Source organism: Heteronotia binoei, chromosome 17 (assembly GCF_032191835.1).
Source record: "Heteronotia binoei isolate CCM8104 ecotype False Entrance Well chromosome 17, APGP_CSIRO_Hbin_v1, whole genome shotgun sequence".
Taxonomy (NCBI): Eukaryota; Metazoa; Chordata; class Lepidosauria; order Squamata; family Gekkonidae; genus Heteronotia; species Heteronotia binoei.
Window position 1 is genome coordinate 43,533,642 of NC_083239.1, and position 61,486 is coordinate 43,595,127.

At 49.6% G+C, this 61,486-nt stretch overlaps 2 protein-coding genes across 2 annotated transcripts; one reads left to right on the forward strand and one right to left on the reverse strand.

Moving 5' to 3' along the window:
- Positions 1 to 24,223: 24,223 nt before the first annotated feature.
- RPS19 (ribosomal protein S19) lies at positions 24,224 to 41,360 on the reverse strand. The gene is made up of 6 exons (XM_060257605.1): positions 41,158 to 41,360; positions 39,119 to 39,189; positions 37,533 to 37,633; positions 32,847 to 33,030; positions 31,428 to 31,482; positions 24,224 to 24,290 (listed from the first exon to the last, which is right to left on the reverse strand). Exons 2-6 carry the CDS (start codon positions 39,187 to 39,189, stop codon positions 24,264 to 24,266), a joined length of 438 nt encoding a protein of 145 aa, XP_060113588.1. The 5' UTR covers positions 41,158 to 41,360; the 3' UTR covers positions 24,224 to 24,263.
- A 6,268-nt stretch (positions 41,361 to 47,628) lies between these two features.
- On the forward strand, positions 47,629 to 51,800 carry LOC132585858 (adenosine receptor A1-like). The gene is made up of 2 exons (XM_060257734.1): positions 47,629 to 47,954; positions 51,065 to 51,800. The coding sequence occupies exons 1-2, from the start codon at positions 47,629 to 47,631 to the stop codon at positions 51,798 to 51,800; spliced, it is 1,062 nt and encodes a 353-aa protein (XP_060113717.1).
- Positions 51,801 to 61,486: the final 9,686 nt, after the last annotated feature.

Consider the following 61,486-nt stretch of genomic DNA (forward strand, 5'->3'; position numbering starts at 1 on the left):
AAGATATGGTGATCACGTAGCCTAGGAAGAAACAAAAGAGTAAAAAAACGAGCCACAAGTTTGTAGGAAGCACCCTACATTGGGAGGGCCGACATGTGGTATACACATTTCCCTAACCTTAAGCTTCCTTCCACCAATCAACGCTCAGCGGGAGCCATAGAAGCCAATCAGATCCCCCAGCAGGGGGTGAATTTAAAACAGCCAATCAGCCAGCCACAACAGGAGATGCATAACAGCCAATCAACCCTAACAGAAGGGAGAATTCAAGCACCCAATCAGCAAGCCCACCCAGCTGCCTGCCAATGGGTATGGTCAGCTCACAGGCCAACATAAGCGGGCTTTGGCGGGCAGCGGGGGAGAATTCTTCCTGAACAGCACACGCTGGTCTCTCTTCAGTGCACCAGTGAGGAATTCTCCACCCCCAAAGTTCAGAAACTCAAGGGCCCCCAAAAAACCCTGGCTATCTCTGTGTTGTAAGAGGAAGCTGAGACACCATCTACAAATTGTTGTTGTTGTTCAGTTGCACAGTCGAGTCCGACTCTTTGCGACCCCATGGACAAAGTCACGCCAGGCCCTCCTGTCTTCCACCATCCTCCAAAGTCTGTTCAAACTCATGTTTATTACATCAGTAACCCTGTCCAGCCCTCTCGTCTTTTGCCGTCCCCTTCTTCTTTTGCCCTCTGTCTTTCCCAGCATCATGGATTTCTCCAGGGAGTGCTCCCTTCTCATTGGGTGGCCAAAGGATTTGAGCTTCAGCTTCAGCATCTGACCTTCCAGGGAACAGTCTGGGTTGATTTCCCTTAGGACTGACTGATTTGATCTTCTTGCAGTCCAAGGGACTCTCAAGAGTCTTCTCCAGCACCACATCTCAAAAGCATCTATGCTTCTGTTCTCGGCCTTCCTTATGGTCCAGCTCTCACAGCCATACATTACTACTGGGAATACCATCGCTCTGACTGTTGGCAGGGTGATGTCTCGACACATTTCCAAATGCTTATATGTGTCGGTGAACAACATGGGGCCATTTTATCGTACATGCAAGGTAGGGTTGCCAGGTCTCTGTCGGAAAACAGTTGGAGACTTTGGGGGTGAATCCAGGAGAGGGAGCTTGGGCTCTTGAAAACTCACACCCTGAAATGCTTGTTGGTCTCTAAGTAGCTACTGGACTCAGGTCTAGCTGTCGTATTGCAGACCATCCTGTCTGCCCTCTGAAACTCTGCCAAGGATGCTTGCTGAGTGACCTTGGGCATGTCATATGCTCTCAGCCTTAACCCCTCTCACCGGGTTGCTGGGAGTGTAAAAACAGAGGAGTGGAAAACAATATAAACCACTCTAGGTCCCCATGGGAAGAATGAAGAATGTTGCAAGCAAAAAAAAAAAAAGATCCTGTGTATGTCAGGGAGGCCCAAATCTTCCCTATGTTAGGGTTGCCAGCCTCCAGGTGGGGCCTGGAGATCTCCTGATTTTACAACTGATCTCCAGCTGGCAGAGATCAGCTCCCCTGGAGAAAAGAGCTGCTTGGAAAACGGCTGCTTGTGATTCTTTTGATCTGCTAAAAACATTTCCACGATTTTGCATACTAATTCACTGCCCACTTTCTCTATATTTAGGACCACTTGCCATTCCATCCTGTTGTCTGATGAAGTGTGCTTCTAGCACACGAAAGCTTACGTTCTGAATAAAACTGTGTTGGTCTTAAAGGTGAAACTTGACTTCTGCTTTGTTCTACTGCTTCAGACCAACACGGCTGCCCACCTGGATCGAAAAGCTGGGAATAACAGTCCCCATAAGACCAGCATAGGGAAAGATTAGGGTATTATTTTTTGGCACCATTGGGAGAAGGAAACATACATGTACCATATAAATCACTGACCACCATTGACATCATTATGCATCTCTCTCTGCCTTGACTCCAAGGTTAGTAAATACAGCTTCTACAAGAGCTATGAAACTAAGGGGGAGGCCTCTTTAATTCCATCCCTCCTTCTGGTGGCTCTTGTACACTCCTTCCCTGCTCTAGGGCTCTGGGTGATCTCTGTGGTGGAGGAGAAGGGCTGCAAGCCTGCCTATTTCCCCTCCTTCCCCACTTCACACATGGCGGAAATAGTCGCCTACTTATGGTGAGCACTCAGAGGCTGACTGAGGTCCTGATGCTGAGCAGACTTACTTGAGAATAAGCCTGCATTAAGTTCCTCCTTAAGAACATAAGAGAAGCCATGTTGGATCAGGCCAATGGCCCATCCAGTCCAACACTCTGTATCACACAGTGGCCAAAAATTTATATATATACACACACTGCGGCTAATAGCCACTTATGGACCTCTGCTCCATATTTTTATCTAACCCCCTCTTGAAGCTGGCTATGCTTGTAGCCGCCACCACCTCCTGTGGCAGTGAATTCCACATGTTAATCACCCTTTGGGTGAAGAAGTACCTCCTTTTATCCGTTCTAACCCGACTGCTCAGCAATTTCATTGAATGCCCACAAGTTCTTGTATTGTGAGAAAGGGAGAAAAGGACTTCTTTCTCTACTTTCTCCATCCCATGCATAATCTTGTAAACCTCTATCATGTCATCTCGCAGTCGACGTTTCTCCAAGCTAAAGAGCCCCAAGCTTTTTAACCTTTCTTCATAAGGAAGGTGTTCTAAACCTGTAATCATTCTAGTTGCCCTTTTCTGCACTTTTTCCAATGCTATAATATCCTTTTTGAGGTGCGGTGACCAGAATTGCACACAGTACTCCAAATGAGACCGCACCATCGACTTATACAGGGGCATTATGATATTGTATAAATCGATGGTGCAATCTCATTTGGAATACTGTGTGCAATTCTGGTCACCGCACCTCAAAAAGGATATTATAGCATTGGAAAAAGTGCAGAAAAGGGCAACTAGAATGACTACAGGTTTGGAACACTTTCCCTATGAAGAAAGGTTAAAACACTTGGGGCTCTTTAGCTTGGAGAAACGTCGACTGCAGGGTGACTCCTTGACCTCTGGGAGCCACACAATAGGTCTGAAAGAGCTGCATGTGGCTCCCGAGCCACAGTTTGGCCACCCTGCTCTAGAAGAACATGCAGCATTGTGCCCATCTTACCTAAGGGACAGGGGGCAGATTCCTTCTGAATAAGGTAGAAGAAGAAGAATATGATGATGATGATGATGATGATGATGATCCTGGATTTATACCCCCACACTTCATTCTGAATCTCAGAGGCTGTGATCACACACACTATATAATGCACTTTCAATTCGCTTCCAATGCACTTTTCACCTGGATTTCGTCAGTTCACAAAGTAAAATCCAGTTGGGAAGTTGCATTGAAAGCGCATTGAAGTGCATTATTTAGTGTGTGTGATTGCAGCCAGTCTCAGAGCGGCCTACAAAGTCCTTTACCTTCCTCCCCCACAACAGACACCCTGTGAGGTGGGTGAGGCTGAGAGAGCTCTGACAGAAGCTGCCCTTTCAAGGACAACTCTGCGAGAGCTATGGTTGACCCAAGGCCATTCCAGCAGCTGCAGGTGGAGGAGCAGGGAATCAAACCCGGTTCTTCCAGGTAAGAGTCCACACACTTAATCACTTCACCAAACTGGCTGTCTGCATGAATGCATGTACTATTCCTCGTAACTGCCAAGGAGCGAGCATCGTAAACCTACACTAATCTTATTGCCTGTACTCACCTGTTCGCTAGGCAACTGAAGCCACCTAATAATTCACTTATAAAAAGAGGCTAGGAAGAACAATAGCATGTCTGAAGCACAACAGGCAAACAAAGGGTATACAAAAGAGATCCTAAAGGCACGGTATGATTTAAGGAAGAAATTTAGCAGCCACAGTCACAGCCTAGGAAGAAACAAAAGAGTAAAAAACAAGCCACAAGTTTGAAGAGAGTAGGAAGCACCCTACATTGGGAGGGCCAACATGTGGCATACACATTTCCCTAACCTTAGGCTTCCCTCCACCAATCAACGCTCAGCGGGGGCTATAGCAGCCAATCTAGGCAACTGAAGCTACCTAATAATTCACTCATAAAAAGAGGCCAGGAAAAACAATAGCATGTCTGAAGCACGACAGACAGACAAAGGGTATAAAAAAATGATCCCAAAGGCACGCTATGGTTTTTTTCCAAAAGTTAAAAAAGATATATGCAAGTGAAATAGTAGAATTTACAAGATGTTGAAAAGTTACAAGCAAGAAACTCCTAAAAGAGACAGGAGGTAATAGAACAACAGAAAGAATACAAACCTCCCAACACTGAGCAATGCCAGGTATAAAATCTGACTGTGCTCAGAAGTTTACAATGCACTGCAGGCTTTTTGTCCGAGGCATGGTTTAAACTGGAGTCAGGTCATATTTCTGTCTCACGCATCTTTCCTTCCTTCGGGGAACTCAAGGAAGTATAAACAGCTTCCCAAAGAGGGCCTGGGGTTGCCAGCCTCCAGGTGGGGCCTGGAGATCTCCCACTTTGACAACTGATCTCCAGCTGGCCGAGATCAGCTCTTGGAGAAAATGGCTGCTTTGCAGGGTGGACTCTATGGCATTGCACCATGCTGAGGCCCCTCCCCCAAACCCCTCCCTCTCCTGGATCCACCCCCAAAGTCTCCAGGTATTTTCCAACAAAATACGTTTGTTGATATGTTACCAACCTTGAAATGGTAGCTGAAGACTTTGGGGGTGGAACCAGGAGCAAGGTTGTGACAAGCATGACTGAACTGAAGTTCTGCCATCACATTTAAAGGGACCACATGCCTTTTAAATGCCTTTCCTTCATTGGAAATAATGGAGGATGGGGGCACCTTCTTTGGGGACTCATAGAATTAGATCCCCAGGTCCAATCTTTTTGAAACTTGGAAGGTTTTTTTGAGGAGAGGCACCAGATGCTATGATGAAAATTTGGTGCCTCTACCTCAAAAAACATTCCCTACCAGAGCTCCAGATACCCACCGATTCTCTATTATACCCTATGGGGACTGATTTCCATAGGGTATAATGGAGTGCCCAGGAGACATCCAAATCCCTTCCCAGTTCTGATAACCATGAACTGGGGGGAGGGCTTCCAAACCAGGGGATCTCCCATCCCCAGCTGAGGATTGGCAACCCTAAATCTGAACACCTCTCCTGAAGAAGATGGCCACTTTGGAAGGTAGATAGGCTCTATGGCAGGGGTGGCCAAACTTGCTTAATATAAGAGCCACATAGAATAAATGTCAGATGTCTGAAAGCAGGAAGGGAGGGAGGAAGGGAGGGAGGGAGGGAGGGAGGGAGGGAGGGAAGGAGGAAGGAAGGAAGGCAAATAGATGAGGGGAGGTGGAGGTGGAAAGAAGACAACTTTTAATGCATTCTCCAAGCTGCTGGCAGGCTTGGCAAAGTGATAGAGAAATGCCTTCTTCAATCCGGCCAATGGGGCGGTGGGGGCTTTGAGAGTCACACAATAAGTGTGAAAAAGCCACATGAGGCTCCTGAGCCACAGTCTGGCCATCTCTGCTCTATGGCATTATAACCCACTGAAGTTCTCCCCCCAAACCCTGTGCTCCCTAGGCTCCTCCCCCAAAATCTCCAAGCATTTTGCAAACCAGAACGGGCAGTCCTTGTTCCCTGAAGAGACATGTTTTGCTGGCTAGCAAATGGAACCTCCATGCACAGTTACAGAAGGTCTCCGTGCTTATCTGACTGCCTTAAGCGGAACCCCTGGCCTTTAGCCCCATCACTAAATAGAACCGGTCTAAACTGTTTCCGGCTGCAGAGTAACGTAATTATACATTTTTTAAAAACCCTTGGAATAAAATAAATCATGTTTTAAATCATGTGCAGCTGCTCAAAAAAGAAATCCCTTATGGACTTCTTATCGAAAATGATGAGAAATGGTTTGTGCATTCTTCCAAAAATTCTATGCACCAAATGTCTAGATTTTATTTTGGAGATCATATTTTGGTATTACAGCTCAGTAATTTCCACCCCTCCCCCCCACAGGCTTCTTAAACTTCACAAAGGACCAGATGGATCGTCCTTATATTTTCTGGGGCACGTCTAGAGACCTTGCTACAGTTGCCAACCTCCAGGTGGGACTGGAGGTCTCTTGGAATTCCAGTGGCTCTCCAGACCACAGAGATCAGTTCCCTTGGAGAAAATGGCTGCTTTGGAGGGTGGACTCTATGGCATTCTACTAGGGTTGCCACCCTTCAGGTAGCTCCTGGAGATCCTGGAGATCTCCAGATTAAGTGCATGGATTTTTATTTGGGAGAGCCAGGTTTGAGTCCCCACCACTCCATATGCACCTGCTGGGTGACTTTGAGTCCATCACAAGTTCTCAGGAGTGGTTCCTCTCAAGAGCAGCTTCTGTCAGAGCTCTCTCAGCCCCACCTACTGCACAGGCAATGTTCCCTCTAAGCTGCAGAGTCTTGTGAGCAAAAATTCTACTTTGTGAGCTACTGGCATTAAAGTTGTGGCCTGCTGCATCAATTAGTGTGCTCTCGGGCCATCCTTCCTGAGCTAAGACAAAAATGTGCGAGCTGGAGGCTAAAGATCTGTGAGCTAGCTCACGCTAACTCAGCTTAGAAGGAACATTGCTCACAGAGGGTGTCTGTTGTGGGGAGATGGAGGGAAAGGAGATTGTGACCGCTCTGAAACTCTTTCAGGTAATGAAGGGCAGGGTCAGGGGTGGAATTCTAGTAGGAGCTCCTTTGCATATTAGGCCACACACCCCTGCTGTAGCCAATCCTCCAAGAGCTTACAAAAAAGAGCCTTGTAAGTTCTTGGAGGATTGGCTACATCAGAGGTGTGTGGCCTAATATGTAAATGAGCTCCTTCTGGAATTCCACCCCTGGGCGGGGTATATATCCAATCTCCTCGTCTCCTTCTCTCACTATTACAGTTGATCTCCAGACAACCAAAATCCATTCCCTTGGAGAAAATGGCTGCTTTGGAGGATGGACTCTCTGGCATTGTACCCTGCTGAGGTCCCTCCTCTCCTCAAACCATGCCCTCCTCTGGCCTCGCCCCTCAATCTCCAGGTATTTCCCAACCTAGAGCTGGCAACTCTACATTATACCCTGGCTGAAGTCCCCCCCTTCCCAGTCTCCACCCCCAGATCCACAGGAATTTCCCAACTCAGCAGTGGCGACCCGAAGTCCTTCCCTGGCACTTATTTAACTTTAGATATTAAACATGTACAACATACTGAGGGGAGGAGCATCAAATGCTGGAAAATCATTAGTGACATTCCTCAGAATACAAGGAAGAGATTTGTTTGTAAAAATTTGCTTCAGGAGAAGGTCTGGAGCAGGCCTGCGACGTCCGATTCAAGAAATATCTGGGGACTTGGGGGTGGAGTCAAGAGATTTTGGGGGTGGAGCCAGGAGCAAGGCTGCGACAAGCATCATTGAACTCCAAAGGGAGTTCTGGCCATCACATTTAAAGGGACTGCACACCTTTTAAATCCCTTCCCTCCACTGGAAATAATGAAGGATAGGGACACCTTATCTGGGGGCTCATAGAATTGGACCCCTCAGTCTAATCTTTTTGAAACTTGGAGGGTCTTTTGACGAGAAGTGTTGGATGCTATACTGCAAATGTGGTGCCTCTACCTCAAGAAATAGCCCCCCCCCAAGACCCCAAGATACCCGCAGATCAATTCTCCATTATTCGCTATGGGAACTGGTCTCCATAGGGAATAATGGAGTGCCCAGCAGACATTTCCCTCCCCCCACTCTGCTTTCTGATGATCCTGAAGTGGGGGGAGGGCCTCCAAACGAGGGGATTGGCAACCCTCTCCTGGTTTCAGATTTTTAAGACTGACAATTCGCTTTCAGGGTTTCAAGCTTTTCTCTACAGTCAGCCAGACTAGAAAAACACTTTTAAAACTCACTTGACGTTTTCCTGAATCCTTAGGGAAGGTTTAAGAAGAGGGGGGAAATCATGAGTATTGACAAATCTTGGTATTTTTCAATGGGGGTCATTAAACAAAGCAGCAAGGAAAAGGCCATACATGCCTGGCAATCTAAAAGCCAATCCCGTCCATCTCTTGGTTGCGGGGGGGAGGCCCTGCAGGTTCTTTTCCCTCGGCGGCAGCACCAAACTCAGAGATCTCTAAAAATTAAAATAAAAACTTCATTGTAAAAAAACATACAGTATGTGGCTCAGGAATGAGGAAGACCAGGCCTTTTTTTATAGCAAGAACTCCTTTGCATTTTAGGCCACACACACCTCCAAGAGCTTATAGGGCTCTTCTTACAGGGCCTACTGTACGCTCTTGGAGGACTGGCTACATCAGGGTGTGTGTGGCTTAATATGCAAAGGAGTTCCTGCTACAGAAAAAGCCCTGAGGAAGATGCAGAGCAGTGCTGGCCCCTATAGGGTTGCCAATCTCCAGGTGGGGGCAGGGGATCCCCCGGTTTGGAGGCCCTCCCCCTGCTTCATGGTCATCAGATACAGGGGAGGGGGAGGGAAATGTCTGCTGGGCACTCTACTATTCCCTATGGAGGCCGATTCCCATAGGGTATAATGGAGAATTGATCCATGGGTATCTGGGGCTCTTGGAGGGGGGTTGCTTTTGAGGTAGAGGTGCAAAATCTGCAGCATGGCATTCAGTGCCTCTCCCTAAAATATCCTCAAAGTTTCAAAAGGATTGGACTAGGAGGTCCAATTCTATGAGCCCCAAAAGAAGGAGCCCCTATCCATTATTTCCAGTGGAGGGAAGGCATTTAAAAGATGTGTGGTCCCTTTAAATGTGATGGCCAGAACTCCCTTCAGAATTCAATTATGCTTGCCACAACCTTGCTCCTGGCTCCACCCCCAATGTCTCCTGGCTCCACCCCCAAAGTCCCCAGATATTTCTTGAATTGAACTTGGCAACCCTAAGCCCCTAGCAGGGTCACAGATGAAAGCAAGTTAAGTAAATGCAACTCTTGTACAGTCATATCCCCTCCAGTGTTAACCAAGGCTTTTTTTTTGTAGAAAAAGCCTAGCAGGAACTTATTTGAATATTAGGCCACACCCCCTGACACCTAGCCAGCCAGAACTGCATTCCTGTGTGTTCCTGCTAAAAAAAAAAGCCCTGGTGTTAACAAAGATAACTGACGTACCAGTGGGCAAAAGGAGAACAGGAGGTGGTGGTGGGTACAAGCATAGCCAGCTTCAAGAGGGGGACTGGATAAACTCATGGAGCAGAGGTCCATCAGTGGCTATTAGCCACAGCTTATCATTGGAACTCTCTGTCTGGGTCAGTGATGCTCTGTATTCTTGGTTCTTGGGGGGGGGGGCAACAGAGGGAGGGCTTCTAGTGTCCTAGCCTCACTGATGGACCTTCTGATGTCACTTGTTAACACATGGAATTCACTGCCACAGGAGATGGTGGCGGCTACAAGCATAGACAGCTTCAAGAGGGAATTGGATAAGCATATGGAGCAGAGGTCCATCAGTGGCTGTTAGCCACAGCATATTGTTGGAATTCTCTGTTTGGGGCAGTGGGAGGGCTTCTAGTGTCTTGGCCCCATTGGTGGAGCTCCTGATGGCACTTGGGTTGTTTTGGCCGCTGTGTGACACAGAGTGTTGGACTGGATGGGCCATCGGCCTGATCCAACATGGCTTCTCTTATGTTCTTATGTGATACAGAGTGTCGAACTGGATGGGCCATTGGCCTGATCCAAGATGGCTTCTCTTATGTTCTTATGTGACACAGAGTGTTGGACTGGATGGCCATGGGCTGATCCAACATGGTGTCATGGGTGCTGGGGACCCTGCAGAGGAAGTTGAGTCTGACGAGGAAACTGTGCCCCTGCCACCTGCACCAGTGCCCCTGTCTCCTGCTGGAGAAGATCCCAGCCCCCCTGCCTCGCCCTCTCGGGTGGCTCGTGTGCGTGACCGCCTCCGGCAGGACCTCAGGGATCGGAGGAGGGCGGCACGCTCACAAGCAAGACGCTCCCTGAGCCCTGAGTTCTGAGAGGATTCTGGCCCTCCTAAGAGCAAGGATGCTTGAGTCATGACAGGATCCTGGCTGCCTCCCTGAGCCAGCAATTAGCCCAAACGGGCAACAGCCAGCAGAGGGCTATATAGCTGTGGGCTTTGGGAGGAGGCTTTGTGGAAGCAACTAGTCATCTCCCTGACATCCTAGCATCCACTCCGGCTTGACTTTGGTTCCTGACTCCCTGACTTTGGCTTTTGACTTCTGGACTCCCTGACCTCGGCTTCTGGACCTCGGACCTGCGATACTTGTACACTGATTTGGATTTGGCGCCTCAGACCCTCCTGCTTACTGGCTACAGACCTCGGACTGCCTCTGGACTTTGCCTGACCCGGCCCCAGCCGTGACAGATTGCTTCCACCAGACAAACACCCACTCCACAGGATGGATGCTGAAGCAAGTGAAACCACAGAACTACTGGCTGCGCTCCAAGCCCAGGTACAGCAGCTAACACAGGCAGTAGTGCACTTGCAGCAACAACCTGCGGCCAGTGCTGCAGCCAAGTGCCCAGTTTCCCCACCTGACAGATTTGGGGGTGCCGTGGAAGAATTTCCTGCCTTCCTAGCACAGTGTCGGCTGTACTTTGAACTGAGAGCACGGGACTTCCTCAATGACAAGACAAAGGTGTGTTTCATCATCAGTCTGTTAAAGGGGCAGGCGGCCAAATGGGCCACACCCTTGCTGGTCGCATCCTCTCCCCTACTAACTAATTACCAAGGGTTTGAGGCCCACCTGTCTGCTGCTTTCTCTAGCCCAGTCCAAGCAGCCACAGCCAACCGGAAGATCAGGGCACTGAAACAAGGCAAATCCTCGGTGGCTCAGTATGCCACCGAATTCAAGCTCCTGGCCCAAGACTTGGCGTGGAATGAGGCTGCCCAGATGGACCAGTTTACCGAGGGGTTGGCAGAGGAGGTCCTGGATGAACTGGCCAGGGTGGAGCCACCACCCACGCTTCAACAACTTATCACCCTCTGCCTCCGCATCGATGGCCGCCTGGAAAGTCGCCGCCAAGCCAAGACCAGAGGGCGCCAGCTCCCTGCGCCGTGCCACTTGGCTCCTCGCCCATCCTCAGCTCGTACCAGCACCGAGGACGAGCCTATGCGGCTTGGAGCTGCTCGACCCTGCCTGACCCCAGAGGAAAAGGCCAGACGCCGCACACAGAATCTGTGCCTCTACTGCGGCACGGCAGGCCACTATGCCTCTGGCTGCCCTGCTAAGCATCAGATACCCGGGCCTTCACCGCCACCGCCGCCAAAAGGGCAGCCCCAGGCGTAAGTGGACCCCCCAGCCTGGGGCGACTAGCTGGGTCCTCCGAACAGCGGGCTGATACCCCGGGCCCGTTCCTGCTACCAGTCAAACTCTGTCTGCCTGACGAACGCTGGCTGTTCGTGTATGCCATGCTGGACTCGGGAGCAGCCCACTGTTTTATAGATGCCGCCTTTGTAAAACAGCACCAGATCCCGGTGCAGACAAAAGAGGCTCCGTCGCTGGTGGAGGCTATTGACGGGCGCCTCCTCCGTTCTGGGCCTGTCACCCAGGAGACCTGTCCCATCACCTTCCACGTCCAGCAGCACCAAGAACAGCTGCAGTTTAATGTCGCCCGCATGCCTCGCTTCCCACTGATTCTGGGCCTTTCCTGGCTGAAGCTGCACAACCCCATCGTGGACTGGGCCCAGCAGGAACTACGTTTCCAAGACCCATGCCCCCATCTGACTCCTCCCACCACTCTGGCAGCTGGCATCCCGAGTGGTGGTCCTCAGCTCCCTCAGAAGTATGCGGATTTCGCCGATGTCTTCGAAGAGACGGGAGCGGATCAGCTTCCCCCTCACCGGCCCTATGACTGTGCCATTGACTTGGTACCTGGGGCACCACTCCCGGTGGGGCGTCTGTACCCAATGTCGGAGCCTGAGTTGGCCGCTCTGCGAGACTTCCTAGATAAGAACCTGAAACGCGGCTTCATCCGACCCTCAACCTCTCCCCTGTCTGCTCCAGTCCTCTTCGTGAAGAAGAAAAGTGGGGAGCTCCGGCTGTGCAATGATTACCGGGCCCTGAACAAGATCACCATCCGCGACCGGTACCCTCTACCACTGATCCCTGAACTCTTGGATCGCTTAAAGGGGGCCCAAATCTATACCAAGCTGGACCTCCGTGGAGCGTACAATTTGGTGCGCATACGACCTGGAGACGAATGGAAGACCGCATTTGGGACCCGGTACGGGCAGTACGAGCACCTGGTGATGCCCTTCGGATTGACCAACGCCCCCGCTGTCTTCCAGAGGTTCATGAACGACATATTCCGGGACCTGCTCGACCGCTTCGCAATCATATATCTAGATGACATCCTAATTTACTCCCGCAATCCTGCCCAGCACGCCGAGCACGTCCGCCAGGTCCTGCAGCGCCTACGAACCCATGGCCTCTACGCCAAGCTGGAGAAGTGTGACTTCGACCTGCGCTCTGTCGAGTTCCTCGATCACATTGTGTCCCCGCAAGGGATCCTCATGGACCCGAAAAAAGTAGAAGCGGTCCTGACCTGGCAGGCTCCTCAGAATCGCAAAGACCTGCAGCGATTCCTTGGTTTTGCCAACTACTATCGGCAATTCATCCCGGCCTATGCCTCCCTGACAACACCCCTGACTCAACTACTCCGCCCCAAAGAACCCTTCTACTGGTCCCCAGAGGCCGATAACGCCTTCTCCACCCTGAAGACCCGTTTTGCCACCGGGCCACTCCTGAGATACCCTGACCCCCAGCTTCCCTTTACGGTGGAAGCTGATGCCTCCAACGTGGCCCTGGGAGCAGTGCTGTCCCAGCGCGAGGAGCCGTCTCAGCCACTCCAGCCCTGCGCCTATTACTCGCGCCAGCTCACGGCTGCGGAAAGGAACTATACCATCTGGGAGAGGGAGTTGCTCGCTATCAAGGCGGCTTTTGAGGTTTGGAGGCACTACCTCGAAGGGGCTCGCCACCCTGTTCAAGTGCTCACTGACCACCGGAACCTAGAGCACCTCCAGACCACCCGCCGTCTCAACCAGCGCCAGATCCGGTGGTCCCTATTCTTCTCTCGCTTTGACTTCCGGATCTCCTACATCCCCCATACCCAGAACCGGAAAGCAGACGCGCTGTCCCGGAAACCGGAATACGCCCCTGCTTCAACTGAGGCCGCGCCCGCTGCTCCCATCCTGCCGCCCTCAGTATTTGCAGCCACCTCCACTTCACCCACACTCGTGGAGGACATTCGTGCTAGCCAGGCCAACGATCCCTGGGTCCAGCAACACCTCCAGGCACTCCAAGACGACTCAGCAGGCGAGTTCACGACTCGAGGCGGTCTCTTGCTACACTGCGAACGCCTCTATGTGCCGCCCGGGCCCTTGCGGGCAGAAGTGCTACGCCTGACTCATGACTCGTTACCCGCCGGGCACTTTGGACAGCATAAGACCACCCACTTGCTGACGCGAGAATTCTGGTGGCCACGAGTGCGCTCCGATGTTGCCCGCTATGTCAGCTCCTGTGATGTCTGTCGGCGGGCCAAAGACGTCCCAGCCAAACCCTCGGGGTTGTTACAGCCCTTGCCCGCACCCTCAGGACCCTGGGACACCGTCTCGATGGACTTCATTACAGAACTCCCACGATCCAAAGGTCAGACTTGCATCTTGGTGGTCGTCGACCTATTTACCAAGATGGCCCACTTCATTCCGTGTCCGAAACTTCCCACAGCTCAGGAGACAGCCCAGCTCTACCTGCAACACATCTTTCGTCTGCACGGACTCCCAGCCCACCTGATCTCAGACCGGGGCCCCCAGTTCTCCTCTCGGTTCTGGCAAGCCCTCCATTCCAGCCTGGGTACTCGAGTGCACCTGTCCTCAGCCTACCACCCACAGACTGATGGTCAGACAGAGCGCACCAATGCCACGCTAGAGCAATATCTCCGCTGTTACACCTGCTACCAGCAGGACGACTGGACCAGTCTGTTGCCTCTAGCGGAGTTTGCATACAACAACGCGGTCCACTCATCCACCCAAATGACCCCGTTTGCTGCAACCTACGGGTACCACCCTCGGTTCTTCCCGGCGATCCTGCCACCCACGAATGTCCCCGCCGTCGAGGCCTACCTGCAAGAACTCCGCGCCAGCCAAGACTTGCTCCGGGAGCAGCTACAGCGGGCCAAGGAAGCCTATAAACTGGCTGCGGACCGGAAGAGGCAAGAAGGCCCCCCAATCCAGCCAGGGGATCAGGTGTGGCTCTCAACTCGCTACCTGCGCCGGCCTGGTCGGTCTCACAAGCTGGATGCACGGTTCATTGGACCCTACCCCGTCACGGACCAAATAAACCCCGTCGCCTTCAGGCTCCAGTTGCCACCCCACCTCCGCATTCACCCTGTGTTCCATCGCTCCCTCCTTGTTCCAGCTGCACCCCCTGACCCAGCTCGGCCTCCTTGCCCACCGCCGCCACCACCGGTGTTGGTGGATGACGAGGAAGAATATGAGGTGCGCCAGATCCTGGACTCCCGGTACCATCGTGGAGGCCTCCAATACCTGGTGGACTGGGAGGGATATGGCCCAGAAGACCGGTCTTGGGAGCCCGAGGACAATCTTCATGCCCCGGACTTGGTGCACCGGTTCCACAACGACCACCCCGACCTTCCAGGTCCCTCGACAGAGGGGGGCCCTGGGGGGGGGATAGTGTCATGGGTGCTGGGGACCCTGCAGAGGAAGTTGAGTCTGACGAGGAAACTGTGCCCCTGCCACCTGCACCAGTGCCCCTGTCTCCTGCTGGAGAAGATCCCAGCCCCCCTGCCTCGCCCTCTCGGGTGGCTCGTGTGCGTGACCGCCTCCGGCAGGACCTCAGGGATCGGAGGAGGGCGGCACGCTCACAAGCAAGACGCTCCCTGAGCCCTGAGTTCTGAGAGGATTCTGGCCCTCCTAAGAGCAAGGATGCTTGAGTCATGACAGGATCCTGGCTGCCTCCCTGAGCCAGCAATTAGCCCAAACGGGCAACAGCCAGCAGAGGGCTATATAGCTGTGGGCTTTGGGAGGAGGCTTTGTGGAAGCAACTAGTCATCTCCCTGACATCCTAGCATCCACTCCGGCTTGACTTTGGTTCCTGACTCCCTGACTTTGGCTTTTGACTTCTGGACTCCCTGACCTCGGCTTCTGGACCTCGGACCTGCGATACTTGTACACTGATTTGGATTTGGCGCCTCAGACCCTCCTGCTTACTGGCTACAGACCTCGGACTGCCTCTGGACTTTGCCTGACCCGGCCCCAGCCGTGACACATGGCTTCTCTTATGTCCTTATGTGACACAGAGTGTTGGACTGGATGGGCCATTGGCCTGATCCAACATGGCTTCTCTTATGTTCTTATGTGACACAGAGTGTTGGACTGGATGGGCCATTGGCCTGACCCAACATGGCTTCTCTTATGTCCTTATGTGACACAGAGTGTTGGACTGGATGGGCCATTGGCCTGATCCAACATGGCTTCTCTTATGTTCTTATGTGTGACACAGAGTGTTGGACTGGATGGGCCATTGGTCTGATCCAACATGGCTTCTCTTATGTTCTTCACTGCATTTGCCCTACTGACTTTAGCAGCCCTAACCTGAATAGCTCAGGCTAGCCCGGTCTCGTTAGATCTCAGAAGCTAAGCAGGGTCAGCTTTGGCTAGTATTTGGAAGGGCAACCTCCAAGGGATACCAGGGTTGTAATGCAGTGGCAGGCAATGGAAACCTTCTCTGAAACATCTCTTGCCTTTAAAAAAAAGTCTAGTTCACCACCTAGAGGTTCATAACACTGAAAAAGCTAGAACTTCTGACTGCCAGACAATCCCTGGATCTCCTGACCATACTACACACAAAGTCATACGATGATTATGAAGAATTATTATTCAAGGGGAGTGTTGAGGAAATGTAATTTCGTGGCAATAAAAGCTGTATTGCGGGCGTAAAAGCTGATGGCATAACATTCAATGGCAACGACAGTTTCACAACAACGGTACACAAAAAAGAGGAAGAGAGGGAGGGAGAGATGCTAGGGTTGCTGGCCTCCAGGTGGGGCCTGGAGATCTCCCGCTTTTACAACTGATTTCCAGCTGGCCATCACATTTAAAGGGACCGCACACCTTTTAAATGCCTTCCCTCTATTGGAAATAATGAGGGATAGGGGCACCTACTTTCGGGACTCATAACATTGGACCCCTCCCGTCCAATCTTTTTGAAACCTGGAGGGTGTTTTGAGGAGACGCACCTGATGCTATGCTGCAAATTTGGTGCCTCTACCTCAAGAAATAGCGCCCCCCCCCAAGACCCCCAGATACCCGCAGATCAATTCTCCGTTATACCCTATGGGAACTGGTCTCCATAGGGAATACTGGAATGCCCAGCAGACATTTCTCTCCACCACCACCACCACCACCTCGCTTTCTGATGACCCTGAAGCAGGGGAAGGGCCTCCAAATCAGGGAATCCCCTGCCCCCACCTGGGGATTGGCAACCCTAGTCCTTTTATTGGCAGAAATCAAGCCAACGAGAAGCTTTTAAGAGACTGTGGGCAAACATCATAATCAATCCGCTCCCTTCTGCAAGATCAACCTCTTGTTGGAGGTGTAGACTCAGGGCCTGATCCAGAAAGGTGATAGCCCCACCAAGGCAGACCTCGGAAGAACGATGCACCGTCAGCATCTGGCCTTCTCATGGCAACCATGACAGTCCTTGCTATATACCAGTCCTATATCTGTATGAATGCATGTGGTCCACCCGGGTTTATAACTATCAACTAGGGTTGGGTTGCCAAGTCCCCTGATCATGGGGAGACAGGGTTGCCAGATCCGGGATGGGAAACTCCTGGAGATTTGGGGATGGAGCCTGGGGGAGTCCAGTGGAGTATGGTGCCATAGAGTCCACCCTCCAGACTATCCCTTTTCCCTGGGGAAATTGATCCCTGGTAGACTGGGAATGAGCTGTAATTGCAGGGGATCCCCAAGTCCCACCTGGAGGCTGCCATCCCTACAATCAGCCCCACAATGGCATGTAAAAGTTTGGCTGTTGATTTAGGGAGGGCAAAGAGTTTGCACAAATGGCACCAGAACAATCGACAAGGAAGCACCACTAAGCATGGACTGATGCATGCCCCATAAAGATTTATTTTGTGACTACTTCAAGTAGGTACTTGAAGGGCCGTCGTATAGGGGATGGTGTGGAATTGTTTTCTGTGGCCCCGAAGGTAGGACCAGAACCAATGGGTTGACATTAAATCAAAAGAGTTTCCGGCTCAACATGAGGAAGAACTTCCTGACCGTTAGAGCGGTTCCTCAGTGGAACAGGAGGAGATCTTCCTCAGGAGATGGTGGGCTCTCTTTCCTTGGAGGTTTTTAAACAGAGGCTAGATGGCCATCTGACAGCAATGAAGATCCTGTGAATTTAGGGGGAGGCATTTGTGAGTTTCCTGCATTGTGCAGGGGGTTGGACTAGATGACCCTGGAGGTCCCTTCCAACTCTATGAGTCTATGATACTTCAATGCAGAGCTTTGGCTCATGTTCAGGATTGTACCAGCCAGCAAATCTGACATAGTGAATTTCCCTCACACTTCAATTCTAGCTAGATCCTAAGCCCCACTTGAGGGGTTTTTCCTTTCCTTTGTCGTCCTTTGCCAGGACCTCCAGCAGGGGACGGGGGAGTGGGGTGACTAGGGACACTCCTGGAGATTTGGGGATGGAGCCTGGGGAGGACTGAGGCCTCAGAGGGGTACAATGCCATGAAGTCCACCCTCAAAAGCATCCAATGGGGGAACTGGTGTCTCTAGTCTGGATATGAGCTGTAATTCTGTGAAATCCTCCAGTCCCACCTGGAGCTTGGCATCCTTATTCTACATGCAGACACTTGGGCCCTGACAGCTTTCCTGCTGACTTTTTCCTGCCAAATTTTCACCCCTCAAGCCTTCCCTGGTTTGGAACATCCTTCAGGGCTTTCCCTCTCAGCCACTGTGGGCCGTTTGCTGTCCCTCAGGCCTTTCCCCTCAGCTAGGCCGGAGGGCATTCCGTCTCCGCATTTCTCACGCCTCCTGCTGCAGGTGTCAGGGCCTCCAGTTAGGATATCCCTCAGGTCTGGCCTCTCAGCAAGACATGTTTAATTGCTTTCTTTTTACCTCAACAAGTCCTCATGTTTCCAAATAGCCCCTTAACCCCCTCCCTTTGTGCTTGAGCAGAAGCTTCAGCTACGTCTCCTTTTGGGATCAAGTGCTCTGGACCTTCACACATGATCTCCTTTCGTTGGCAAAGCCGGGGCCTTCAAAACGATTCACTTGAGTGCCATCTGGTGGCTCCTGGGAAACTGTGAGCGCCACACACAAAGCGATTCTCCTTCAGGATCGACTGCCACCTTCAGCATTCCAGCGTGTGCCAAGTCCCCATATGCCACATTAAATGTCAGTCGCATTGGAAGTGTGGAACATTTGTGTCTGCGATGGCAACTTTTGGCTGGGAAGAGGAAAATGCAAGAGTCGTGTTCAAACTCCGAGCGTTCGAGAGGAAGGGTTTTCCATTCCCAGTGTTTCAGCAGAATGACGTGTGTGTGTGTACTGTTTGCCAATGTAGGTAAACAGATTTTTTTTCCCCCTTTTTCCCTCAAAATTCAGGTTCTCAGTGGAGGAAAACATCCTGAATTCGAAATGGGTGCCGTCGCTGCTTAAGGCCTACAGCCTTTGAGCACACCTGCATCCTTCATCACATTGATATTTAAACTAGACTAACACCAATGAACTTGTAACGATGCTGGAAACATCATCAGAATTGTATATTCAATCACGCCGTGTGCTGATGCTGGCTGCCGCTTCAGAATGAATCATAATGCTGCCTTGTTGATGAAGATATATCCCCCCCTCTCCCTTTCCCCTCCAGCTTTTAATAATGATTTAAATTATGAAAAAACAAAAAAAGCGAAAGCTCGCTTGCCCTGGCAAAGTAGGCCTCGTCCCAGAGCTTCTTCCTACAGGGTCCCATTAAAAAGAAAGCATTTCACACACGCGCATCAAAAAAAATGACTCACGAAAGCCATCAGCCCCTCCAAAACTACTTTGCGCCCCCAAGTGATAAATCTCTAGCCCCCTCCAAGGCGAGCCGAGCAGCTGTAAACACCAGCTGCCGCGTCCCTTTCAAATCCCGTTTCCAGATCAGCGCCACTATCAGAAATGCATTACTTTGCTGCCGCCGCTTGTCGAAGGCGCCATTTAAAAATTTGCAACGCTCCTCTCTGCTGAAAGCTGTAAATCTCCCCCATTTTAATGCCTCTTTATGGGTGGCGAAGGAGCGACAGGTGGGGAAAAGAGGCCCATCAGGCCCCCGCTGTTACGTATATTGAATTAACAATTCTTAGCAGCTCTAATTATTTCCAGAAGGGGCTCTCAGAAGGCGGCTTGGAGAGACTGCGGCATATTAAAAACCCGTTCCACACGATTTCGCTCGGCCCCCTTTGCACAAACACCCCGGCGTGTGTTATGAGAGCCCAGGCTCAGGACTTAACAAGCAAGTCTTGTCCAAGACTGAGAGACGATTTTTCACAGAGACCAACCCGCCTGGAGAAGGAAGTCTTTTAGATCAGGGGGTCCCTCAACTCTGCCCCCCTAAAGGCCCGACTCATTAGCTTATGTCAAGAACTGACGGCTACCTTTGGCACTCCTTGACAGAAACAAATGACAAAAACTTCGGCTAACAACCCTAGCTGGGCTCTTTCCTCTTCCTCTGACAGGATTTGCAAACCTCTTTTTCCCCCCCTTCCTGCAAAGCTACATGTTTGCCATGGGAACTGCAGGTGGCCAGTTGAGCCCTTGAGTAGCCTGCCTTGAAGAATTTCACTTCCAGAGGTGGAAAAGCAACCATTTCCCTCGCACGTACCTAAAGCAGTGATAGCCTCACAAGCTCCAATCTGGCCTGGCTCACAGAAACAGAAAAGTAGCTCTGGGCAGAACCATGTCAGGAAAGAACAGCAAAAAAATAGCCCAACGAGGGACAAACCCGCTGCCGGTCTAATGGCAGCCCCACAGCCTACAGATCCTGCGCTCCAGGCTAACAAGCCAGCCTAGAGCCACATTATTTAATTTAGATTTATGTAGAATTAGAGCTTATTCCAGCTGCTTCCATATTCCATTAATGCTACCCCTAGACACGCATTCATCAACAACCATCCCAGGGGCCGTATCCCATTTGCTTAAAGAGTCGGCTTTTCTTCAGTTGCGACATCGAACTATGGCTCGGGGTGGCTGCCATGCTACCGATATGTTTCGGCTTCAGATTCATGAATGCCAGCGGCCTCTGGCAAAGATCCCCAGGTGAAGCTTTTCCCAGAAAGGACAGGGAGTTTTCTCCAGATTAATTTCTCCATGTCAGGCTATAGCTGAAGACCCAGAAAGATGGGGCAGTAAAGGAGGTGGGGAAAATAACCAAAAGACGCAATTGGATTTTAATTTAAAAGGGGGGGGGGAGAATTCCCAATGCATTTCATTGCTCCCCTGATGGGAATTTGAGCAAGCCAGACACACATTGGATATTCTGGTAAGGCACTGGGATGGAAGCAAGCTGAATGTTCCGTCAGAGAACATGGATTCCCAATCTGTTGCTGAGTGTAATTCCAGGTGGTGTTGTCCTTAAAGCTTGGGACCAGAATACCTGAAGGACCGCCTCTTCCCTTCAGAACCCACCTGAGCACCACGTTCATCTTCCAAGAAATTAGGTGAGCAGCAAATCAGAAGACCTGAGTTCTCAGTTGTGGCTTCAGAACTCTGGAATTTTCCCCAGGGAGATTTCTGTTTGCACAGGTGAAGACTTTTTTTTGTTTCATCTGGTCTTCCCTCAGTGATGCTGTCTTCCTTTCCTGGTTTTGTTCTCATATGTGTTTTAGATTTAATTTTTTTTATGTGTTTACTAGGTTTTAAAGACATTCTCAATCTGTTTTTAACCTGCTACCATCTTGGCAACTTTGATAAGGGCAGAAAAGGGGATATAAACTTTGTAAATACATTTCTTGTCTCCCGCATCTCACTCATCTCCATAACGTATTGTTAAAAACACAAGAGCCTTTCTGGATCACAGTGGTCCATCTAGTCCAGCGTCCTGTCCCAAAGAGTGGTCAACCAGTTCCTCCACAGACCCAGCAACAGGGCTTAGAGGTTGAGGCCTTCCCCTTATGTTGCCTCCTCACACTAGGATTTAGAGGTTGAACTTACTCTGAATGCGGAGGTTCCCTTTACTCACCATGGCTACTAGCCACTGAGAGACCTGTCTGTCATGAATCTGTCTAATCCCCTTTTAAATCTATGGCTGTGGCCAATTGCTCCATCCTCTGACAGCAACGTCCACATTTAAATCACTCACTGTGTAAAGAAGTTATTTCCTTTTGTCCATCCTGAATCTACTGTTCAGCTTCATTGGAGGCGCTTGTGTTCCCGTATTTTTGGCAGAGGGAGAAAAAAGTCCTGAGGGAAAAGATACCCCGAGGAACCACATGGCAGGCGGGGGGGGGGGGGGAGTTAACAGTGGAGAAAGGGAATCAGAAATTCCCAGTCTAATCTGGATCCAATCCAATTCACTAAGAAGCTGACTCGAGTACAGCTGTTAAGAGTTTGTTTTATGCGACTATTACACATTTTGATCTAATACAAGCAAACGTGCAGTACCAGAGTCAGAAAAAATCTAGAAAAGTTGTTTTTTTCAATGAAGAGATTGGATTTATATCCCGCCCTTCACTACCCAAAGGAGTCTCAGAGCGGCTTACAAGTCTTCCCCTCCCCACAACAGACACCCTGTGAGGTAGGTGGGACTGAGAGAGCTCTGAGAGAACTGCCCTTGAGCAGAACAGCCTTGAGAGAACTTGTGGCTGACTGAAGGTCACATCAGCAGGTGCATGTGAAGTGGGAAATCAAACCTGGCTCTCTCAGATAAGAGTCCACGCACTTAACCACTACACCTAACCGGCTGTCGATGGACAAAATGGATGCCAAACAATATGGCATGCTAAGAGACTGGCCATACATCCAGAGAAACGGGTCCTCCTTTAGCAAGCACATCCGGTAGGAAGACTGTTAAAAAATGTAGATAGCTCAGTTTCTCTTTAAAGGTTACACAGTTCAGAAGCCCAAAACCAGACAAGTTGTTCAAGGAAAAAAGATGAAAAGTTTCTGACATGGCAGGCTGCTTGAAATGATGCCGCACTGGCTTAGAGGCAAGTTTTGTACACAATATCAGATTATACTGATTTCTCCAATCATACTGTATGGCAGCTGGAGATACTGCCCCCCCCCCTTTGTTTTCCCAGGAGGGGTGCAAACTCTTAATTGAGTTTGTAAAGTGCTGAGCTCCAGAGACACGTACCTCAGAGTCGAGCTGCAGAGAACACTCTGGGGTTTCGATACCATCATCAAAAGCCAGTTAAGGCTGAGGTTGGCAGTTTTTATTCCAAAATGCCATCTTTTAAATCATTCATAAACTTCTGGGCGAAAGCCCTTGAGACTAACCCACAGCCTCCCAGTGCCTCCAAAGCGGGAGTGTATATACACTTTTTAAAAAAGAGAAAAATCAATTTCGGGGCGGCATTAAAAATAAAAACGGGATGTTAGAGACAGATACTGTACGGTGATGCTTTTATGAAGATGTGTCAAGAGAAACACAGCGGGGAAATAGAGAGCACCGGAAAAACACACCTCTTCCCCATTAGCTTTTTTATTTCAAATCAAATGGCGCGCCCACCTACAGCATCCTCCAAATTAACACCTGCTCCAGCCCAGATGAATTATCTACCGCAGACCTTTGCCAAATTTAATAGCTTGCAATTCAATTGCAGTCTGAGCTTTCTGCTCGCTACCAGAGTTCGATCCTGGCAGAAGCTGGATTCAGGTAGCCGGCTCAAGGTTGACTCAGCTTTTCCATCCTTCCGAGGTTGGTAAAATGAGTACCCGCTTGCTGGAGGGAAAGTGTAGATGACTGGGGAAGGCAAGGGCAAACCACCCTGTAAAAAGTCTTCCGTAAAAACAGTGAAAGCAACGTCACCCCAGAGTCGAAAACGACTGGTGCTTGCACAGGGGAACTACCTTTACCGCAATACCACCACAAGCAGGACAGAATTCAGTTTAGCAGTTCCAGAACTTATGAGACCATCGACACCCTCTCTCTTTTTTTTTAAGAGCGAGTGCCATGCAACTCTGTGTGGATGCGAGAAATAATAAAGTAGTTAAATAAGGGGTTACCTCAAAGGGTCCTTCTACTCAAATGACTTTTATTTGTCAGCAGTGACTGACAGTATGCAACAGAAAAAAACAAATCATTTTTTCCAGTAAGGGGATGGGATGCAAGCAAAATTATCTTGCAAGGGGGGAGAGAGAATATTGTCTGTAAAACTAGGGGGTTCATTTTGGCAAGGAGGCAGTTCCTACCCCTACAGAGCAGGGGTGGCCAACAGTAGCTCTCCAGAAGTTTTTTGCCTACAATTCTCATGAGCCCCAGCCACTGGCCATGCTGGCTGGGGCTGATGGGTGTTGTAGGCAAAAAAAAAAACATCTGGAGAGCTACCGTTGGCCACAGAGCATCCACCAGCATGTCTGAAACAGGGCCTTTGACCAATTAAGTTGATTAACCTTCCTTTAATGTCTCCAAAAGGTGCTTGTATCAAGATATTTCAGTAATATGCAAATGTAATTGATTAGAAGGCAGAAAATTAAAGAGATCTTTAAAAAGTTTAATAAAAGCTACCCGTCATAGCTAAAAGAAAAGGACATCTTTAACAATCTCTTTTCCGTCCCCGATTACAGAAACACGTCAGAACCAAAACAGCCTTATTAAAAAAAAAAAGGGAAAAAAAAGCACGGCCTTAATAGCAGGCCAAGCCAATTAAAATCTGCCCTCGCCAATTAAGATTGGTCCCCAACCAACTCACGCTTCAGTTCTGTAATATACTTATTAAAGCTTGCTGCTCTAATCTGAATGAACAATGCTTGAGTCAGACTGAACAGAGATGCTTTTAAGAAGTATTAATTATACCCACCAGTTGTGTACGTTCCAGGCAGCCAGTTATCACTAGGCGAGTTAAGAGCAAAAGTAACTGGCACAAAAAAATCATAACCTGAACTGTCAACGTCTAAAGATTCGAGCCCCCACGGCCTCAACAGGCAAAAAAAAAAAGTTTGAAAAGATGCGCCAGAAGTATCAGGTACTATGAAAGAAACGGGGCCAAGAAACAAAAGGGAAGAAAGGCATCCTCTGGAACACACACACGCGAACACAGAGTCAGTAAATAAAGTACTTTATTTTAAAACCGAAGCTCATTTTAATGTTTCTTGCTTGCAGCTGCCACCTGGAAGACAAAAATAAGGTTAGCCTCAAACGCACCCAAGTCAGTACTTATGTGCAGTCGCTCCAAGTGGTTTCCATGGGCAAACAGGACAAACTGTACGCCAAAGGATAAATGGACACAAATCTGACGTTAGGAATTACAAAACTGAGAAACCTGTGAGAGAACACTTTAACCTTCCAAAGCATTCAATGGGTGACCTCAAAGCAGCTGTTTCACTGCAAAGGAACTTCAAGAACAGAATGGAGAGAGAAATTGCTAAATTACAAATTATTATGAAACTTGGAACAAACATCTCCCCAGGACTGAACAGGGATATTGATTTTTTTTTTTTATCATATGCTAAACCCACTCTCAGTGAATACAGATATACATCCACAGTATTCCAATGCATTTCTCTTTAATAATTGTGTATCAGAATAATGTTTTATATGGACATACTTAAATAAGGGATATTGACTGTTCATCTCGTTACATATACTTAACCCATTTTCATTTTATGTATTTTTTTTCCTAATGGCAAACTAGAATGATGTATATAATGTATAGATTGATGTTGAGAAGTAAATTAGGTGGACAAGAACAAGGAAATAACATGCCCTTTTGTAATTTCCCTAGACTTGCAGAAACACCAATTGGCAGGCAACTCTTATTACCTTTTCTGGCTAGCCAGACCAAATGGCCTTCTAAATTGCCACACTGCTCCACCATGTGATCCCAGCTCGGTATGAGTTTGCCCTCTTAATCAACAAACTGCACGTATTTCAGCCCACTGTACCTGATCCCCTCGTCTGAAGAAGTGTGCGCTTTTAGCACTGAATAAAACTTGGTTGGTCTTAAAGGTGCAACTTGACTCCTGCTTTGTTTATCATGCATTCAGTCGGTTGCAGTAGGGTTGCCAGCCCCCAGCAGGGGTTCCCTTGCTTTTGGGGGGCTTATGTCTGCCTCTGGCCAGTGGGGGAACCCCACTTCCGAACAGGGAGGTTGCACAGAGTTTTGCCCAAAAAACACAGCGTTGGGCGGGATGTCCTGCCCATCACTGGAATGGCCCCCCATCGCAATGGCAGCCATAGGTTGAAGCAGGGATGGAATTCTAGCAGGAGCTCCTTTGCATATTAGGCCACACACACCCTGATGTAGCCAATCTTCCAAGAGCTTACAAAAAAGAGCCTTGTAAGCTCTTGGAGGATTGGCTACATTAGAGGTGTGTGGCCTAATATGTAAAGGAGCTCCTGCTAAAATTTCACCCCTGGGCTGAAGGCCCAGTACGTTGATCTTATGCAGGGGCCCAATTTGGCTGAAACGCCTTTCCGTAGAATTGAATAGAGTAGGTTGAGGGTTGTGCTCCACCGTAACCCATTTCTCTCTTCCCTAGCTATATTCCTTTCTGAGCTAGAAGCCGGAGGTGGTCAGGCTTCCTCTCTCAAGCCTTTTAAAGACCTCACCCACATCTGGGGCATGCCCAAACCCAAGAGGGACGAACAGCGTAGAGAACTGAGTAGAAGACGACTGCAGATATATACCACGCCCTTCTTTCTAAATCAGAGGCTCAAAGCGGCTTACAATCTCCTTCTCCCACAACAGGCACCCTGTGAGGTGGGTAGGGCTGAGAGAGCTATCACAGCAGCTGCCCTTTCAAGGACAACTCCTGCATGAGCTATGGCTGACCCATTTCAGCAGCAGCAAGTGGAGGAGTGAGGAATCAAACCCGGTTCTCCCAGATAAGAGTCCGCACACTTAGCCGCTACACCAAACTGGCTCTCGGTAATCTCTCCCCTGTTGCTGCCCTATCTCACACCCAAGGTGGAGTTTCCAGACAGATATTTGTCAGACAGCTGGAAGTCAAAGGGCAAACTGCTAGTGACTGGCTGATTCTTAAAGCTCCAGCTTTAGCACTGCAGCCCCCAGTTCACTACCCCACTTTCGTGGTATGACAGCGGTCACATCCCATGTGTTATGCGTTTCTGACAAGAGTTAACACTCAATTGCCACTCTCCAAGTTGAAAGGTGTTTTGTGGTCCTGGTGCAGAACCTCACAAGATGCAACTTAGCAGTCCTTGGTCCAGGGGTTCCCAAATTTTTGACGCCTGTGGGCACCTTTGGCACTCTGACACAGGGTGCTTGTTTGGAGCCACAAAATGACTGCCCGGGAGGTGGAGCCAGCTACAAAATGGCCACCGTAGTTTACCATCAGTCATCCAGTGAACATCTGTGTGCTGTGGTAGTGGCTGCTGCCGAAGCAACGTTTTTTAAAATCTGCACAGCCAAATCCAATTCCCAGTGGCCAACCAGCTTTGCGAGGGAGAAATCACTTGGCAAGAGCTGTGGCACCCACAGGCATGGTGTTGAGAACTCCTGCCCTGCTCTGTTGCCAGGTAGCTCAGCGGGAAAAAGCAGATCAGTGCCACATGGATATAAACAGGAGGTTAAGGTGCTAAAAGCTGACACTGATTGGCCTGGATCTTTGTATGTTTATCAAGGGAATAGACCAATAGCGGAATATGATGATGACATTGGATTTATATCCTGCCTTCCACTCCGAATCTCAGAGTGGCTCACAATCTCCTTTACCTTCCTCCCCCACAATAGACACCCTGTGAGGTGGATGGGGCTGGAGAGGGCTCTCACAGCAGCTGCCCTTTCAAGGACAACCTCTGCCAGAGCTATGGCTGACCCAAGGCCATTCCAGCAGCTGTAAGTGGAGGAGTGGGGAATCAAACCCGGTTCTCCCAGATAAGAGTCTGCCCTTTCAAGGACAACCTCTGCCAGAGCTATGGCTGACCCAGGGCCATTCCAGCAGCTGCAAGTGGAGGAGTGGGGCATCAAACCCGGTTCTCCCAGATAAGAGTCTGCCCTTTCAAGGACAACTACTGCCAGAGCTATGGCTGACCCAAGACCATTCCAGCAGCTGCAAGTGGAAAAGTGGGGAATCAAGCCCGGTTCTCCCAGATAAGACTGCCCACACTTAATCACGACACCAAAACAGGAAGAGCTGGGTTATCTCTGTGCTTATATTGCTTCTACCAATTCACCCACAGCCGACTGAAAGTAACCCGGGCATGGGCATGCCGCTACACAATAGTGGATTCAGAAGCCAACCTCTGCCAAGCACCTGAACTCTGATCCTCAGCTTGCCAATTCACCAGCAGAGGTAATAAAGGCTGCTCTTTATACGGGCTGCTGCAATTTTTTTTTTTGGTATCAGGCTGATAAGAGAATTTTTGAGATATTCAATTGGATTCCCACTCCAGCTCAGCAGTTAAGACAATGAGATCCATCTCACACCAAGCATGCGTGATTTTTCATTCCGGCGCTACTTCAGGGGTGCTCCGCTTAAGTAACTCCCATGAATTTGTAAAAAGCAACCATTTTTGCAAGGAATAATTCACCCGTGGTATGCTGTAAATGTCAACACAGAGCCGGTTAATGCTCATCATGGCTGCGTTTTATCTGATGGCACTGGGGCCGTTAAGAATTTTATTGGGGACAGATCATCAAGTACAAGTTTAAAAAAGGGAAGGGAGAAAAAAAAAAAGATCCGAGCGAAGCTAAGGAGAGATACATCCTCTGTCTAAATGAGATTTTGAAAAAAAAAACAAACCAAACTGGAGGAGTTCTCATTAATATGCAGTCGAAGCTGTTCTCAAATGCTCTCTCAGGTTGCTTATTCCAGCTCCCTCCCTCCCTCTTTAATTTTGCTTTCTGCATATTGCAGGGGATGACTGAAGCATAGGCTCGAATCTGGCATCAATGGTCGGACTGCACTTTGGCCTCTGGGAGGATGCTGGGCGTTCAACCCCCTGCCCGATTCCTTACACAGATCCCCACTTCCGTTCTTCTCATTAACTGGTTTGCTGTGACGCCTAAATCATGTTGGCTACAATGATCGCCTATAACGGCGTGTCTGTAAGCTGGAATCAGAAATCCACCAAACTGTACTTTCAGTTCTGGTTCGGGGTGGGGAACAGAGGCTCACTATTGATAGTGCTTACCAGGGCTTTTTTTGTAGCAGGAACTCCTTTGCATATTAGGCCACACCCCCTTGATGTAGCCAACCCTCCTGGAGCATGCAGTAGGCCCTGTACTAAGAGCCCTGTAACCTCTTGGAGGATTGGCTGCATCAGGGGGGCGTGGCCTAATATGCAAAGGAGTTCTTGCTACAAAAAAAGCCCTGGTGGTTACCGTAGGGCTAACCTAGACACAACAAGGGAAGAACCCTAAATGGATATTCAGTAGTGTTGTGTTTGGTGCAGAGCCAGTCTGGTGTAGACAGCCAGTCTGGTGTGGTGGTTAAGTGTGCGGACTCTTATCTGTGAGAACCAGGTTTGATTCCCCACTCCTCCACTTGCACCTGCTGGAATGGCCTTGGGTCAGCCACAGCTATCGCAGGAGTTGTCCTTGAAAGAGCAGCTTCTATCAGAGCCCTCTCAGCCCCACCCACCTCACAGGGTGTCTGTTGTTGGGGGAGAAGATATAGGAGATTGTAAGCCACCGATTCTCTCCGATTCAGAGAGAAGGGTGAGGTATAAATCTGCAATCTTTCTTCTCCTGCAGTTGTCTTCTTTAAAAACGAAAACACCAGCGAAGAATGGCTGCGGGCAGAGCTCTGGGAGGTGAAAAGGAATCCTGCCCTCAGATGGTTCTAACTCGGTGTCCCCAGCCTTTCTGAGCCCGAGGGTGCCTTTTGGAATTCTAACCCAGGGTGGTGGGGAGCAGCCACAAAATACAGGAGACTGAGCTAAACACATACACCGAGGAAACCTCCATGCAGGTGAAGGGGGGTAATTTTTTAAAAAGGGACACGGGAAAAGAGGAGTGAAAGAACAAAACGATCATTCTCTTTAAGTATTTGAAAGGCTGTCACTTAAGGGAGGGCAGGGAGCTGTCCCTGTTGACAGTGGAGGACTGGACTGACAAGAATGGGTCTAAATTAAGGGTGGGAAAGTACCAGATGGATACAGTAGTTGTTCAACAGTGAAATCCACTACTGGCAGACTTTAAGCGGCGGCTGGAGGAGTGCTTGGTCAGGGATGTTCTAGGCCAGGAGTGGCCAAACTGGCTCTTTCACACATATCATGTGACTCTTGAAGCCCCAACCGCTCCATTGGCTGGCTTGGAGTAGGCATTTGTCTCTTTAAATCACGTCTCCAAGCCAGCTAGTGGCTTGGAGAATGCATTTAAAGCTAGTTGCTTTCTTTCCGCCTTTCTCTCCCCCATCTATTTTCCTTCCTTCCTGTTTTGTGGTTCTCAAATATCTGACGTTTATTCTATGCAGCTCTTACATCCAGGAGGTTTGGCCATCCCTGCTCTAGGCCGAGCCTGCACTGAGCAGGGGGTTGGACCAGATGGCCTGTAAGGCCCCCTTCCAACTCTGGGATCCTACGGTTCTAAACCCAACACTGAGACAGCAGCTGCTGTTGAAGCAACATTACTTTAATCTACCCAGCCAATCGGACCTCCAGTGGCCAGTCAGAAGTCCTGCTGGGCAAATGCCCCACCCGCTTTCTAAAAATACTTGGCCGATGCCAGGAAGAGTCAACAGAGCGGATGGGCACTCTGCTGGGGACCTCTGCTGAAGCCACAAATATCCCCTGCGCTGTTCACTATCCCTTAAAGGGGGGAGCATGACCAGGGGTCGTTTTGTAGAAACACAGGTGGTGGAGTTGACTGGCATAACTCATTAGCGTACACTACCCCCCACCAGCCAAAAGCAACCCAAAGCAAGAAAGGAAAGCCCTGGGTGAGTGGGGCCTGCTTGGGCTGGCTAGAGATCCAGTCAGCCCAAGCAGGCCTTGTTCTCCTGGGACTCTCCTGGGCCGCCCCTCTCTCCTCCAGACAAAAGGCCAGCAAACCACCCACTGCCCAAAAAAGTGGAGAAAGGGTGGTGTGGGCTTCTCCAGGGGTTGATGAGGGCTACTGGGGGCATGGCAACGCTCCTGGTGGCTGGCTGGCTGCCTGCTCTCCTAACCCAGGGATTGTTAACCCAGAGAGAGCCAGTTTGGTGTAGTGGTTAAGTGTGCAGACTCTTATCTGGGAGAACCGGGTTTGATTCCCCACTCCTCCACTTGCACCTGCTGGCATGGCCTTGGATCAGCCAGAGCTCTGGCAGAGGTTGTCCTTGAAAGGGCAGCTGCTGTGAGAGCCCTCTCCAGCCCCACCCACCTCACAGGGTGTCTGTTGTGGGGGAGGAAGGTAAAGGAGATTGTGAGCCGCTCTGAGACTCTTTGGAGTGGAGGGCGGGATATAAATCCAATATCTTCTTCTTCGTTATGCAGCTGCACCTCCTAGTCAATGGACAAGGTAGGGAGGGAAGGGGGGGGGGCGTCAGAAAGGTTCAGGAGCTGTGCTCCTGCTGAATCTGAAGCCTGAGCATGACTATTAGCAGTATGGGAGAGGCTGGTTCCAATCAGTGAATCCAAATCAAGAGTGCCCACACTGGAGCTATTTCCATTTTTCAAGCGCTGGGATGATTGCCCATCCTTATGTTTCCCCGAGCCCAATGTGGCTGTCAGAGCAAACCTGTAGGATTCGCAAGCCAAGAAACATCCAAAAAGAATGTGCGTGGGCAAGGGACAGAAGGAGCTCGACCATAATGCCTGAGCAAGCTACAGAAAAAAAATTCAGGTTTCAAGTATTCGTTCTACCTAACCCCTCCCCCAGCCCCTTCTGAATCCAACACAACAGAGCGCTGCTTTTGCATCTTGTGATAAAACTTCACGCCCAACTGGTAATGCTAAACTGGGACCAGAGAATGATTCTTGCGGAAGAAAACAGGTGCTAGAATGAAACGAAAAAGAGAAATCTCACATAAGCAATTATCAGGCGGTCTTGGGGCACCTTGAAGGCCAACCCACATCCTGGGGCAAAAGCTCATCTCATTAGCTGCAGTCTGGTCTAGGGAAACTCTATCAGGCAGGCCTTTCAAGTGAGTCCACAAAACAAAACAGGCTACAAAAATGATGATTTGTCTCTGTGCTCAAGCTATGCTGATCATCTGTGGCCTAAAAGGAAATGGTTTTTGTCAAGATTCTCTGGATGGAATTCGTATTGCCACCAATGACCCGTAGAGCAGATATCTTAGCGTTAGCTTTCACCTGCCACAAGACACCCTTAGAGAACTTCTTGGGTAAAGGAGTTTACCTGTCCAGCAATCCTGTCCAGGTCTCTCTGCCCCTGTGGAGTAAGTTTGCGGCCTCTGAAATTAAACCAACAAATAAGGTCAGCGCTTTCAAATCACAGCCTCCTCAGCCCAAATATACACCATTTTTCATATCTTTGCTCCCCTTCAGTAGGTAAAAGTTTCACCCGAATCCCAGTTTTCCCTCCAAATGAACAAACAATTCATAAGTAACTATTTTGGAGAAATCATTCTTCTCCCAAAATGACAAAAAAGAGATCAGTTCCAAGCAGGGTTTTTTTTGAGCAGAAACGCAGTTCCAGCTGGCTTGGTGTCGGGGTGTGTGGCCTAATATGCAAATGAGTTATTGCTGGGCTTTTTCTATTAAAAAAGCCCTGGTTCTAGGAGACTCGCAACAAGGATGTAGCGATGGCTACGTGGCAGACAGCTTTAAAAGAGGCTCTGACGGATTCATGGAGGAGAGGTCTGTCAGTGGCTAATAGCCAAGGTGGCTAAAGGTGACCTCCATGCTCAAAAGCAGTCAATCTCTGATTCCCAGCACCAGGAGGCAACACCATGGGAAGGCCTCAGCCTCTATGCCCAGTCACTGGACACCTGGACAAGTCGGTTGGTTGCTATGTGAGACAGGATGCTGGACTGGATGGACCGCTGGTCTGATCTAGCAGGGCTCTTGTGATGTTCTTATGAAGGCCTCAGCCTCTCTGCCCTGTTATTGGCCCTCCAGAGGAACTGGTTGTCCCTTGTTGTGTGAGACAGGAGGCTGGACTGGATGGACCACCAGTCTGATCCAGCAGGGCCTTTCTTATGTGCTTATGAAAGCCTCAGCCTCATGATTGGAACTGGTTGGCCACTGTGTGAGACAGGATGCTGGACTAGATGGACCACTGGTCTGATCCAGCAGGGCTCTTCTGATGTTCTTTTGAAGGCCTCAGCCTCTCTGCCTTATGATTGGAACTGGTTGGCCACTGTGTGAGACAGGATGCTGGACTAGATGGACCACTGGTCTGATCCAGCAGGGCTCTTCTGATGTTCTTTTGAAGGCCTCAGCCTCTCCGCCTTATGATTGGAACTGGTTGGCCACTGTGTGAGACAGCAGGCTGGACTAGATGGACCACTGCTCTGATCCAGCAGGGCTCTTCTGATGTTCTTATGAAGGCCTCAGCCTCTTCGCCCTGTTGCTGGCCCTCCAGAGGAACTGGTTGAGGCCACTGTGTGAGACAGGAGGCTGGACTAGATGGACCACTGCTCTGATCCAGCAGGGCTCTTCTGATGTTCTTAATCTCTGGTGTCAAACAAGCCACTTGTGGACAAACAGGACAACGTTGCTGCATGGCTTTCATGACACTAACACTATTTTCCTTGTCCTTATTCACTTAGGGCTACTAGGCTGGACGAGGGCTTCTCATCTTTTGCAAACTCACCCATCCTGGTCTTTCTCCACCATCTTCAGTCCTTCCAGAGCCTGCAGAACCCTCCTGGCAACGCTCTTGGAGCCACGGCTGAAGTGGCTAGGCATCACACCATTGCGCTGGCGGCCACCGTAGATCTTGGTCATGGAGCCTACCCCAGCACCGCCGCGGAGGTACAGGTGGCGGGCTGTGGATGCTACGAAAACAAAACAAAAAAAAAACGCTTTTTAGAACAGCCAATCTTTTCCTTGCATTTCCAACCTGGTGATTTCAACCTGAATATTCTAGTTCAGGGGTGGCCAAACTTGCTTAACGTAAGAGCTACTTAGAATAAAGGACAGATGTTTGAGAGCTGCAAGACCTTTGAGATGTTTGAGAGCTGGAAGACAGGAACGTCAGATGTTTGAGAGCAGGCAGGCAGATAGGGGAGATGGAAGTGGAAAGCAACTAAATTCATTCTCCAAGCCGCCAGTTGGCTTGAAGAAGTTATTTAAAGAGAGAAATGCCTTCTCCGAGCCAGCCAGTGGGGTGCTGGGGGCTTTGAGAGCCACGCAATACGTGTGAAAGAGCCACATGTGGCTCCCAAGCTGCAGTTTGGCCACCCTGTTCTAGCTGAAGTCTAACTAGAGGAAATGCAGAAGCAAATAGCTGAAGTCTAACTAGAGGAAATGCAGAAGCAAATAGCTGAGGTCTAACTAGAGGAAACGCCGAAGCAAATAGCTGAAGTCTAACTAGAGGAAACGCAGAAGCAAATAGCTAAAGTCTAACTAGAGGAAATGCAGAAGCAAATAGCTGAAGTCTAACTAGAGGAAATGCAGAAGCAAATAGCTGAAGTCTAACTAGAGGAAACGCAGAAGCAAATAGCTAAAGTCTAACTAGAGGAAATGCAGAAGCAAATAGCTGAAGTCTAACTAGAGGAAACGCAGAAGCAAATAGCTAAAGTCTAACTAGAGGAAACGCAGAAGCAAATAGCTGAAGTCTAACCAGAGGAAACGCAGAAGTAAATAGCTGAAGTCTAACTAGAGGAAATGCAGAAGCAAATAGCTGAAGTCTAACTAGAGGAAACGCAGAAGCAAATAGCTAAAGTCTAACTAGAGGAAACGCAGAAGCAAATAGCTGAAGTCTAACCAGAGGAAACGCAGAAGCAAATAGCTGAAGTCTAACTAGAGGAAACGCAGAAGCAAATAGCTGAAGTCTAACTAGAGGAAACGCAGAAGCAAATAGCTGAAGTCTAACTAGAGGAAACGGTATGTGTAGGGGGGTGGTGGTGGTGCTGGGGGTTTTGCCACCCCAGGCTGCCCCCCGCCCTGGTCCCTATGGGGGTCTTTAAATGAGTGGCAGGCAAACGTCGCTGCCCTGCTGCCCCTTCTGCCCACCCAAGACCTGGATGGATAAAAGAGGTGGTGCTTCAGAGTGAGGCAGAAGGGGTGGTGGGCTGCTCTGCCTCGTTCCAAGGCTGCAAGGGGAGGCAACCTCGGAACAAGGCCACGCTGCCTCTTCCGTCTGCCCAGGTCCTGGGCAGGCGAAAGGGCCAGTGCAGCACCTCTGCCTCACTCCGCAGCCTGGTCACTAACTGGTCAAGGACTGCTACCAGTCCATAGCTCAGGTGTTGGGGACCCCTGATTTTAGAGCACTCCTTGTGCATGGCTACTCTGACTCACAACTATAAGCCTCTTATTGTGAGCAATTTACCATCCAAGCTGGAATTGTGGCATTGTGCAGAGGGTTGGGACTAGATGACCCTGGGGAGGGGGGGTCCCTTCCAACTCCACGATTCTATACAACCTAAGATTGCAGAACCCACTTTTCAGAGCGTGATGCTTTCCACAGCCCACCCTGTGCCGGCCACAGGACTCAGCAGGTGGGATCTCAAGAGAGAAGAAAGCAGTTGAGAACAGGGAAAAGACAGTGCAGAGACTGGCTGGAGATGATGCCATTTACGAGCACTAAAGAATCTACTGCCAACTCCTAGGTGTCGCCAGCAAAGGGACAGGAGTAAGGAGAGACCCTACAGAGAAGAAAGAAGGCACCACAGAGCGAGGACCTGGGAGGAAGATACGGTGCCCAAAACCCTGCATTTACATCTAGAATAGAACCGCAGGCAATAAGGGAAAGGATGCAAAGAACAGAAGAGGGCCCTTTTAACAACCACCGCGGTTGCTTTATACAAACCACCTGACTTCCCTCAGAGCAAACCGCTCAGGAACAGACAAAACGAATGCAGCCAGAGGCGATATGCCCGCCAGCCAACAGCTGGTCTTCCAAACCCCCACATCCTATCTAAACAGTTTCAGGGGCATGAAAACAACAACCGGGAGGGCTGCGCTTAATAGGCATCAGCGTGGCGGAATCGGCGAGAGGAATAAAAAGGCATGTCCGGCTTCAGAGCCCCCCCCTCGTCGCAAGAGAAGCAGGTTTTAAAAAGCCAGTCGAGAAACAGCAGAAAATTGCTGGGCATTATTCACAGTGAATGCGCACAGATGTGCGTGTCTGAGAAGGCAGCCGAACGCCAGGGAAGGAGCGAGGCAGACATCTCCATGCCGACAAAAACTCTAAAGCCCTCCAACTGTTACGGGGAGGCTTCTGAAGTCAAGAACAAAACTATCTGGGGCCTTAGGAAGGAAGAGACAGATTGCTTGGCCGGCTACCAAGACTCGCTTGAGCCCGTCTTCTCGGGGCAGGCAGCATGCAGAAACAACCGACTCGGGCAGAATTGATAGACGAATAGATCACTCAATGCAGGAAGGGGGGCAGAGCATCTAATCCTGCCCCTCCCCACCAAAGCAACAGACTGCACCTCATAACACTGCCACATCCCTAGAAGATGAAGTGACCCGGGATGGGGGGGAAGCAAGCAGACAAAACATTCCTTACAGGTACGCAGCTGACGGCCCAATTTTGAAGCGGTTTGAGGAGGCGAGACCCGGACAAGGTATTCTTCTGCACACCCAGGTGGTCTTGTTAAAACTGGGCCTTGAGCCGCTCTGTAGCCACCTGGGCTACAGGTAGCAACTAAGGACCCAATTTAGAGCCAGACACTGGGCATCAGCAACCCATCATAGGGTAAGTCCTGCTTGATCGCCTGCATCACGGACCGAAGCTCAAGGCACACCTGCAGCAAGTACACCTGGCGCTGAAGCATAATCACCTTTGGTAGAGACAATCTTAATACAGCTTCTCTGCTCCGTTCCCAGAACTGGGCATCAACAGAGACTGCTACAGCAGCCGAAAGAGAGAAAAGGAGTGCAGCCAGGAGAAGGTATCTTTTCCAGTTGGTGGAAATGGGAAAAGAAATCTCTTGTTTCCAGAGGTCATTTCATAGCAGGAGCTCCTTTGCATATTAGGCCACACGCCCTTGATGTAGCCAATCCTCCTGGAGCTTACAGGGCTCTTTTTTGTAAGCTCTTGGAGGATTGGCTACATCAGGGGTGTGTGGCCTAATATGCAAAAGAGCTCCTGCTACGGAATGACCGCTGCTTGTTTCCATCCACAACAACACAGCCCCCTGAGGAAGGAGGACTCTCTCCTGGCAGTCCCAGAGAATGTTAACCCAGCGTCTGCAGTGCCTCGAACAGCTGCGGCTTTGGTACAGCTACAGCAACTACCTCTGCTAGGAGTCGCCCATTTCTTCCCCACAGAGGCCTCCAGAGTCAGCAGAAGCACTCCCTGGCAGGTAGCTAAAGGAGGCCCAGGCGTCCTGCGGAAGCACCCCTTTTCTTAAACACACACATATAAGTACCAGTAAAATATTAAACCCAGGTAAACATCAACATCTTCCTAACCCAGATAACCTAGGCTAGCCCAATCTCAGAAGCTGAACACGGTTGGGTCCAGGGCAGTATTGGGATAGGAGGCCACCAAGGAAGTAAAGGGCTGCTACGCAGAGACCAGCAATGGCAAACCACCTCTGAATGGCTATTGCCTTGATAACCGTACAGGGTTGCCATAAGTTGGCTGCACTTTGATGTTAAAAAACCCAGACAAAGAGCATTTGAATTAATTTGCCCCCCGACCTTTTTTGGCACCAGGGACCGGTTTGTGGAAGACCATTTTTCCATGGACCAGGGGGAGGTGATGGTTTTGGGATAATACAACTGTGCACTTCATTTCCATTACTACATTGTAATCAATGCTCCCTGTAGGCTGTGGAGTCTTGTGAGCAAAAAATTCTACTTCGTGAGCGGCTGGTATCAAAGTTGTGAGCTGCTGCATCAATGAGTTTGCTCTGGGGCCATTTTGCCTGAGCTGAGACAAAAATGTGTGAGGCAGAGGCTAAAAAACCTGTGAGCTGGCTCACACTAACTCAGGTTAGAGGGAATACCAATTGTAATATATAATGAAATAATTATACAGCTCACGAACCGGTTGCTAACAGGCCACAGAGCGGTATCGGTCCATGGCCCAGGGGTTGGGGACCCCTGCTCTAGACCAAAGGCTACTCAGGGCAGGGTGCCATCACCGTTTATTAAAATGCCTCTAAAGAACCACGTATGTTGCTGGGGCCATTTTAAATCCTCTCCCTTTTGCTAACCTGCCAGATGTCATGCTAGTTAAACATGCTGCATGTACCCACAATATTTTTTAGATCCACAAACTCCAGATGGCACAGCCACCCTTGGCCTCTCACAGAACACAGAAATGAACGCTCACTCGCTGCGTTTTTAGAAATCGCACACACGACCATCCAGACGTACTTACCGGCTCTAGTGTAGAACCAATTCTCATCGTAGGGGGCCAGTTCCTTGTGTTTGGCAAGTTTGACTGTGTCCACCCATTCAGGTACCTTCAGTTTACCTGACCTGCAACAACAATTTGAAGATCAATTATTATCAATGTCAGAAATAACCGAAGTGTTGCTATTGTCTACAGTCAGCAGACAGGGTACACGTACGCATTTATGGTGTCACCACTCAAACAGGCATGTTTGTCTTGCTTTTCTGCACAGCTACAAAGCAAGAACTAAGATCCAGGCCTTCACACCTTGCAGATGGACAACTATGTTCCAAGATGGCCAAACAAACAATTCGCAGTTGCAGATTCTACTCAAACAGTGAAGTACAGCACTGGCCAATGTTTGATTAAAACCTGTACAATTGACAGATTTACTTGACATATAAACATAACAGTCGAAGAAGAGCATGTTAGCTGATGCAGGAATATTATCATGTTTGGCTTAATTCATCCATAAACTCTTAAGAGACTTAATTCATTTCCACTGGATAGCCAATGCCTGCAGTCAGTGGGACAGCCACCAATGTATACTATCTAGGTTCAGGAAACCAGACAGGAAGCTCCTAGGCACACCATTACAGCAAAGCCAAGTTCCTTCAAAGGAGTATCAAAAATCAGTGAATAGATTTCCCAGTGTTCTGTCACATTCCCATGTGGCCAAGAAACAGGAGTTAGGGCAAATCTGTACATACAGGAGCAAATTGAGGTTGAGGGGAGATACGACTGCTCACTTTAAGTATTGGAAGGGCTGTCACTTAGAGGAGGGCAGGGAGCTGTTCCAGTTGGCAGCAGAGAAAAGGACTCGCATTAATGGGTTTAAATTAAGGGCGGGAAAGTACCAGCTAGACAGTAGGAAAAAACTTTTTTACAGGAAGAGTTGTCCAGCAGTGGAATCAGCTACCAAAGGAGGTGGTGAGCTCCCCCTCACTGGCAGTCTTTACACAGCAACTGGACAAACACTTGTCAGGGATGCTCTAGTTGGGACTAGATGGCCTGTATAGTTCCTTCCAGCTCTGTGATTCTAAGTTGCCATTGAACTGCAGAATAAAACCAATTGGCATCAACCTGGGCCCAATGGAGGGAAACTATACAAGATGTTTAGAGATCAGACAGCCCGACATGTTTATTTTCCCCAAGCTTCCCTCAACAAGTTAGGCTAGGAGAGCCACATGAGGGAAGCAGGTTTTGAACTCCTTCCACCACATCTAAATTGCTCCCCTCCCCCAAAGTTGCCACTGGGAATAACATACATGTATTCAACACTAGACTCCAGAGGAACAAAAAGATGGTTTAACTATCACACCTTTAATGACAACACCCTGACTGCTGAACTGCTCAAAAAAGAATAAATTGCTTTTCCTTATGTTGTAGATGCAAATACTGAAAAACCAAAGTCACTGAAGTTTCGCTAGCTCAGCCTACTCCAGCCATTAACCAAAAGAAACCTAACATTGAATTGCCCTTTGGTTTTTGATTAATGCGCTTGGCGCCTTTGAACAAGTCTAAGCTTTGGCTGATAACTGTTTAATTCACTTTTTTTCTGGGCAACTTACTTTTTGAGGAAGGCAGCGAGGGCCCTCACGAACTCCTGCTGGTTCACGTCTTTTACTGTTACACCTGGCATCTGCAAAAGAAAAAAAATCAAATGGCAAATTTGTAACAATATGAATAAGTCGAGGTGCACCTAGGTAGGAAAATGTATTTATGTTGTCCCCACTTCCTTTAACTCTACATTTCCTTTTTCCTTATCCACTAAATGCTACACAATCTGTAGAACTTGTCAGCTGAAGAGACTACTAACTTTGAAGACCACCATCACCAGCTCAGAAGCAGCTGCCTCTGTAGCATGGAATACCCTTGGGCCCCCATTAAAATCTGCAACAGGGCACCTGCATAGACACCAGATGCGATAGAACTTTCCCAAAAATCATACTGATATACTAAACCAGTATTATCTACTCAGACTAACAGAAGTTCTCCAACATCTCAGGTAGGAGTCTCTCCCATCACTTCCTGCCTGGTCCTTTTAAACTGGAAAGGCTGGGGATTGACCCTGGGACCTTCTGCATGCCAAACAGAGGCTCTACCACTGAGCTACAGCCCCACTTCATGGCTCTCCAGAGCCTCAGGCTGAGGTCTTTCTTATCATCTACTGTCTGGTCCTTTCAACTGGAGATGCCAGGGACTGAATCTGGGACCTTCTGCTTGCCAAGCAGAGGCTCTACCGCTGAGCTACAGCTCCACTTCATGGCTCTCCAGATCTCAGGCTGAGGTCTTTCCCATCACCTCCTGCCTGGTGCTTTCAACTAAGATGCCAGGGACTGAGCCTGGGATGGTCTGTGTGCCAAACGGGAACTCTGAAACACAGAACTCTGCCACTGAAACACAGACCCTCTTCTTGAATAATATGGATTTTTTTGGGGGGGGGATCTGTATATGTGTAGGGGTCTACTGCCCCCCCCCCAAGCCCTCTGGGATATGATACAATGCTGAACTTCTAAACAACTGATGGAGTTCTCAAAACAGCAATGGATGGTATGATATAATAGAACAGTCAGTGGAGTCAGTAGTGTAACAGACCTCCTGTATACTTAAACCTATTAGAATTTGTGTATATGGAGGTATAAATATTGCACTTAAAGTATCAACACCATTTTTATGAGAACAGAAAAATGGCAAATGAATATTAAGACCTATAATGAAAACCTAAAACCCAGTTATCAATAAGGACAACTAATTGTTTTCTTTGCATGTGGTCTACTTACAATATGTGTATAAAAAGGTAAAAGGTAGTCCCCTGTGCAAGCACCAGTCATTTCTGTCTCTGTGACGTTCCTTTCACAACGTTTTCATGGCAGACTTTTTACGGGGTGGTTTCCCATTGCCTTCTCCAGGCATCTACAATTTCCCCCCAACAAGCTGGGGACTCATTTGACCGACCTCGGAAGGATGGAAGGCTGAGTCAACCTGGAGCCTAATTTGTGTATATGGAGGTATTAATACGGCCAAAGTGTTCTAACATAAACAATTTGTATATTACATTTAAAGCATCAACAGCTTTTATATGAGAACAGAAAAATGGCAAATGGATACGATGACCTATAACGAAAGCCTAAAACCCGATGATGAATAAGGACGACTAATGGCTTCCTTTACATGTAGTCTAGGCCACGGCGCCCTGCCTGACGTTTTCATCTTGGCCTAGAACAGGGGTGGCCAACGGTAGCTCTCCAGATGCTTTTTTTTGCCTACAACTCCCATCAACCCCAGCCACTGGCCATGCTGGCTGGGGCTGATAGGAACTGTAGGCAAAAAAACATCTGGAGAGCTACTGTTGGCCACCCCTGGCCTAGAACAAAGAGTACGAACACCCAAGCCAAGCCCCCTGGCCAGGCAGCTCGGCCTGCTTCCCAATCACCCACCCAAGGAAAGGCTCGACCCCGCTGCACATGTTCCCGCCCGGCCAGCCCCCAAGCAGAGGCCAACGCAGCTCAGGCCGCCCCACGTCCCCCCAGATACCACAGAGGGAACGGAAAGCGGCCTGGCATGGCCTATTCAGGCGTCGGAGCAGTCCCGGCCTAGCGCCGCTCACCGTGCTGCTGCCTCTGCGCTCCCGGGCAGGCGAAAGAGAAGGTGCGGGGCTTCCCAGGCGCAAGTCACAGGGTTCTAAGTATCGCGAGGCTCGGTCGCCCAATCACGCCACTGCGAGACTTGGGTTCCCTCAATCCGCGCCAAGCAGGATGGGGAGGATAAAAATGGGCCGCCGCGCGGGCTCTCTTACAGCGACCGGCCCCGGAAGTTGGGGAGGCACTCTGCCCATATAAGGGCGGAAGTGAAGGCCGTTCGTGGAGAAGTCGGTGTTATTTGGGTTGGCTGCTAGGAGCGCTAGAGAGCGAATAGTCGAAGGGTTTGAGCCACGCTCTTACTTCAGAGTAGCTCAATTGGAGTCAATGGGATGACTTAGCTTTAAGTTAACCAACTGGCCCAGGGGTGGCCAAACTTTCTTAACGTAAGAGCCACAAAGAATAAACGTCGAATGTCTGAGAGCTGCAAGACAGGAAGGCAGGCAAATAGATGGGGGGAGAGGTGGAAAGAGAGCAACTTTAACTGCATTCTCCAAGGTGCTGACTGGCTTGGCTTAGAGAAGTGATTTAAAGATATGAATGCCTTTTCCAAGCTGGCTGATGCGGCAGTGGGGGCTTCCAAAGCCACACAATATGTGTGACAGAGCCACATGTGGCTCCTGAGCCAAAGTTTGGCCATCTCTGATCTGGCCTATTCACAGCTCTAGGTAGTCTCGTCACATCAGCAGTCATTGCAGAGGGACTGGCTTATCAGAGTTGCCAGCTCCAGGTTAGGAAATAGCTGGAGTTTTTTTTTGGGGGGGGGGTGGAATCTGAGGAGGGCGGGGTTTGGGGAGGGGAGAGATTTCAGTGAGGTATAATACCATAAAGTCCATTTTACAAGGGGATCATTTCCTCCAGGTGAACTGATGTCAGCTGCTTGGAGATCAGATGTAATAGCAGATCTCCAACTGCCACTGGAGGTTGGGAACCCTAAGATAATCCAATAGAGCCAGTTTGAGAGCCAGTTTGGTGTAGTGGTTAAATGTGCGGACTCTTATCTGGGAGAACCAGGTTTGATTCCCCACTGCTCCACTTGCACCTGCTGGAATAGCCTTGGGTCAGCCATAGCTATCACAGGAGTTGTCCTTGAAAGGGCAGCTGCAGTAAGAACTCTCTCAGCCCCACCCACCTCACAGGATGTCTGTTGAGGGGTGGGGGGAGAAGATATAGGAGATTGTAAGCTGTTCTGAGTCTCTGATTCAGAGAGAAGGGCAGGATATAAATCTGCAGTCTTCATCTTCTTCATCCAATAGTATAATGCTGTAAGTCATGAAAGAAAAAATTATTTTGTTTCTGAAAAAAAATATTAATGGATTGGATCACATGTGGTCTGGCAGCCCCACCTGGTTCCCCCCAGTAAAGAGTATTTTCATTCATGCACACACATGCATTTAGCCCATTCTTGGGACCTGATAGGGGTGCCAATGCCCAGGTGAGGCCTGAAGATCTCCCAGTTTTGCAACTGATCACCAGACCACAGAAAACAGTTCCCCTAAAGAAAAATGACTGCTTTCAAGGGTGGACTCTGTGTAGGGTTGCCAAGTCCAATTTAAGAAATATCTGGGGACTTTGGGGGTGGAGCCAGGAGTCTTTGGGGGTAGAGCCAGGAGACATTGGGGGCGGAGCCGAGAGCAAGGGTGTGACAAGCATAATTGAACTTCAAGGGAGTTCTGGCCATCACATTTAAAGGGACTGCACAAATTTTTAAATGCCTTCCTTCCATAGGAAATAATGAAGAATAGGGGCACCTTCTTTTGGGGCTCATAGAATTGGACCCCCTGGTCCAATCTTTTTGAAACTTGGGAGGTATTTTGGGGAGAGGCACTAGATGCTATACTGAAAATTTGGTGCCTCTACCCCAAAAAACACGGACTGGTGGATGTGAGGCAGCTCTCCAAAGATGTACATGTAATGTAATGTAATGTAATGTGGTGCTACGTGAATGCAGTTTGTACCAGCGTGGGCCGGATGCTTCCACTAACTCTGGTCGGGCAGGAGAGTCAACAAGAATACAGCCTGTCTAGTGGTTGCTTGTGCTTCCATAGGGAGGAACAAAAAAGCTGCCACGGCAAAAAAATAAATCAATAGGGAACCTGGGCAGTATAATAAAAAGTAGAGACATCACCCTGCCAACAAAAGTCCGTATAGTCAAAGTATACGGTATTCCCAGTAGTAATGTATGGCTGTGAGAGTTGGACCATAAGGAAGGCCGAGCGCAGAAGAATAGATGCTTTTGAGATGTGGTGCTGGAGAAGACTCTTGAGAGTCCCTTGGACTGCAAGAAGACCAAATCAGTCAGTCCTGAGGGAAACCAACCCAGACTGTTCCCTGGAAGGTCAGATGCTGAAGCTGAAGCTCAAATACTTTGGCCACCAAATGGGAAGGGAGCACTCCCTGGAGAAGGTCCTGATGCTGAGAAAGACAGAAGGCAAAAGAAGAAGGGGATGGCAAAAGATGAGATGGCTGGACAGCGTTACTGATGTAACAAACACGAATTTGAGCAGACTTTGGAGGATGGTGGAAGACAGGAGGGCCTGGCGTGACTTGGTCCACGGGGTCACAAAGAGTCAGACTCGACTGTGCGACTGAACAGCAACAACAACAAAAGAAAAACCTTCAGCTGTCTATTTATGCCTGCCTGCCTCTTTCCCTTAAAACACAGCTTGGCAAAGCATGCTTAACGTTACATATTTAGAGCTCTACATGGTTTGGGACCCTGTGTTCTTGTCCAGGAACTCAGATTACAGGAAGAGGCCTTCCTGGCTGTCCCATCAGTCAAAGAAACTAATTTTGTGAGTACCTCACAGACCTAGAGTTGCCAATCTCCAGTTGGGTTTCGCAAAAAAGAGAAGGGAACACGGAAAGTAGAAGACTGGGAGAAAACCGTGTTACGAGTGAAAAATTACCAACATTAAATCACTGTTACTCACAAGAAGTACTGATTACACATTGCTTATTATTAATAACGTCTAGAAAAATCACTTAACCCTCATACATCGAAGAAAGCATGCACTGAAAACATGAAGACCTATATCAACCTACAATAATTCCATGTATTGTCCTCCTGCGCAGGAAAAGTACTTAACATCTGAACATTATAGGAAGGTCCCAGAATTTTCTCATCCAGAAGAACATGTGAATGTAACACAATTCCGGTAAAGAGAAGAAGAAGAAGATATTGGATTTATATCCCGCCCTCCACTCCGAAGAGTCTCAGAGCGGCTCACAATCTCCTTTACTTGCCTCCCCCACAACAGACACCCTGTGAGGTGGGTGGGGCTGGAGAGGGCTCTCACAGCAGCTGCCCTTTCAAGGACAACCTCCGCCAGAGCTATGGCTGACCCAAGGCCATGCCAGCAGCTGCAAGTGGAGGAGTGGGGAATCAAACCCGGTTCTCCCAGATAAGAGACCACACACTTAACCACTACACCAAACTGTGTAGCAATAGTGCCTGCCTTGAGTAAACTAATCAGCAACATTGCCATTATAGAGTACAGAGCACTGGTTCCAGATTAATTGCTCTCTGTTTGCAGCGTTGGCATGGCCTTGGGTCAGCCATAGAGAACAGAGAACCATTGCCTAATGAAATCGACCTGAGCATATTATGAATTGAGCTGTAGTTTCAGAAAACGACCTTCTTTTGTCAGACGAAGAATCTCATTCGAAACACGAACTTTACCGGAATCGTGTCGCATTCACACGTTCTTCTGGATGAGAAAATTCTGGCACCTTCCTATAATGTTCATGTGTTAAGTGCTTTCCCTGTACAGGAGGACTAAACATGGAATTATTGTAGGTTGATATAGGTGTTCATATTTTCAGTGCATGCTTTCTTCAATGTATGAGTGTTAAGTGATTTTTCTAGACATTGTTAATAATAAGCAATGCGTAATCAGTACTCCTCGTGAGCAACAGTGATTTAATGTTGCTAATTTTGCACTTGTAACACGGTTTTCTCCCAATCTCCAGTTGGGGTCGGGGGATCCCCTGAAGGCTCTCTTTCTGCATCAGAGTTATCAGAAAGCGAGGGCGGGGCGGGGGGGGGTTGAATGTCTGCTGGGCTGTCCACTATACCTTATGGAGATTGATCCCTAGAGCAGGGGACCCCAATCCCCGGGCCACGGACCGGTACCGGTCCGTGGCCTGTTTTTTAAGTGGGCCGCGCAGCCGCCCCACCCCCACCCCCGCACAGCCTCATCGACCCCCGCGCAGCCTCGCCATCCCTTGTTTATACCACTTTAAGGACAGGGAAGATGCCATGAAGAGCTTTCCAGGCCCATCTCCCCCATCCCATGCTGATCAGCTGATCCAATCAGCGGGGAACACCGCAGCAGCAGCGACGAGCAACTGCTGAAACAGCTGATCAACGGGAGGGGGGGGGGGTGTTGGTCTGGAAGGCGCTTCACCTTCCCTGGCCTTAAAGTGGTAAAAACAGGAGGCGGCAAGACTGCGGGGGGCGGGGCAGAGGAGGGAGGAGGCACCGCAGGGGGGAGGTGGCCGCTGGCTCTGGGGCCGTGGTGGGCTGGCCAACCCTGGGGCCGTCCCTCGGATAAAAAAGGTTGGGGGCCTCTGCCCTAGAAGGTATAATGAAGAATTAATTCATGGAGCTCAGAGTGGGGCTGTTTTTTGAGGCAGAGGCACTAAATTTTCAGCATAGCATCTGGTGTGTCTCCTCAACATTCCGCCCCCCCCAGTTTCAAAAAGACTGGACCAGGGGGTCCAATTCTATGAATCCCAAAGGCAGGTCCCCCCATCCTCCATTATTTCCAATGGGAGGAAGGCTTAAAAGGTGTGCGGTCCCTTTAAGTGTGTTGACCAGAACTCCCTTCAGTGTTCAATCCTGCTTGTCACAACCTTGCTCCTGGCTCCACCCCCAAAGTTTCCTGGTTCTACCCCCAAAGTGCCCCGGTATTTCCTGATTCGAACTTGGCAACACTAGTGCTGAGAGAACTGTGTTGCCCAAAGTCACCCAAAAGGCCTCACACAGAGGAGTGGGGAACCAGACCAAGTTCTCTAGATTAGAGTCCACAACTCTTAACCACTACACGGCACTAGTTTGGATTGGAGAGACTGGGAATGGGGTGGACTCCAGTGGGCAGAGCGTCAAACCCAGGAGTCTGGGTTCAAACCTCCACTCAGCCATAAAATTAGGGTTGCCAGGTCCAATTCAGGAAATATCTGGGGACTTTGGGGGTGGAGCCAGGAGACTTTGGGGGTGGAGCCAGAAGCAAGTGTGTGACAAGCAACATTGAATTCCAAAGGGAGGTCTGGCCATCTAAAGAGAGTTCTGGCCATTTAAAGGGACCACACACCTTTTAAATGCCTTCCCTCCATTCGAAACAACGAAGGATTGGGGCACCTTCTTTTGAGGCTCATAGAACTGGACCCCTTTGTCAATCCTTTTGAAACTTGGAGGGTGTTTTGAGGAGAGGCACTGGATGTTATGCTGTAAATCTGGTGCCTCTACCTCAAAAAACAGCCCCCCCCCCGAGCCCCAAATGCCCGCAGATCAATTCTCCATTATACCCTATGAGAATCGGTCTCCGTAGGGAATAATGGAGTGCCCAGGAGACATTTCCCTCCCCCACTCCCCGCTTTCTGATGACCCTGAAGTGGGGGAGGGCCTTCAGACCGGTGGATCTCCCCCCCCCCACCTGAGGATTGGCAACCCTGCATACAACTCACAGGACGACCTGGTTCACCCTCTCAACCTAACCCACCTCACAGGATTGTTGTGTGATTAAAAGCGGGAGGGAGAGGCCATGTAAACTGGACTGTGATCACAAGTGGAAAATATGAGCTTTTTGTTTTTTAAAGTAATCTTTCTTCCCTTTCATGGATCCTTCTGGCCCTGTTCACTACACTGCCTGAAAGGAAAATATGGTTATCACCTAACTGAAAGCTAAAGGTCATATTTGGTGGGTGGGAGGATGGGGGGGGGGAGACCCCTGTATCAGACTTAAAACAAACATCTGGGGATGTTCTAAATTCCAGCCTGGGCATGAGAATTTCCATCCCAACCGAGGCTCTTTGGTTAGCTTTTTTTTATTGCCGCCCAAGTTTATTTCAGCCGGAACATCGATTGCCCTGCCTTTAGCGACAGACGCCTCTAATCCATGCGAGGAAAATGCATCATCCCGCATTAAAAGCTGCCTCGTACCCGATTTATTTGCTACCAGGAGTCTCAGCAAACACAGATGGAGCGGGCTTATCCCTGCCGTGGTAGCCGAGGAGAGAGCTGGACAGACCTCTTGGGAAAGACGAGGCAGCAAGGCAGAAAGAGATGTCCGAGCCTGGATACCAGATATTCTCTGTAGATTTAAAAGAAAAACAGCCTTGAAAACGTGCCATTCTTAGCAGCAACTGTTCTGCTTGAGAAGACTTTTCCTCTGTCGCAGCGCGGAAGCCACTGACTTGGGGGAGCGACGTGGTCCACCATGGACATGTACTTGGGTTTCGTGGTTCTCGAGGGCCTCCTGGCCACGGCCATCGTCTCCACCAACCTGCTGGTGTGCGCCACCCTCTGCTTGCACAGAGAGCTGAGGCACGTCACAAACTACCTGATCCTGTGCTTGGCGGTGGCGGACCTGGGCGTGGGGGCTCTGGCCATCCCTTTCTCCATGGTGCTCAGCATGGGCTACACCCTGTGCTTCTACACCTGCCTCTTCCTCACTTGCTTCCCGCTGGTCACCACCCAGTTCTCCATCCTCCTCCTGCTGCTCATCGCCATCAACGCGCACCTGAAGATCAGGCTGCCCAACAGGTAAGGCCCATGAGGGGACCGGCAAAGGATGGCCCCGTCGGTAGGGTTGCCAGGTCTGTGTTGGAAAGTACCTGGAGACTTTGTGGAGCTGGAAGAGGGCGGGGTTTGCGGAGAGGAGGGGTCTCGGCAGGGGTGGAATTCTAGCAGGAGCTCCTTTGCATATTAGGCCACACACCCCTGATGTAGCCAATCCTCAAAGTGCTTACAAAAAAGAGTCGTAAGCTCTTGGAGGATTGGCTGCATCAGGGGTGTGTGGCCTAATATGCAAAGGAGCTCCTGCTAGAATTCCACCCCTGGGCCTCAGCATGGTCTAATGCCATAGAGTCCACCCTTCCAAGCAAGCTATTTTCTCCAGGGGAACTTGGTCCAGCATAGGGTTGCCAGGTCCAACTCAGGAAATATCTGGGGACTTTGGGGGTGGAGCCAGGAGCAAGGTTGTGACAAGCACAACCGAACTCCGAAGGGAGTTCTGGCCATCACATTTAAAGGCACCACGTTCCTTTTAAATGTCTTCCCTTTGTTGGAAATAATGGAGGATGGGGACTCCTTTTTTGGGGACTCATAGAATTGGACCCCCTGGTCCAATCTTTTTGAAACGTGGGGAGTTTTTTAAAAGAGAGGGACCAGGTGCTATGCTGAACATTTGGTACCTTAAAAAACAGCTCCCCAGAGCCACAGATACCCACTGATCGATTCTCCACTTTATCCTAGGGGTGTCAGTCTCATTTGTTACAAGGGCCAGATCTGGCCCAAATGAGACCTCGTCGGGCTGGCCATGTGTGCCATAAAATGTAATGCTAGGTAGCAGAGATATAAACTTTATAAAGGATGCAAACACAATTAAATATATTTTTTTAAAAAATAAAACATGCCTAAAACATTAGTCCTTGTTGGTCTTAATTGTGCTTTCTTTGTATCTCCTTCATGGGATCCAGAAAACTGGGCAAAGGAAGCTCTGGCTCTTTCCTTCCTTCCCCAGGGGACCAGGAGAGGGAGGAGCCTCAGCCAATAGAAGGAAGAGAGGCTTGGCTCAGTAGCCCTGCTGTGTGATTGAGGGAGCCTGGCAAAACAAGCTCTTCCTCTCCAAGGGAGGAGCCTCAGCCAGTGGAGAAAACAGGGGCTTTGCTCTGTAGCTCCTGTGTGATTGAGTAAGCTGTGACGCAAAAGGAAGCAGATGACAGCCAGTTGTTCGGGGGCCTGATAGGAGCCCTCTGGGGGCCTGATTTGGCCCCTAGGCCACATGTTTGACATCCCTGCCTTATGGGGACAAGTCTCCTGCCTGGTCCGTTTTCTCAGGAGAAGCTGGGGATTGAACCTGGGGCCTTCTGCATGCCAGGCAAATCCTCAACCACTGAGCCACAGCCCCACTTCATGGTTTTCCAAAGTCTCAGAGGAGGTCTTTCCTCTCACCTCCTGCCTGGTCCTTTTAACTGGAGATGCTGGGGATTGAACCTGGGACCTTCTGCTTGCCAAGCAAATGCTCTTCCACTGAGCCACAGCCCCACTTCTTGGCTCTTCAAGGTCTCAGAGGAGGTCTTTCCCATCACCTCCTGCCTGGTCCTTTTAACTGGGGAAGTCAGGGATTGAACCTGGGACCTTCTGCCTACCCAGCAGAGGCTCTTCTCCCAAACCACTGGTTGTGTCTACCTCAAAGGGTTGTTGCAAGGATAAAATGGAGGACGGAAGAATGTCACAAGCCACTCTGGGTCCCCACTGGGGAGAAAAGCGGAGTATAAATGAAGTAACTAAGTAAAAAAGAAACCCCACTCCAGTACTCTCCGGATCTTTAGGATGAGTCTTCCTGCTTGGAAGGCAATCGGAGTGGCTAAAAATCCTGTTGTTCCAGGGTTGCCAGGCCTGGAGACCTGGAGACTTTGGGGGTGGAGCCAGGAGAGGGCAGGGCTTGGGGCAAGGCCTCAGCAGGGTGCAATGCCACAGAGTCCACCCTCCAAAGCTGCCATTTTTTTCTAGGGGAGTTGATCGCTGCCAGCTGGGGTTCAGTTGTAAAAGCAGGAGATCTCCAGGCCCCACCTGGAAGCTGGCAACCCCATTCCACTCGCAAGAGGCCACCCAGTGAGAGGTGGCGGTAGGAAGGCAGGACTGTCTGGTTCAGGGGTGCCAAACTCATTTGTTATGAGGGCCGGATCTGACATAAATGAGTTGTCAGGCCAGGCCTTGTGTGTACCTATTTAAGATTAGGGGGGGCCTGTTTTTTGAGGTAGAGGCACCAAATTTTCAGTACAGCATCTAGTGCCTCTCCCCAAAATATCCCCCAAGTTTCAAAATGATTGGACCAGGGGGTCCAATTCTATGAGCCCCAAAAGGAGGTGCCCCTATCCTTCATTATTTCCTATGGAAGGAAGGCATTGAAAAGGTGTGCTGTCCCTTTAAATGTGATGGCCAGAACTCCCTTTGGAGTTCAACTATGCTTGTCACAGCCTTGATCTTGGCTCCATCCCTAATGTCTCCTGGCTTCACCCCCAAATCTCCTGGCTCCACCCCCAAAGTCCCCAGATATTTCTTAAATTGGACTTGGCAACCCTAATTAGGTAGCAGAGATATCAACTTTTAAAAGTTCACAGAAAAACACAAATAAAGATTTTTTTAAAAAAAACTTAAAACATGCTTAAAAGATTACCATTCATTAGTCTTAAAGGTGCTTTTTTTGTATTTCTCCCACGGGATCCAGGGAACTGGGAAAAGGAAGCTCTGGCTCTTTCTTTCCTTCCTTCCCCAGGGGACTGGGCGGAGGGGAGAGGAGCCTCAGCCAATAGAAGGAAGAGAGGCTTGGCTCAGTAGCTCTGCTGTGCAACTGAGAGAGCTTGGCACAGCAAGCGCTGCCTTCCCCTCCTTCCTCCCCAAGGGAGGAGCCTCAGACAATGGAGAAAATAGAGGCTTTGCTCTGTAGCTCCTGTGCGATTGAGAAAGCCTTGCGAATCAAGCTGTGATGCGGAAGGAAGCAATAGAGAGGGAGAAGGAAGCAGATGACAGCCAGTTGCTTGGGGGCCTGAGAGGAGCCCTCCAGGGGCCTGATTCGGCCCCTGGGCCGCATGTTTGACGCCCCTGGTCTGGATGGTATGTGAGGTTCATGTGATCCTTTCCTTGGCCAGTTATGCCAGGTATGTGAAGAAGAGGCGGATGATAGTCCTCGTGGCCTTCTGCTGGTTGCTGTCCCTCCTGATAGGCCTCTCCCCGATGATGGGCTGGAACCGCTTGGCGCACTACGTGGAAGCCAACAACCACACCATGGCAGTCAGCTCCCCCTCCGAGCGGATTGCCTTCGTCATCCTCGCCCGTGATCTCCCTTATGCGGGCTTCCTCTCCAAGGTTTATCCAGGCCAGAACGTCAGTGACAGCAGGATTCATCTTGGGCACCTCGGCCGCTGCTCCTTCACGTCCGTCTTCAGCCCCGAATACCTGGTCTACTTTGTCTTCTTCACCTGCACCCTGTTGCCCCTGGCGGCCATGCTGGGCATCTACCTCGACCTCTTCCGGGTTGTCCGCGGCCATTTCCAGTCCCAGACGCTATGGGCAGCCAAGCGAGGGGAGATCCAGACAGCCCGCACCCTCTTCCTCTTGGTCGGGGTCTTCTGCGTTTGCTGGCTGCCCCTGCACATTGTCTACTGCGTTCAGCTCCTGTGCCCTGGCTGCAAGACCTATGAGTCCGTGGACCACTTGGCTATCTTGCTCTCTCACACAAACTCCTTGGCTAACCCCCTCATCTATGCCCTGAGGAAGAAGGACTTTGGACGGGCCCTCCGCTCGGTGCTCCTCCAACATGTCCTGCCCTGGCCCAGGCTGCGGTTCTGCTGTTGTCCCAACCCCAAAGTCCATCCCCAGACCTGAAGGATGGAAAAAACCTCCACCACCCATCCTCCATTACGCAGAAAATGAGCCCACCTCTCTTGCGTCTTATTTGTCCCCTTATTTGACCCCTCCAAGATCTTCTATGATTCTATTGAAGATCCTGTGAATTTAGGGGGAGGTATTTGTGAGTTTCCTGCATTGTACAGGGGGTTGGACTAGATGACCCTGGAAGTCCCTTCCAACTCTGTGATTCTATGATTCTATTGACCCGGGATTTTATGCTAAAACTTTGTTAGATTTCTACATGAACATAAGAGAAGCCATGTTGGATCAGGCCAATGGCCCATCCAGTCCAACACTCTGTGTCACACAGTGGCCAAAAAACCCAGGTGCCATCAGGAGGTCCATCAGGGGGCCAGGACACTAGAAGTCCTCACACTGTTGCCCCTCCCAAGCACCAAGAGCATCACTTGCCCTATGGAAAAAGGAGTGAAATCTTTGGACATTGAGATGCACGGTACAGCCTGGTGTCATAATATATCAGAAGCTAAGCAGAGACAATATTTGGACGCAGAGCTTTTTATGTAGAAAAAGCCCAGCAGGAACTCATTTGCATATTAGGCCACATCCCTAGTGCCAAGCCAGCCGGAACTGCATTCCTGTTCAAAAAAAGCCCTGCTTGGATGGGAGGAAGGCGACGGCAACCCCTCTCTACTTCTCAGTTGCCTTGAAAGTCCCTTCCTGGAGTTGCTGACTGCAAGTCGCTTATGTCCTGACAGCACTTACGTACATAGTGGGACATTTAAATCTGTTCTCTGACTTGCCCAGAGGTGGAATTCTAGCAGGAGCTCCTCTGCATATTAGGCCACACCCCCTGATGTAGCCAATCCTCCAAGAGCTTACAAGGCTCTTTTTTGTAAGCTCTTGGAGGATTGGCTACATCAGGGGTGTGTGGCCTAATATGCAAAGGAGCTCCTGTTAGAATTCCACCCCGGACTTGCCCTGTACACCTTCGACTTCATTGGCTGCCCTTTACGGAGGTAGGGAAACTCAAGAGCGCCATGACCAATGCTGTAAGGATCCCCACTTACCAGGAACAGTCCCTATTGGTTTGTAGGCCCTCCAGGGCAATGGCCTGGCTGCTGCGTGAAACGGGACTAGATGGGCTGCTGTTCTTGCTTTTGAGTAAATGGTTGCTCTGCTTGTGCCAAGTAGAAATGCCTTTTTAGAAAATGTTGTAAGTGGAAGACGCCAAGCAGGGTCGCTACTTGGGATGGGAGGTCCCTGACAGGTCAAATACCACCTCCCTGAATAGGGCTGCCAATCCCCAGGTGGGAAACAAAAAAACCCACCGTGATCGAATAACGAATTCGCTGAATATTAATTATAATAAATTGTCGAAATTTTACAGTGACATTAACACTCTAATTTATGCACCATTTTCACAGGGTAAGTAATTTTTGTCAAATATATCTTCAGCATCGAAGCACATATAAGCCTTTATATGAAAATCAATTCCATCAATAAAGCGCTTAGTGCAAGAAAGTGCTTGTATAATAAAGCGTCTTAGCTTAATTTGAAAGTTCATTTCCAGAAGACTTCCACAAGGTCCACCTCCGACAGAGCCCGAAGTCGGCCGATGTTTGCCGCACCATTTCAGATCTCTTTGTCAAAGAGGGGAGTCTGAAGTCCTTCCAAAATTTTTACACCAAAAGAGTTTTCAGAAGCTCATACAAGCACAAACAGTTCCTTCCAAGGGCGTATTTAAATGTGACGGCCAGAACTCCCTTTGGAGTTCTATTGGTATAAAACCAGGAGAGCCAGTTTGATGTAGTGGTTAAGTGTGTGGACTCTTATCTGGAAGAACCGGGTTTGATTCCCCACTCCTCCACTTGCATCTGCTGGAATGGCCTTGGGTCAGCCATAGCTCTGGCAGAGGTTATCCTTGAAAGGACAGCTGCCGTGAGAGCCCTCTCAGCCCCACCCACCTCACAGGGTGTCTGTTGTGGGGGAGGAAGATAAAGGAGATTCTAAGCCGCTCTGAGTCTCTGATTCAGGGAGAAGGGCGGGGCATAAATCTGCAATTCTTCTTCTTCTATTGTGCTTGTCACACCCTTGTTCCTGGTTCGACCCCCCAAGCCCAGATATTTCTTGAATTGGACCGGGCAACCCTATCCCTGAAACCGTTTCAGATTGGGGAGATGGGGCAGAAGAGAAGGCTTTCATTCCCCTGAGAGGAATGGGAGGGAGGAGAAATTAGAAAAAGTATAGCTCTTGAATTCCCTTCTTCTAATGGAAAATGTTAAAGGCCCAGGTGGACCTCCCTCACAGGTCTCTCCCCCTCCATCTTGTTGACTGTCTCCTGTCTGTTGTGTTCTTTGTCTCCCACTGCTCCGGGCGGCTAAAGTGCCATTTGAGAAAGCCCTGCTTAAGGCAGCCATAGGAAAATCGCTTCCACCCACAAAGCAATTATTGAATACGAAGGAACTGAACTGCACCGAGCGATTGAATATTGCGGCATTAAGAGCACATAATGGGCGTCCGCAATTGCCGATAAAACCCATTATTTGAACAAAGGCAGCAGTCTGGCCCTTCAGTATTTTTAGAACGTTAAATAACGCTAATGAAATTGATTCTGGTCAAAACTCCGTGCCATAAACCTTTACTTTTATCTTTGTAGAGAAAAAAGGGGGAAAGAGTCCAAAAGAAAACAGAAGAAAGCAAACCCACGGGGGGGAAAAATCAGGACGGGAGAAAAGAACGCAGAGTGGTTTGGGTCGGAGGCAAGGTTCCCTCTAAGCTGCAGAGTCTTGGGAGCAAAAATTCTGCTTTGTGAGCTACTGGCATTCAAGCTGTGAGCTCCTGCATAAATTAGTGTGCTCTGGGATCATCCTTCCTGAGCCAAGACAAAAATGTGTGAGCTGGAGGCTAAAAATCTGTGTGCTTGCTCATGCTAACTCAGCTTAGAGGGAACACTGGCTGGAGGTCGTTGGTTCTGAGACGTGCCTACCAATCTATGACACCAGCCTACGAACATTTTAGGGTCAGAAGTCTCAGGACGGGGAGTAGGGTTGCCAATCCCCAGATGAGGCAAAAACTCAGAAATCCGAGTAGCACAAGCGTACGATGCTATATTCAATTGCTCATAACGTAAACACAGTATGTACAGACATATATTCACAAAGTCCCAGTCCACAAACATTCACTATACTCCATAGTCTTATACTTGAGATGCAATCTTCAGTTTCTTCTTGTGTAAAGTCGTGGAGAAGAGAAAACAGAGACCGGTTTCGGCCATGCCTTCCTCAATTGTCACTCACAACGCAAATCACTGTGTACACCTTCTCCAGTTTTACAAAGGATCATTCGGTAATTGGGACACAGTCCTAGAGAGCCAGTTTGGTGTAGTGGTTAAGTGTGCAGACTCTTATCTGGGAGAACCGAGTTTGATTCCCCACTCCTCCACTTGACCTGCTAGCATGGCCTTGGGCCAGCCATAGCTCTGGCAGAGGTTGTCCTTGAAAGGGCAGCTGTTTGGAGAGCTCTCGCAGCCCCACCCACCTCACAGGGTGTTTGTTGTGGGGGAGGAAGGTAAAGGAGATTGTGGGCCACTCTGAGACTCTGTTCTTGAAAGGGCAGCTGCTGGGAGAGCCCTCTCAACCCCACCCACCTCACAGGGTGTCTGTTGGGGAGGAAGAAAAAGGAGATTGTGGGCCACTCTGAGACTCTGTCCTTGAAAGGGCAGCTGCTTGGAGAGCTCTCGCAGCCCCACCCACCTCACAGGGTGTCTGTTGTGGGGGAGGATGGTAAAGGAGATTGTGGGCCACTCTGAGACTCTCTCCTTGAAAGGGTAGCTGCTGGGAGAGCCCTCTCAGCCCCACCCATCTCACAGGGTATCTGTTGTGGGGGAGGGAGATAAAGGAGATTGTGAGCCGCTCTGAGACTCTGAGATTCAGAGTGGAGGGCGAGATATAAATCCAATATCTTCTTCTTCCTCCTCTGCTAATGGGCAACGCCTCGCATAGATTCTACAGCTGGTTACATCCCTATTATTTGGGGTCTGCTTTTCTGAGCAAGGCTCAAGGTGGCTTCCCAGGTTAAGTCAATCAACAGGGTGAGACCCCTGACGAGCAGAGAGATCGGACAGGGGTGGCAGAAATCCGAAAGGAGCAGAAATCGGAATAAAGCATGAATAGTTAAGCACAATGTTTTAAGCAGTGAAATGGTATTGCGCAGGGGTCATTGTGTAGGAAAAGAGGTGTCAGAGCTTATTAGCACAACCCATTTGCACAACTCATTTGCATCTGCTACACCCCCCTGACACCACCGGAAGGTGTACTAAATTATATCAGGCCACCATCGACCTGAAAATGCTTCTTGAATTAGAATTGTCATCATAGAGCCTTATTCCCATACTGTTAAAATTACTTTCTCGTAGGTGGCCGCAGGGGCCTGATGAAGATTTCCATCCGTCTGCCTTGTATGTTTTGGTTATTTCCCCCATTTTTGTTGCAGGGGGGGGGGGAAATATTAGGGAATTTGTCAAATCTTAGAGTTCAGCAAAATTCTCCCAGGGGGTTTGAATGATGGAGCCCAGAAGCGAGTATTGGGGGAGGGTGGGGGGAGAAAGAAAGAAAGAAAGAGCACAATCGAATTTAGAGGTTCTGAACCTCTGCTCCAGTGAGCTCCTGCCCAAAATGAGGCCTGGTATTGTGCAAACAGAAATGCAGTGAGAACAAGAGCAGTCACATAGCAACAGAGAATGTACGCAATGCGGCAGCTCGCCTACTGACCGCACCACCTTTACGGGTGGGCATTCGGCCGGCGCTCTGCAGTCTGCACTGGCTGCCCATCGAGTACTGGATCCGCTTCAAGGTTCTATGCTAACATTTAAAGCCTTACGCGGCCTGGGACCAACATACCTGCACGTCCGTCTCTTTCCATATATGCCCAGGAGGTCGTTACGTTTGGCCTCCCAACATCTGTTGGCTGTCCCCGGCCCAAGAGACGCCCACCTTGTCTCAACTAGAGCCAATTTGGTGTAGTGCTTAAGTGTGCAGACTCTTATCTGGGTGAACCAGGTTTGATTCCCCACTCCTCCACTTGCACCTGCTAGCATGGCCTTGGGTCAGCCATAGCTCTGGCAGAGGTTGTCCTTGAAAGGGCAGCTGTTGTGAGAGCCCTCTCCAGCCCCACCCACCTCACAGGGTGTCTGTTGTGGGGGAGGAAGGTAAAGGAGATTGTGAGCCGCTCTGAGACTCTTCGGAGTGGAGGGCGGGATATAAATCCAATATCTTCTTCTTCTTCTTCTTCTTCTTCAACTAGGGCTAGGGCTTTCTGTCCTGGCCCCAACCTGGTGGAATCAGCTCCCTATTGAGATCCGGGCCCTACCTGGCTTATTAGCCTTCAGTAGGGCCTGTAAAACGGAGCTGTTCCACCAAGCTTTTAGCTGAGGCTGCGGACATCTATTCCTGATTTGGTTGGCCTCCCCAGCCAGCACTGTCATCCACGCTAGGAACTGGAATAAAAACTGCCATCCCTATGAGATATCATGATGTGAGAGGGCTAGGCTGGGCAATAGGTGATGTCATGGTAATCTGAGTGCTGTTGAGTTGTCTGTTTTAAAATGTTTTTTATTGTATTTTATTGTTTTATTATATGTTGTACTCTGCCCTGAGCCCTACGGGGAATGGGCGGAATAGAAATTTACTAAAATAAAATAAATAAATACCATATAGTACTGAAGTCCACAGACCCGTTCCCTTCCTTGAAGTATCTCCTCAACCATTCCTGTTGTTTCCAAGTCCCCACCCCACCCCAGCCACCAGCATTAGATGGGGGGGGGCGGGTAGGGTTGCCAGATCTGGGTTGGAAAACTCCTGGAGATTTGGGGCTGGGGCCTGGGGAGGACAGGGACCTCAGGGGGGTCCACCTTCCAAAGCAGCCATTTCTGTAGTCTGGAGATGAACTACAATTCCGATGAATGAATGAATGAATGAATGAACGAACGAACGAACGAACGAACGAACGAACGAACGAACGAACGAACGAACGAACGAACTACAATGGACTGTAGCAGCATGGCTGGAGAGGGAGAAGAGGCAGTGATGTGTAAAGTCTGTGGCATGTTTGTACCCATACTTGAGGGTAACAGTGATTACACTTGCAGCAAGTGTACTTTGGTAGCTCTACTAGAGAAGATATGAGAACTTGAGGCACGCTTGTCCACACTGCAGTGCATAAGTGAAGGTGAGAATATGGGGGATTCTCAGGTCGCACCTGGAGGCTGGCATCCCTACTCAGCATTCTCTCCGCCCCATCTACCTCACCAGGTGACTGTTGTGGGAAGAGGAAGGGAAGGTGATTGTAAGCCACTCTGCGGCTCCTTGTTCAATATTGGTAAATTGGTAGGTTTAAGGTGATGCATGCTGGGACGAAAAATCCCAGCTTCAGATATAGGCTACTTGGTCTGAACTTGCTGAGACCGAGAGGGGAAAGATCTTGGGGTCACAGTGGATAACTCAATGAAAGCGTCAACCCAGTGTGTTGCCATGGTAAAGAAGACAAACTCTTTGTTAGGGTTTATTAGGAAAGGGACTGAGAATAAAAATTGCAGTGCCCCTGTATAGATTTATGGTGCAGCTTCAGTGGAATACTAAGTACCAGGGCTTTTTTTGTAGCAGGAACTCCTTTACATATTAGGCCACACACCCCTGATGTAGCCAATCGTCCAAGAGCTTACAGGGCTCTTCATACAGGGCCTACTGTCAGCTCCAGGAGGATTGGCTACATCAGGGGTGTGTGGCCTAATATGCATAGGAGTTCCTGCTACAAAAAAAGCCCTGCTGAGTACAATTCTGGTCCCCATATCTCAGGGCATTGCAGAGCTGGGGAAAGTAGAGGAGGGCAACCAAGATGATGAGGGTCAGGCTTATTGTGTGTGGCCATTGGCTCTGTAGCCCTGCTGTCTTATTGAGAGAGTTAGGTTGTATCAGTAGCAAAGCAGAGCTACAGAGCCAAGCCCGTCGATTGGCTGAGGCACCTTCTTCCTCCTCCTCCCTTGGGGAAAAGGGAAGGGGGGACAGGGAAAGAGCCAGAGGCCACTTGGCTTGGCAGAGTCGCACAGAGAAAAAGAAAAATGACGACCAAAGGAAACAGGAGAGGGAGAAGGAAGCAGATAAGGGCCATTTGTTGGTGGGCCTGATTGGAGCCCTCTGGGGGACAGATCAGGCCCACGGGCTGCATGTTTGTCACCCCTGCTCTAAGCTCTTGTTCATCACTATGTCCTGGGTCAATGAGTTCCATTAGCAAACCGAGCACTGTGTGAAGAAATCCATCTTTCTGTCTGTCCTGAATCCATCGCTCAGAAGCCCCCCAAGCAGGGGTCATTTTGTAGAAAAATAGGTGGTGGAGCTCATTAGCATAATTCATTAGCAAAGCAAACTGACGCAAGTAAGGAGAGCCCTGGGTGAGTGAGGCCTGCTTGGACTGGCTAGAAATCCAACCAGCCCAAGCAGGTCTCGCTCACCTGGGGCTCTCCTTGGCTGGCCACCTCCCACAGTCAAAAGGCCAGCAAGCCACCTGCTTTCAAAAATCACACAAGAAGTGGAGAAAGGGTGGCGCGGGCTTCTCCAGGGGTTAATGAAGGCTGCTGGGGGTGTGGCAAAGCTCCTTGTGGCTGGCTGGCTGCCCACTCTCCTAATCCAGGGATTGTTATGCAGCTGCACCTTCTATTCAATGGACAAGGTAGGTGGAGAGGAAAAGAGGGAACCCTCGGAAAGGTTCAGGAGCTGTCCTTCTATGAGCTCCTGCTGAATCTGAGGCCTGCCCCCAAGTATCATGGGGAGATGGAGAAACAGTCCTAACTGCTCAGGTTTCTCTGAACAGGGGGAGCCAGCTTGGTGTAGTGGTTAAGTGTGCGGACTCTTATCTGGGAGAACTGAGTTTGATTCCCCACTCCTCCACCTACAGCTGCTGGAATGGCCTCCTTGGGTCAGCCGTAGCTCTGGCAGAAGTTGTCCTTGAAAGGGCAGCTTCTGAGAGAGCCTCTCAGCCCCACCCTCCTCACAGGTTGTCTGTTGTGGGAGAGGAAGATAAAGAAGACTGTGAGCCGCTCTGAGACTCTGAGATTCAGAGTGGAGGGCAGGATATAAATCCAATATCTTCTTCTTCTTCTGTGCTCCCTGCCCAGCACGTGGTGGTCTTTGAGGCACCCAAGACCTGGTGAGCTGTGGTTTCTTCCCCACCCCCACTCACTTCGCAATCTCTAATTCATTTTAATAACTGGTCTGTAGCCTCACGGCAGCCGTGGGAAACGGCTAGAACTGAGCTCTCTCCTCCCTTCCCCGAATGTTCTCCGTGTGTCCCCGATGGGTATTTCACAAATCAGGTACAGCTCTAAATTGGCACCCCCCGTCTCCTGGCAATTTTTCTAATCATTAGCAAAAATACGGCACTTCGGGGAAAGGAAATTCATCGATACGTGAGGAAAGCTTGTTAGGAGCCCGACGACATTTGTAGGCCTGCACAGATTGCTAACTGCACTCTTTGGAAACATGAGACCCATTAGAATCCAGGGGATAATCTAGCTGTCAAAATTGGCAGGCGTTGGGAAGATTCCCCCCCCCCCTTTCCAAAGCACCAAGACTCTCATGAATTCCCTGTCTCCCCATACTTAATTTTATAGCATTTAATGTTGTGCTTTTTTGTTCTTTTTGAGCACATTAAAAGCTATCAGAACAGTCCACGGGGAACTTTTCTCATTCCAAAACTCACATAAATGAATGGGATGTGGTACCGGCAAGAGAGATGTCAATTTTCCAGATTGGGGTGCAAATTAGAAGCTGACGGTGACCTCGTCTTATAATTCCAGTTTGTTTGGCTCCTTCAAACTGGACGCATGAAGAAAGGTATGATGGAAAGGTATTTTTCAAAAGACTCGTTTCTTCTCTTTTACAAGTGAGATGTTGGGGGGAGGTCTGTGTAGCTGTGCACAAAGCCCTGCAGCGACCTCTACTGGCAGAGTACAGGCATGACAAGCAATACAACAATATATTGAAAACATCAGCCGAAGCAGAAATGAAAATATGAAACACAAATTAAAGGATCCACATGCTCCAGTCCAGTCAAGTCAGAGGCTAAAACAGAAGTGGTACCTTTGGTCCAGGCACTCTACCCAGTACAGTCAGTCATGTGCACCAATTGTGTAAACTCTCCCTTGGATCTGTTGGGATGAACAGATGTAAAGACTGTGAACACCCTCCGTGGCCTGGAACTCATGTAACAGCAAGAAAATCTACATCAGCCCCCCAATTGAGGAGAGCCAGTTTGGTGTAGTGGTGAAGTGTGCAGACTCTTATCTGGGAGAACCGGGTTTGATCCCCACTCCTCCACTTGCAGCTGCTGGAATGGCCTTGGGTCAGCCATAGCTCTGCCAGAGGTTGTCCTTGAAAGGGCAGACTTTTATCTGGGAGAACCGGGTTTGATTCCCCACTCCTCCACTTGCAGCTGCTGCAATGGTCTGGGTCAGCCATAGCTCTGGCAGAGGCTGTCCTTGAAAGGGCAGCTGCTGTGAAAGTCCTCTTACCCCACCCAGCTCACAGGGTGTCTGTTGTGGGGGAGGAAGATAAAGGAGATTGTGAGCCACTCTGAGATTTGGAGTGGAGGACGGGATATAAATCCAATATCCTCTTCTTCTTCAATTGCAGCTCTGCTCCTCAAATCAG

Bases quoted from the DNA above. Each gene is read 5' to 3' on its own strand.
- RPS19 (XM_060257605.1), bottom strand. From the start codon at position 39,189: ATGCCAGGTGTAACAGTAAAAGACGTGAACCAGCAGGAGTTCGTGAGG. The intron at 37,634-39,118 runs GTAAGTTGCCCA...TTGTTGTTGCAG, and splicing joins CTCGCTGCCTTCCTCAAAAA to GTCAGGTAAACTGAAGGTAC. The intron at 33,031-37,532 runs GTAAGTACGTCT...TTGTTTTCGTAG, and splicing joins TTGGTTCTACACTAGAGCCG to CATCCACAGCCCGCCACCTG.
- LOC132585858 (XM_060257734.1), top strand. From the start codon at position 47,629: ATGGACATGTACTTGGGTTTCGTGGTTCTCGAGGGCCTCCTGGCCACG. The intron at 47,955-51,064 runs GTAAGGCCCATG...TTCCTTGGCCAG, and splicing joins AAGATCAGGCTGCCCAACAG to TTATGCCAGGTATGTGAAGA.